This window comes from Streptopelia decaocto (genome assembly GCF_964273445.1).
Source record: "Streptopelia decaocto genome assembly, chromosome: 14".
In the NCBI taxonomy this organism is placed as follows: domain Eukaryota; kingdom Metazoa; phylum Chordata; class Aves; order Columbiformes; family Columbidae; genus Streptopelia; species Streptopelia decaocto.
This window is the reverse complement of record NC_138669.1, coordinates 4,475,944-4,530,715: the sequence shown is the minus strand read 5'-3', so window position 1 is coordinate 4,530,715 and position 54,772 is coordinate 4,475,944. Positions and strand designations below refer to the sequence as shown.

At 54.8% G+C, this 54,772-nt stretch overlaps 2 protein-coding genes across 5 annotated transcripts; both read right to left on the bottom strand.

Annotated features, from left to right (window-relative positions):
* Positions 1–4,056: 4,056 nt before the first annotated feature.
* Positions 4,057–31,701, bottom strand: SRC (SRC proto-oncogene, non-receptor tyrosine kinase). Of its 2 annotated transcripts, XM_082065095.1 has the most exons (14): positions 31,545–31,701; positions 18,323–18,398; positions 14,047–14,296; positions 13,758–13,857; positions 13,308–13,325; positions 10,046–10,144; positions 9,292–9,395; positions 7,946–8,095; positions 7,553–7,708; positions 7,245–7,424; positions 7,091–7,167; positions 6,589–6,742; positions 6,237–6,368; positions 4,057–5,805 (listed from the first exon to the last, which is right to left on the bottom strand). In XM_082065095.1, the coding sequence occupies exons 3-14, from the start codon at positions 14,285–14,287 to the stop codon at positions 5,597–5,599; spliced, it is 1,620 nt and encodes a 539-aa protein (XP_081921221.1). In that variant the 5' UTR covers positions 14,288–14,296; positions 18,323–18,398; positions 31,545–31,701; the 3' UTR covers positions 4,057–5,596. The 2 variants fall into 2 exon arrangements, with proteins under 2 accessions (XP_081921221.1, XP_081921222.1); XM_082065096.1 differs by lacking the exon at positions 13,308–13,325 and having other exon boundaries at positions 31,545–31,699.
* Positions 31,702–41,635: 9,934 nt separating this feature from the next.
* Positions 41,636–48,453, bottom strand: MANBAL (mannosidase beta like). Of its 3 annotated transcripts, XM_082065305.1 has the most exons (5): positions 48,384–48,412; positions 47,306–47,386; positions 45,310–45,392; positions 44,779–44,973; positions 41,636–42,242 (listed from the first exon to the last, which is right to left on the bottom strand). In XM_082065305.1, the coding sequence occupies exons 4-5, from the start codon at positions 44,926–44,928 to the stop codon at positions 42,135–42,137; spliced, it is 258 nt and encodes an 85-aa protein (XP_081921431.1). In that variant the 5' UTR covers positions 44,929–44,973; positions 45,310–45,392; positions 47,306–47,386; positions 48,384–48,412; the 3' UTR covers positions 41,636–42,134. The 3 variants fall into 3 exon arrangements, with proteins under 3 accessions (XP_081921431.1, XP_081921430.1, XP_081921432.1); XM_082065304.1 differs by lacking the exon at positions 47,306–47,386 and having other exon boundaries at positions 48,384–48,453; XM_082065306.1 differs by lacking the exons at positions 47,306–47,386; positions 48,384–48,412 and adding an exon at positions 48,019–48,261.
* Between the last annotated feature and the right edge of the window lie 6,319 nt (positions 48,454–54,772).

The following is a 54,772-nucleotide window of genomic DNA, read 5'->3' as shown; positions in this document are numbered from 1 at the left end:
CTGCGCTCTCAGGCCTTTTGCCTTGGTCTCAAGGAGCTTCTCTGCCAGAAGAGCAGAGGGGTGACTGTTCCCAGTGTCCTGAGGACACCAAGGGGTCTCTGCCTGGGGACCACACCAGTGGGCAGGCACTACAGTAGTGACTCTGAAAGCAGCAGGGTTTAAAACACAAACACTGTGTTGTGCCAGGTCCTGTCCAGCCTGGATACTGCCCGCAAGCACTTTGGCACAGAGCAAGTCTCATCCCCCTGCAGTGTTGTTAATATAAAGTGTCCATCTGCCTGGTGCTCTCTAGATACAGGGAGCAGGAGCCTGAAGTTGTTATTTTGTCTTTCCATTTGAAGGGGAGATCATTTTCTAGGTCACATAACAGATCAGTGACACAGCAGGGTCAGGAAAAGAAAAGACAAAAAGCAAAGCGAGGCTCAGATCCCTAGAAACAAAGAGACAGCTCAGCTCAGGCAACCCCTGGGGTCTGGGGGCTTCTCACTCCCCTCCTCACCGCTCGCCAGGGAGAGGCAGCATCCCCAAGACGAGCAGCTGGGACACTGCAAGGCTTCCTGTGACCACCAGGCTGATGTGGCTTTTTGAACCCTGGATCTGCCAGGCAGCCACATCAGCACATCTCATTTCAGGGCTGATGTTTGGCTGTCGAGCTCCTTAGCACAGCTTGGGGTGCAGGTGGGGAACCAGCAGTCTGGGGCCACCACGACCACCAGCCCACTCTCCCAGCTTCCACCCCCAGATCTTGCTGGGTGATTAGTGCCTCCTGCCCTGACGCTCTCCCCGCTTACCCTGAGAAAACACAGCTTATTAACACAGAAGCAGACGGCAGAGGGAGGTTGATCCTGCTGAGGAGCACCCACCGGCCAGATCAGAGAGGCAGCAAAGTCCAGGGTGCAGCCCAGCTGCTCAGAGCACCAGGCTGCCATGGCCTCCAACCTCATCCACTCATGCTGGTCCAGCCAAACCAGCCAGGGAATCCATGAACATCACTCAGCACCACATAGAGCCCTGCCACTGTCCTTTGGTCTTGCCTGTCTTTTGGTCCTTGCCCCAGGGTGGTTTCCTGCCTTCAGCAACCATGGGAGGTCAACTACACATCAGGTAAGGGCTTTAGTTCTTCTCCCAGAGCCTGGAGATTAACCCCTGGCAAGGTTTTGCTACTCCCCCGAGCAAAGACAAATCCTCAGGGAGCAGGGCAAGGGAGGACAGATGGCTCAGGTGCCACCCAGACCTGCTGCTGAGGCACGAGATCTGGGCAGCTGAGTCTGCAGGGACAGAGACAAGCTCTGTCCTCTGACCCAACACATGCCAGTAGCCTCCTGTTCACCCAAGAACCCTTCTGCTGGGTCTGGGCTATGGGAGAGACCCCAGACCCACAGCACAGCCCAGCGTTTGCTCCGGGGGATCCTCACTTTGTGGCTGCCACTCATGTACTCACAAGGGTTTATCTTCCAGGAGCCTGGATCAAGAGCCAAGACTCGACGTGCATTGGGGAAAGTGAAGGGTAAACATCCCCTTCGCTTCCTCCAAAGCCAAACAACAACTCCTTCTTGCCAGTTTAGAACCCCATTGCCAGCACGGACTGCCCAGCACAGGACCCCGAACCTCCTCACCAGCCCCACTTTGGGGACAGCCACCACCCCCACCCTGACACCCGAATCCTCTCCTGGATTTACAGGGTGAAAGACGAGCATGAAGCAAACAACAAGATTAAGTCCTTAAAGGAGACATGTGGTGCAATCCCCAGGAGCATCTGCCTGGCTCAGGCTGGGGACACCTGGCAGGGGCTCCCTCTGGCCCAAGGGGACCCTGGCAGCAATTCCCACCTCACACCTGGCCCAGCAAACCTCTGCCCTCAGTCACTTAATTACTTCACAGAAAAGCAAAACATAAAGCGTGAAACATTGAAGGTGATAGAACTGAGTCACTCACCCACTTGAGGAGGAGGTGGGAGCAGCCGGACCCAGGGGCTCAGGGCACTGAAGCCCCCCCAGACCATGATGGGGATGATGGAGATTCATCATCATCAGCCACTCTGCTTTCAGATAGCCTACTCCCCCCATCACTGTGCTATATATCAATTACTTAACCACCAAGTGAGGGACCCCAATCAGCACAAATTATCCTAACGATCAGGCCTGCTTCTTGTAGTTGCTGATGAAGCAGATTCTGCTGAAGGGGGAGGGCTGTCCCCATCCTATCCCCACCAGCCCAGCTGGTGGAGGGTGGCAGTCAGGTCTCCTGGCTTTGGCCGGGTTGATGTGCACACCAGGGTCACCGTGTCACTCACAGCCCCAAGGGGGCCAGTGCTCCCTGTGTGTGACAGGGACCTGCGTGTCCTCCCACGCAGAGGCTGGGACGCAGTGACAGAGGCAGCATCGTCCAGAAGAGCCTCTAAAGCACCAGGAGCCACCCATGGGCATCATCATACACTGTCCAGGAACCACCAGCTCCTGTAACAGCGTTGAGTCCTCTCATACATGAGTACGCTTCTTTTTCTGTGAGGTCTGTTTGTATTTAATTATCAAATAGCAAAGTATTTACATCAACAATAGTTTCAAAGCATCTCCACTGCCCACCACCCACAAAGCTGGACCTTTTTACATTTTTTTCCCCCCAAAGTTTTATTATTATCCAAAAAAAAAGAAAAAAAAAAGCTAAATATTTTACTTAGACACTGAAAAAGGCAGGTGGGGGAGAGGGGAGCTGGGAAGAGAGACACAGATCCACATGTTCTCTGCATAGTCGGTTGGAGATCGTACAAAACACTGTTTAGAAAATGATAATGGCAGAGGAGAATAACCTGTAGGGCAATATAGACCCTGGGATGCCAAAGAGCACCCTTAGGTGGGGGCTCCCCTCTGGAGTTTATTGGCTTAAAAACATAAATTGGCAGACAACAATGGCGATGGAGGAGAGGCTCTCGATCCCGCTGCAGCGGCCAGTCTGGAGATGCTGGATCCTACAAAAACCGCTGCACAGAAACACGGATGGACACACGGACACGCAGACACACAGCCCCGTGCAGGGAGGTTCCTCCGGGATCACTTCACTGTCCTCTGCCCTGAAATGTCCCCAGCACGTCTCCATCAGAGCTTGCCAAAAGCCACAGGGAATTAAGCCAGCCGGGGGTGTTCCTTGTGCCGAGGGTGTGTTCCTGCTCTGCCGCTTGCCAAAAAGAGCCAGAAAATGGAACCGCCAGGTCAAGCCCGTTCCCATCCCGCTGCACTGGTGCAAGACCCTGTATGTGCTGCAGACAACCAAAGGGCAAACCCGAACGCGTGCTCCTGCCCCCTCTTCCCAGCTTTCAGATCAAATCTGGCTTCCGCACATTACAGTTTTAAGAGGTTTCTCCTGGGGATGGGGATTTAGGCAGAACTATGGCACAGGACTTCTCTGGCAGTGCCGATGGGGATGCAGCATCCACCCATCCCAGGGATGCAGACATGGAAAGACCCAGGACATCCAGGTTTGGAGAGTCCCTGCCCAAACGCAGAAATGCAGGTACAGCAAATCTGCTACGAAGGAGGGGAGGAAAAGCTCCGAGTCCCCAAATGATGTAGAAAAAAAAATCCACCAAACCAGTCGCCGTTCTCCAAGCCAGAAAATACAAGATCTCTCTGTTTTGCTAAAGAGCCCATTCAAGCTGATTTTGAAGGTTTTACTCATTAAAAAGGTGTCACCAACCAACCAAGTGAGCACTTGGTTCATAAATAAGTGGCCGGGGAGCTGCGGGAGGCAGCGGCATGGCCAGGCCCTGCGCCGGGGGGTGTTGGTTTTTGGGAGGGAAGGTGGTTTTGGCTGCCCCCTGCCCACACTCGGCTCCCACCCGCCTTTCATGCGACACCAGCACCAGCAAGAGGTGGTTTGGGTCTGCTGCCTGCAAGGAGGCTGTGCTGGAGGGAAACCCCATCCCAAAGCCATGAGGAGGCAAAGAAAACCCACTGCCTGGGGAGCGAGAGGTGGGCGAAGCCATTGGCTCCCCTTCTCCGAGTCCTTCCTGGTGGTGTGTACCAGCACCCTGGCCCCCCAGCCCCACCCTCCAGCCCCCACCACACCCCCTGGTCCAGGAGAGCATCCAAAGAGCCCCCAGGTCTTTCTGAGCGAGGCTGTCTGGGACCCAAGAGGTGAGGGAGCAAAACCTCATGAGCCACCGTGGTGAATGGTTTCCAGCTGCGTACAGCCCCAGGAGGGGAAAAAAACAACACATGCAACTAAGTCAATGTCTGGGAGGGTGGGGGCTGCTCCGGGGCTATGTACAAAGCAGGTGCTGGGTGGGAGAGTGCAGGGGTCCAGGGGTTCAGCCCCGTGGGGACACACAGACACTCAATGCCAAAACGTGGCTGAGGGCTCGGGAGCGAGCGGGGAGATGGGGATGCAGATGTCTCCCGGGTGGCACAGCGCATCCCGGGACTCTCCTGCACAGTGACAGCCTGTGGCTGGGGATGCTCTGGGCATCATAGCCCAGCAGCCAAGACACAAGGGGTGAGGGGAATGCAGCTAAAAATGTACCTGGTGGACAAAAGCATCCGTGAAAAATGAATATTTCCCCCCAAACAGTCCCACACCTTGAAAAACCACCTGTGCCATGCACCCAAACCCTGCGGTGGCACTGGATTTGGTGACAGGGCCAGCCCAGGGGACTCTGCTGGTGGGAGAGCTGGCAGTGGAACGGGGAGGGTGGCTGGGGGTTGTGGTGCACCTGCTGGGGGGCTCTGGGGCACCTCCCAGGGGACCGGCCGGAAGACCAGGAGCGCTTGGTGGCGCAAAGCGCAGCCGGGGCGGTGGGGCTGGCCATGGGCAGGGCAAGGCAAGGGCTCTGCCAGCATCCCCCGTGCTGCTCCCAGGAGAGACGAGACAGACACAGCTGGAAGACTTGAATGTGCACCCAGGTGCTCCCATGGGATGGTGATGGTCACCGGAGCCATGAACACCCACATTTCATGCCCTGGTGCCCGCTAGCATGGCTCAGCTGCAGAGCCCTGCTATGGTATGGCTGGAGGGATGCCCCAGGAAAGGGGACCACCAGCGTCCCGCTGCCACCCCACGCTGGCATCACTGCCCTGGCACATCTCCCCATCCGAACCAGCCAGGGCTTGCGCCTTCCCTGGGGCAAAAGGTCTCTGCCAGTGTCTTCGGGAGAACCAGAGCCAAGGGGGAAATGGCAGGGAGGGTGAAGGGGCAGGGAAAATTGTGCTGATTTAGAAAGGGGGTGCAGGAGGCCAGGGCCACATGTCCCAGGTGGAGGGTGCTGTCCCCCAGTTCCTCTGGGCTCACCCCAGAGCTGCCGGGGGGGTGGAAAAGTTCTCCCAAAAGCCAAGTCTCTCAGCAGGAGATGCTCCGCTCGCCCTCCTGAGCCGCCAGCACCCGCAGGCTCCTCTCGCCAGCGGGATGGCACCACTTGGTTAAACATGGGCCAGAAGTCTTAATGAGCGGCAGGGGGACTCAGCACCTCCCCTGGCCGCATCCGGAGGCGATGCCCCATCCTGCTCGGGGGCCGCTCCACAAAAACCGGCCCCCAGGTGGGGAGACCAGCCCTCGGCGCCCTGCGGCGAGGACGGCAACGTCCCTGGTGCCAGGAGGAGCTCCGGGTCTATAGGTTCTCGCCGGGCTGGTACTGGGGCTCTGTCGAGGTGAAGTAGTCCTCCAGGAAAGCCTGCAGGTACTCGAATGTAGGTCGCTCCTCCGGGTCCTTCCGCCAGCACTGGCACATGAGGTCGTGCAGAGACTCGGGGCACTCGGGGGGGCAGGGCATGCGGTACCCCCGCTCCACCTGGTCCAGCACCTCCCGGTTCACCATCCCTGTGTGCGGCCAGAGGAGACGTGGCGGTGAGGGAGAGCCAGGCCAGATCCTGCACTGCACCCTTCCCAGAGAGGACACCAAGGGCATCCCACTGGGACGAGCCTTACAGGCAACTGTGGTGATCCAGGGAGGGATCCCCCCAGCCCAACAGCACTTGTCCCTGCCACCTTGCTCAGGGACAGAGGGGCTGTGACCCTGCACCCCGGGCAGGCTCTGTGCACTGTGCCCCAGCAGGACAGGATCCAACCTGGGCAGGAGTCCCTGCCCCAAGCCCGCCCTCCCTGCCCATGTCCCAGCAGAAACTCGGAGCAGTTTGCTCCTCTGCAAAGATGGCTCTGGGGGGCACGAAGTGCCTGGGGCAGGGGCTGGGCACCCGCAGATGGTGCCAGGGCACCACAATGGGTTTTTGCCGGCGGGCGCCAGCCCTCACCTGGGTATGGCACTCTGCCCTTGGTGGTCAGCTCGGTCAAGAGGATGCCAAAGGACCAGACGTCCGACTTGATGGTAAACCTGCCGTACAGAGCAGCTTCGGGGGCTGTCCACTTGATGGGGAACTTGGCACCTGGATGGAGACACAGGGTGAGGGGCTGCTCCTGGCCCCGCGGTGCCCGAGGACACAGGGGCTGCAAGTGTCCCCAGGGGCTGTGAGTGTCCCCAGGATCCCCACGCAGCCAGGGCCATGTGCTGCCTCAAGATGCAACACACACTCCTGGGGACTTTGGAGGGACCATTGTTGTGGTTGTCCCTGCCTGAGCATGGTGCCAGCAGCCCTGGGGACACACCTTGCCGAGCCGTGTACTCGTTGTCCTCGATGAGGCGTGCCAAGCCGAAGTCAGCCACTTTGCACACCAGGTTCTCCCCCACAAGGATGTTGGCTGCCCGGAGGTCCCGGTGGACGTAGTTCATCCTCTCCACGTAGGCCATACCAGATGCGATCTGTGGGGACCAGGACACGCAGCACTGAGGCTGGTGGGGTGACATAAGGGTCCCTGGGGAGTGCCCAGCACTGCTGACAGGAATGGCTCCACAGCGGAACCCAACTTGGGGTATAGGAGCAGCCGGTTGCTCAAGAAACACCAGGCAGACACAGGTTTGCTGGCCAAGGAGAGCCAGCAGCAACGGGAACGGGGAAATTACGGTCCCTGACTGCAACCCAGCTCCATGCTGAGCACACAGCGGGATGGTGGCACCTGCAACCCAACAGCTACAACAGCCCAGGGAGGTGCTGGGGCAGCCGGTGCACTCAGATGGGGATGCAGGAGGCCCAGGGACGCGCAAACCCACCTGAGCCGCCATATCCACGAGCTGGGGCAGCCGCAGGTACTTGCCCATCTCGCCCTTCAGGAAATCCAGGAGGCTCCCTGCGAGGAAGACCATGGTCACGGCAATCAGAGGAGCAGAGCCCCTTGACCACCCCTGGCATCCCTCCTGCGCTCACCCTTGCTCATGTACTCAGTAACGATATAAATGGGCTCCTCTGAAACCACAGCGTAGAGCTGAACCAGCTTCTCATGCCGGAGCTTCTTCATGACCTGGGCCTCCTGCAGGAAGGCCTCCGGGGACATGGTGCCCGGCTTCAGCGTCTTGATCGCCACCCGCGTGGTGCCATTCCAGGTCCCTGTGGCACAGGATACCTCGCTCAGGACACGTCTATGGCGCTGTGTCCCTCGCCTGCTCCCCCCACCCGTGTGTCTGGGGAGAGGATGCAGGTGGTGACACGGAGGGGACAGCGGGAGCGATCCTTACCCATCCACACCTCTCCGAAGCAGCCCTGCCCCAGCTTGACCTCCAGCCGCAGCGATTCCCGGGGGATCTCCCAGGCGTCCTTGGCCAGGCCTTGGGTCTGGGGCTTGGACGTGGGACAGACATTGGTGAGACGGTGGCACAAGCCATCGGCGTGTTCTAGCACAGGAGGGGACAACACCAGGGTGACACGCGGGCATTTAGGCACGTGATGCTTCACCCCACATCTTCCCTGCAAAACACCTCAGGGACCCATACCCAAACCCTCACCCTCCTCCCTACAACCCAACCAGCTTTTCACCAGGGTCCCCCCCAACTGGTTCGGGGACTCCCAGCCACATGCTGGCTTCCCAGCAGCACCCAGGGTGTCACCCAGCCCCCCAAAGGGCCACCCACTGGAGTAATAGGCCACCAGCTGCTGCAGGCTGTTGAACTGGGTGCGGGAGGTGATGTAGAAGCCGCCGTTGTCCAGCTTGCGGATCTTGTAGTGCTTCACATTGAGCCCTTTGGCGTTGTCGAAGTCGGAGACGGAGAGGCAGTAGGCACCTGTGGGCAGGACCGAGGAGTTGGGGGGAGATGCACCACAGATGGGTGCTCCGCATGGGGTGGGGAAGGGTATGGGGGGGAAGGACTGGGCAGCCAAGAGCCACATCAGCATCCCCATGGGACTGGGAAAGTGCTAATGAGGGGCATGATCCCCTTCAACCCCCAGGGACAAACACAAATCCAGCAAAGGGGGGGATTCCAAAGGAGCAGAGCGGACTGGATGGGCGGGGGGAGCTGCTGACCCACAACCCCAGTGTCTTGGCATCTCGGAGAGGAGCCAAGGGGCTGGGGGCCCCAACTCCCCCCTCCACAGACCCCACCATGGGCAGCGCTTTGCATGCCCATCTCTGCTCTGCCCGCACGAGAGCAACACCTGGGCCTCAAATAACGATAGGGAAGATTGCTGCTGCTGCTTGAGTGAAATGTTTCTACCAGAATAAAATAAATAATGACAAATTCAAGGCATCAAAACAGAAAGAAACATCAAGGAGCTTTTCCCAAAGGTGTATTTGGAGCCAAACTAAACCATGTTTCCAGGTAAGAAACAGCAGCCTCAGGCAGCCAAACCGCGAAGATCACAACTTGCACTTTCGGGAGGCACAAAACAAGTATAAAGAGTTGTTAGACTTGAAAGAAGTACCTAAAAATTCATTACTGCCTTTGCCTGGTTGCCCAGGAAGCACATGTTCAGGATTTTGCCAGTATGTAAGGACCAGGAAAAACCAAAATCATCCAAAAGAACAAAATCAGAAAATAGAGCATCCTGCCCGGTGGTCCGTCTGGAGCTGGGGGGACACAAGCTCCCACCCTGCCATGAGCTGAACCATCTCTCTGAAGGGCAACTGATGGGCAGGCAGCAGTGGGAGAGATGTGGCCGTGTCCCCCCAGCCCTGTGGGCTCAGTGGTGTCACAGCATGTTCGGGATAGAAATGTCACCGGTGATTTAACGGGTGCATCAGCACCTGCTCCCTGGGACTGGCAGAGGAGACCCCAAGGGACTGTCCGTGCTGAGGGACATCGCTCAGTGACCCCAACACCAGCTCCTGGCTACAAGGTATGATTCTGTTCTTCTCTCTCCCTGTGCACCTAAGCTGGGGGAACCAGGACTGTGAAGAATGAACAAAGAGACCCCTGCACAGATGTCCCCCCAGCCCCGGCGGGGGTCCTCCCAGCTGGCTCCCCCCAGCCCCACTCACCTTTCGTGGTCTCACTCTCCCGGACCAGGAAGGTCCCTCGGGGGTTTTCGGGGTTGAGCAGCAGCCGCTCAGACTCCCGGCGAGTGATCTTCCCAAAATACCACCTGCAAGAGCAAGATGCCCACTCAACACCCTGCACTCACCGCCCCCCTCCATTGTCCGGTGAGCCCTGGCACCCCGCTGCAGATCTTGGGGACCACAGACTACACCTCCAGGCTTGTGCACCCCGGGGTGCGCAGTGCCCCTGTACAGCGTGAACTGAGCATCGCCCGAGGATCAACCCTGCGCCACAGACCACGAAATGCCTTCACTCCAAAACCTCCCCAAACAAGGGGCTCTGGGGACCCCTGAAGCCCCTTGAGCTCTTGTTGGGGGGATGCCATACTGCTGGCTGGGGACAGGCTGTGGGGATGTGGCTGGCACCTCCTGCTCTGGGACTTCTGGCCAGTTTTGCCCCTTCCTGCTCTCCCTGTGTGATGGTCACCAGCAGCATCTTCATGCACGGATGTGTGTCCATGCAGAAGAGTGAAAAACAGACCAAAAGCTTCAGTTCCACCACGGCCCTGGCTCCACCACCGCTCATCCCTCCACCACGCGCGCATGCTGCACCTCCCCACTTCACAAGCCTTAAAGAAAGGGGAAAAACCCAGAATGCTTCCACGTTTTGCCCAGGAGCGGGGCAGGGGGAGGTGGGGAGCGCTCAGGGTGCTTTTGCTATCGCTCGTCTTTAAACTGTCTCAAAGATGGCAATTACTCTTCAGCCTGGATGGAGTCTGAGGGCGCGACATAGTTACTGGGGATGTAGCCCGTCTGTCCTGTAGTGAGGGAATGAGCCAGCCACCAGTCACCTTCCCTGCAAGAGAACCAAAACACACTCAGTGTGAAGCCAGGACCACCCAGCCAGCCCCTCTCCTGCCCGCAGCGCCGGGGCCGGGGGGTGAGCCCACCGGGAAGGGGTGCAGCCCCCCAGCCCCCAGCCAGACCCCAGCCAGGAGGGCTCCTGCCCTGTGGGCCAGCCTAGGGTATCGGCCACCCATCTGCATACAGGATGCTTTAAAGTTAAATTGGGCAGGGCAGCCAGCGAGGCAAAGTATCTCTGGAGACAAATGAATGTGAACAGGGTCTGGCTGGAGGTTGAGTGGCATTTGGGATCCAAGGCAGCGGGGAGCAATAAGGGAGGGAGAAGAAACAGGGAAAAGCGACAGAATGATGGCAGCAATTTAAAAAAGCACCAGGAAAACCCAAGAGATGGCATTTGTTAAACAGGCTGCAGAAAGCCCTGAGAGTTTGGCAGGGTGGGATGAGACCTGCCCTGCGGCGATGCCAGCCTGGATGTGGTGAGCTCCATCCAGCCTAGGCACATCCCTGGAAGCCCTGGGATGGGCACCCTGCCTGGCCACAACCCCTGAGCTTCCCCCCAGCCCCCCAAACGAGCCACACACCCCCACAGTGCTGGCCCATGGCCCCCAGCACAGCTCTGCCTTGCTTGAGCCCCCAAAATCCCAGGGCTGACCTGCTGCCCCTCCTGCCCTGAGTATGGTGACCCCAAGCATGTCCCCAGGAGCCTTCTCGCTGCTCTGTCCTCTTTCCCGCAGGCTCCGGCACAGGACGGGGCAGGAAAGGACAATAAACAGCGAAGAACAAGAGGACGGCGGGAGGCAGCTTCCCCTTCCCTACGGACAGCGGGGCTTCCTCCCAACACCCACATCTCACCCATCAAAGACAGAGTCACCTCATTTATCCTGACCACGAGGGAGATGAGGCTACGGGAAAAGTGCAGATCCGTGGGAACGGCTTCGCAAGGATGCAAGAACTTGGCAGGATGACCTCCACAAACACTTTACAGAACAACCTGAATAACCTCAGTCACCACTGCAAGACTCCTCAGACCACATCCAGACCTGTCCCTGACCCCTGCAGATGTTTAAACCTCCATCCTCACTCCTGACACACCAACAACTTGTGACTTTTGCTTGTCCCAGTGATGCCTGGAAGCAGCTGGGAGAAGACGGACACAGCCCCTGGCTCCCCGCACCAATGCCAGGGAAAGTGGGGACCCTTCAGACATCTCCCCCCACCCCAAGACCTGGGTTCTGACACTGCCCAGAGCCCATCCCCAGCCTTGCAGCAGTCCCAGCCCGTATTTTAAGTTCTCCTGGCCCCAGTACATCTTGTGGCAGGTTGCTTGGGCTCCCCAGCCAGAGCTGCTGCCCCAGTCACCTTTACTGGGGTGGCTCCAAAGGGGACAGGAGGCTGGTTGGGCTCCTTTCCCACGGGATCGGGGTAAATGTCTGCTTGAGAAATGCCCAGCTTTTGACTTGTGGCTTTGTTCCAGCTCAAGCTGCAAGGCTGCAAGCTGGGAATTCAGCAAAAACAAACTATTCCAAAAATGCCCCAGTGGGGAAAAAAATAAATAATCATCATCAAAACAAAGCATTTCAACAGTTCCCTACACAATCTTACCCAAAATACCCTACCACATCCCTGCTGGCTGCTGGCCGGCTGGCAGGAGACCTCCTCCCACTGGAAATGGTACTACGGGAGCCTTTCTGCACTGGGGTGGATGGATTTGGCCCCTCCGGGAGGCCGAGGGTCACCGCAGACAGCCTGGGCATCGCTGGGATGCAGGAGGAGCTGGGGGATGCAGAGGCTTGTCCTCTCGCCCTGTGTTACCCCAGCCCTGCAGAGCAGCTGCAACCCACAGCTGCCCTGCAAAGCTGCTGTTGTGCCCAGGACCCATCAGCCCTTCCCAGGCTGAGCCCAAGCCCCCTCCCCACAGACCCCAGGTGCTGTGCCCTGGGGGAGCCCAGAGGAGGGAGACATGGGACATGGACGCCTGCCTCCTGCTGTCCCCACAGCGCGGCAGCCTGAGCTGCTCCTGGACCATCCGAGCATCTCTGGGCATGCCCTGACTGACCCTTCACTCTGACCCAGCCTTTCACAAACAGCACCAATATAAAAGTATGGAAACCCCAGAAGTGATATAAGGCATAATGAAAAAAACTTAAATATGGGCCCAGTCTGGCCCCCAGCAGGCAGAGCTCACTTCATAACAGCCCAAACCAGAACCCAAGCCTGGGGCTAGCACACTGCTGAGGCTGTGAAAGCAAGAAGCACCAAGCCCCCCAAATTCAGGCTCTCCCTGCAGCGTTGAAGCCCTGCACATCCTGCACTTCGTGGATTAAATGAATCACCATTAATAAATAGTGTTGGAACAAGGAGAACAAGGATCAGATTGAAAACATGCTTGTGCAACACTGCTCAACCATTGCAGCAGAAATATCACCTCCAGGATGTTCTCCCATCTTCCCACCCTTTGACTTCGCAAAGCTGTTGGGGTGCCCAGGCTGGAAGGCAGCAGCGGAGGGGCCAGTGGGAGCTGCAGAGCCTGGGGACCCCATGGCAGCGCTGGGGACAGCAGCCCTGCCCGCCAGGCCACCAGCAGTGCAGCCAAAGGACACTGCAGACCATGCATGCCAGGACAGAACACACGTGGGTTCAATACGGGATCACATTTAGGAACATCTTCCAGCTTGTGGCAAGTGATGGGCCCAGCACATCTTGTGGCAGGTCACTTGGGCGATGGGTATGCTGCTACGGCCGGGGTGGAGAGCAAACAAGTGGGAGGCAGACCCCTAAAGAAGTGCTTGAGTCCCCTGAGACACTCACAAAAAATAAACTTTAAAAATGCAAAAATAAATGCAAAAGAAAGGGCAGGAGGGAGCAGAGAGCCAGGTGAAAAGGGACTGTAGAGGGGTGTGGGTGCAGACGAGGAGAGCGGGACAGGTCCAGAGCGCCTGGGTGCAGACACAGCTCGGGATGGAGCAGTCCCAGCATGGGAAGGGGCTCCCTGCTCTGCCCTGATCGCTCAGGCAGGACAAACCAAACCAACCACTAAACCATTGGGCAACCAGCTTCTCCCAGCCCTGCTTCACCCAACCTAATATGGGCACCAGATGGGCTTTCATCATTTAAGATCATTAACAATAATAATATTAACAATCTGTGATACACACCTGACGTCCACTTTTCTCCTAAACGACAGCGTGGCACAGAGGAGAGAAAAAAGAGTCAAGAGAGAAGGTGAGATCAGAGACACCGTGCAAGCACAGGGGAGAGCGCCCATGAAACTGAGGAGACATGTCCAGGCAAACAAGAGGGAGCTGAGCACTGATGGGGACAGGGGACCAGCGGGGACATGGACCCATGTTGGAGGGCATGGACTGGCCAGCAAGGAGGTGGCTTGGTGACAAGGCTGCAAGGCAACAGTGACCAGCAGCAGGGCCAGCAGGACGTGGAGGCAGGCAAATCATTGCCTCCAGGGCTGATGTCGCCGCGAGTTTTGTCACATTCCTCTATGAGCACCCATCCCCAGGTAGAGCTGGTCCTGCTGGGGCTGGATTTAGGGGTGGACAAAGGTGGCAGCTCACCCACCTGGGCTTGGCTGCAGGGACGGGAACACTCACGTGTTGTTGACGATTTGTAGGCGCTCTCCTTTCTTGAACGACAAGTCTGTTTCAGTCCGGGACTCGTAGTCATAGAGGGCCACGAAGGTGGTGACGCCACCTGCAACAGAGACCGCTCAGGATGGGCAGAGCCGTGGGACCCTCCTCTCCCCACACTCTCCCACCGGCTGATGAGACCGAGTCCCTCAAAAGCAGGAGACCCCACCATCATCAGAAAAAGCTGGAACCAAAGCCACAAACACCCAACCAAGACCCCCCCACACCCCGCTGAGCCCCAGCCCACACCGACCAGCCAGCGCCCCGGCACGCTGCGGCGAGGTGACCGTGTCGGAGGTGTTGAAGCCTCCAAAGAGCTTGGACTCGGCAGCCATGGTCCCGAAGGAGCGGCTGGGGGTGCGGTGGGTGTCGGGAGCAGCCGCCTTGCTGGGTGTCTGCGAGGCCGGGTACCCCCCGTGGTGGGTGTTGTCAGTGGGCTCCAGGCTGCGCCGGCGCTGGCTGGCGTCTTTGGGCTTGCTCTTGCTGCTCCCCATGGTCCCAGGCTGGAGGAGAAAGACACATGTGCACAGGACTTCTTTTATTATTATTATTTTCATTATTATTATAATCATCATTATTAAGACATTGAGGTACTGGAGAGAGTTCAGAGAAGGTCAACGGAGCTGGTGAAGGGTCTGGAGCACAAGTGTGATGGGAGCAGCTGAGGGACCTGGGGGGTTCAGCCTGGAGAACAGGAGCTGAGGGGAGACCTTCTGATCTCTGAACTGCCTGAAAGAAGGCTGGAGCGAGGGGGAGGTTGGTCTCTTCTCACAAGGAACAAGTGATAGGACAAGAGGAAACAGCCTCAAGTTGCACCAGGGGAGGTTTACATTGGATATTAGGAAAAATTTCTTCATGGAAAAGGCTGTCAAGCATTGGAACAGGCTGCCCAGGGAAGCAGTGGAGTCACCATCCCTGGAGGGGTTTAAAAGATGCATAGATGAGGTTCTTAGGGACATGGTTTAGTGCCAGTTTTGGGTTAACAGTTGGACTTGATGATCTTGAGGGTCTCTCTCAACCAAAAGGATTCTATGATTCTGTGTTCATTTATTATTATTGCTATTATTATTATGCTGCCCAGAGCTTGTGCAACAGACGCCTGACCACCAGGAAACAAAACAACCTCTGGAGTCTGTTCAAGCATCAGCTGCTGCAAAGTCTGGCCATCCTGCCCTTGCCCTGGGACAGCATTGTCCCTCATTAACGCCGAGCCACATCCCACCTCGCTGCAGCAGCCAGCGGAACGCTGGGAGCGCAGCCGCTAGGGCATGTTTGGGGAGCGGGGGGATGCAGGATCAGCCTGGGAGTGAGGATGCCAAGTGCCTGGGTGGGTGACCCAGGGCCAGGCACATGTCATGGCATGTAGCTCAGCACCCCATACAGCCACATTTCCTCTTACATGAGCGTTTCTACCAGGGCACGGACAGGAGAAGACAAAACCCAGACAAATATCCATGAGTTGGGATTACTTCAACGTCAGAGATTTGGAGAACCCATAGCTGCATCACTCTCCTTGCTCAGGATGGGGATTAAAATGCTGAGGATGTTCCTGTGAAGTCCAAAATGTGCAACAAATGGGATAAAAGTTTACATCAAGAGCTGTTCCAGGCAGTTAGCAGCTAAAGACCAAGGGATCTCAGCTTTATATATATAGTCGTGCCTTCCTTTCCACTCAAGATCATGCTCTATAAATACCTTCAAGGTAATGATATAAATGAAGGGAGGGAATTATTTGCGCTCTCCAAAGATGGCAGGATATCCAGCAGTGTCCTGAAGCTATGGAAGGAAATATTTAGGCTAGATCACGCGTGGCAGGAGGGAAAAGGGCGGTGGAGACAAGTGGGGAGGAGAATATCTCTAATAAAATCAAGCAGGGAAGGAGCAGGGGAGGCAGTCGCTGCCTGTGCGATGTGGAACAGAGGGGGACCTGGATGCAGCCACCCACGAGGCTTTGCTGAGGGCTCAGCCTCACCCAATAAATCACTTTTCTAATCCAGCCCCCATGAGCAGGACAAGAGTCATGGGGCAGCTCCAGCAGCTTGCACAGCCCCAGCATCTGAGGGGCAGAGCCCCCTTCTGCCGCAGGGACATTCAGGGGTGCCTGGCACGAGATCTGCTCCCCTCCCCATAGCAAGGGCTTTGCTTGATGATCATGGCTTATTTCCCAAAAGACCAAACTTCCATCTACCGTTTTCGAGCTCTCAAACTGCAGAACAGCATCCCCTGCCTCACTTCCTGGCAGGTTTGCTTCAGCTGCAAGTGTGCCAGCAGGATCAGACCCTGCCAGTGTTTGGGAATCGGAATAAACCGATTTTTTGGGGCTGGGTATGGCTACGGCAACCACTCCAGCGGGGAGTGGAGCCGTCCTGCCTCCTACATGTGCTGGTGACGAGGAGGGACCAAAGCCTCTATCTGCCATGGGACTCGTCCCACGCATATCTGTGCCGGGCTTCAGGGGCCCCGGAGCAAAGGAAGGTCAAATATAATCTGTGCACTTGCAAACTGTCACTGACAACAATCCAGAGGCAGAGCCCACAGTGGAGGGGAAGGGATCTGTCCTGTAAATAAATGCGCTTTTAAAACCCTGCTGCAGAAAATGCTAAAGCAGAACTGTGGGAAGGAAAGGACAGGAAGCACGACCTTAGAAATTACAAGAAAAAGCCCCCCCTGCTAAGGAAAGCAAAGCTCCCTGTCCCCCGGCCAGCCCCCTGCTCACCTCTGCCAGGGTTCTGGCACCACTGGTGCTCCCGGGTGGCAGCGGCAGCACGGGCAGGAAAGCGGGGACACGGGGGGGCTGTGACCACACAGCTTGTGACTGCCCACGCGGCCCTGAGCAAGGGGCGGCCGCTCAGAGTTTCCCCTGGAAGCAGCACTTCCCCAGGCAGGAAAACACCCGGCTGGGGGGGGGGGGTGATTTAGCAGCATTTTGGGACACAAGTGTCCCCTGAGCACACCCTGTGGGGCTGCCAGCCTGGGTCAGCAACTGATCTATCAGTGCACTGAGAAAAATCAGAGTGTAAAACAGGCAAAATGCCTGGAGATTAGCCAGGAGCAGGGCCAGAAAGGGGAGATGGGATCCCCCCGGGCACTTCCCCAATGGCCCCAAAGCAGCGGGATGTCCTCGCCTTCACACCTGTTAGCCCACAGGCACAGGACATGCATCCCCCAGGTATGTCCCAGCCAGGGACCACGAGTTCATCACTCCCTGTGTCATGTTTGTGGGAAGGGAGAGCTCTCCAAAATGCATCACAAGCTCCCAGCTCATGCTTGGGTACTAACCCTCCTCAGCAAGGACTTTGCTTGGGTCTGCACTGGTCCCTGGGTCACTTGGGGCTCTGGCTGCTGCAGCCAAAGATGGGAGTGAAGGAGGAGGAGGCACAAGCCCATGGTCCTCTGGGGAAGGGGATGCAGAGCAGCGAGCCCTGCTCTGTGCTCTCCTGTTGCAAACAGCTTTGCACCTAAACACCTGCATATACCAGTTTCAATTTGGCTTGTGCAAAACTTCAGTTGGCAACCCCAAAACGTGCCCAGAGGCACTGGCAGCCTCGCACCATCCCCACTCCAAGTCCCAGGTAACAGCCAGCGTGACCATTACCACATCTCTGCCTGGGCAGCCAGTGAGGAAAGGGTGCAAATTCCCTGGAGGAGCAGGGGGTTGTGCAAGAGCCCAGCAGAGGAGTTATTAATGACAGCAGGAATGTGCTGTGCACTCAGGTCCCCAGGGAAGAGGGGCCGCGCACCAGGAGAGACCCCCCTGCAGCAGAGCTAGTGACAAAACCCCCTCGGAACTGAGGGGCACCCCCAGCACATCCCAGCAGCATCACTGGGAGCTGTGAGACAAATTTCCCTGCTGCCAGCAGCTACGCTGTACTTACGTCTAACGCACAGGATTTCTACATGTAACAGGCTGCAGCCGCGCTCCGAGCCCCGGCATCCAGCCAGGGCAGTGCAGCCGATGCCCGGCAGGATATTTCCGTGCTCCTGTGCGTTTTGCTGTGCTGGGATGGGGTGGCTCAGCATCGCTCCCTGTCCCAGCCGGTGCCTCAGCTTTCGGCAGGGCTTCCCCTCCCCAGGCTGGCATGGGGGGCTGGAGTGTGGCCAGCACTCCCGGCATTCACCTCCGACTGCTGCGAGGCGGCGGGCGGACGGAGGCAGCTTTCCTGCGGCGGGGATTAGCACCCCGGGCACGTCGCAGCCTGCAGGAACTCCCCTGGTTTCCGCTCTGGTGGGGGGGTCAGTGCTGATAGCAAATTGCAAATCACTGTGGTGCTGAGTTGTGAGACCTCAGCTCTGTCCCCACGGGGAGCAACAGGGGGTGGGAAGGACAAAGCGGGGGCTCTGCCTTTTGCTCTTGCACCCAGCTCCCTACCCACCCATGGATGCTCAAGGGCCAAATCCAGGTGTTGCAGAGCACCCAGTACCCCACATCTAAGTCCCCCAGGGAGTCGGGAGGGTTTCCCTTCTCCTGAGTGGGTTCATTCAGCAAAGCAGCCTGGTCCCCCCTCCCCAGGCCATCAGAGATCCCTTACCAGCGCTTTCCAGCTACAGCCTCGCCGCGGGGTGGGGAGGGGACACCGGTGAAGTCAGCTCAGCTCCTGCCGCAGCCTGAGAGACAGAGGGGACGTCAGCACCCGGCAGTCCCCGCCGTCCCCGCACCCCACCACCCTTTCCCCCCCACACCACGGTCTGGTGCCCAGGGCTGCTGCTGCCTTCCTCCTCCTCCTCCTCCTCGCCATCCCGCCAGCAGCTCACACCCGCCTGCTCTGATCTCTCATGTGTGAAGAGGGGACAATTCTCTGCTCCACTTCATCAAACCCACCCGAGGATGGGAGAGGAGGCGGCTGGAGTTGCCCCAAGCGATGTCCCGGGGCGAGAGGGGAGCGCAGGCACCCCTGGCCCGCTGAGGGACTTTTTGGGGGAGAAGTGAAGCCAGTTCCTCTGGACACACCAGTGTTCCCAGTCCCGCCGCTCTGTCTCCAGACAGCTGAGACTGGTGGCAGGGAGGGTCGGTCACCCACTGGGGACCTTTTTCCCAGAGATGAGTCGCCTTCTCCACCCCCAGCAGCACAGATAGATGCTACGGCATGAACCATGCACAAGGTCTGGGAGCTGCTCAAGCTCTGACTCAGCCAGAAAAGCACATTTTGGCCAAATTTTTGAAAACAGACAGTTTCCTGCTGCAAGTGTGTGTGATGGGGGGACACCTGTCAGCAGCAGTGGCGCAGGGCAGGGCCCCGCAGAGCCAGGGCAGCTCTGCCACCCCCTTCCAGCCCCCAAATCCTGCAGGAGCTGCCCCTTCTCCCACCTCTCATGCCAAAAGAGAAACCTCTCTCCAGCCAGCCCAGCTCACCCTGTGCTGGGCTGAAGTTTTAGCTGCTCCTGGGGAGCTCTGGCTTGCCTGGCACAGAGGGGATTCAGCCCCCGCAGCACCCCCAGCATCCCAGCCCTGAGAAGCATCCCAAGGGGCTCCTGTCCCAGCTGGAGCCCAGGGTTCACATCTCACCCAGGGGGAAGAGATGGATGGGGATCAGCCACAGGCAGGTTTTTGCAGGGCTGCCATCTAACCCTGCTGGGAGCAAGCCTGAAAATGAGACCAGCCGCAGCCTCCTGCCTTTACACAAGAGCCTTGAGCCACGGCGAGGAGGGGGCTCGTGCTGAGACGGCAGCAAAGAACAAGCTCCCCCAGCATCGCTGGCTGCCATTGCAGCCTCCCAACCCCAGACGCCCCGACCCGACCTGCTCAGCCTGTGCGTTCCCTGGATCACGGCACACAGCCCCACGGCACACACACACCAGGCTGGTTACGTTGCAAATGCTGCAGCGTGATGGTTGGAAATCACCGGGCAAACCTCTGCGGGGTCAGCGCGATGCCGGGTAGCCGACCCCGGTCCCTCTGGCTGGGTGGGCGCCTGGGGCGGTGGATGGCACACAGAGGACGTGGCACATCACAGGTTTATTTTGGTGGCCTCCTCTTCTCCCTGCTAGTAAGTTCTGCCACTATTTTGAGTGCATTTGATTAGGATAATAAGCAGCAGCTGACTGACAGCTCTTTAAGACTCTGAATGGTTTGTAATTTGTACTTGACTAATATTCACTGGCAATAATTGCACAGCAGAATGGAAGGTGGGGGAAGCTGCAGTCTCAACTCCAGGCTGCAGCACATACAAATAAGGCTGCGACGCGTACGCACGTGGTCCCTTGTGTCCTCGCTGCCCAGGCACACTGTGTCACCAGGGCTCCCGGACACAAGCTGTGAGGCCATGGGCATGTTTAGACAAAACAGGACCAAAAATGCCACCAGAGAAACCCAAATACCCCTCAGCCTGGTGTCAGCCATGTGCCAGGGTGGCGAGGTGCAACGTCCTCCAAAGGGGAAGGGACAGGTCCCTGCTCGGCTGCCCGGTGGATGGATGCACTCTCACTCCTCGTGTACCCAGATTTGGGTGTTTGGTGGCTGGAAGTGGCTGCTCCCCACAGCACTGCCATCCCCATGTGCTGCTGGGTTCTGCGTTCAGGGTCTTCCTGCCGCCCCAAGCCCGCCCAAACGTCCCCGGGCAGCAGCTGGGCTGAGCTGCAGCCACCGGGGAGGGTGCCAGGGCTGCGCCCAGACACGCACCTTGCCCGGGGCAGGGGCCGCAGCGAGGAGAGAGCCGCAGCAAGAGGCCACCCCCAGCCTGCCCTCTCCAAAAGCAATTAAAAATGAAGCACACTCAGCTGCACAACTCAGCTCGCATCAGATCACGGCACACGAGACACCAGCGGCCCCATCCTCCCCTGCTGGCGCTGGAAACGCCGCCTGGCCTGCCCAGCATCCCGCTCCTCAGGCACCCGTGACCCCAGGGATTGTCCCCTCACCCCAAAATTAACTGGCAAGTTGGGATGCAGGAAAAGGCTCCATCCTCTGCCCTACCTCCCCACGGCAGAGATGCTCTCACAAAGGCAATAGTGAAGGCAATTGCTGCTCTCCAGCAAGTCCCGCTCTGGCTGTTTTCTGCTGCACTGGGATCGCTCAAGGATACAATGGCCGTGGCGCGGCCAGGCTGATAGCGGGGCTGGTGGCGAGGGAGAAGCGATCTTATCTTCTTTTCAAAGACACTAACAAAAGACACTGATTGGGAGCAGACAAAACACAGCGGTATGGCTGCTTCTGCCAGGCAGAGGCAGAAACCTTGAGAAATGCCGCGACAGGCTGGGGCCCAACACCAGACATCAAGCCTTGGGGATGGGGACGTCTCCGACAAAACAGGCTCCATCCTCGGGGCTGCCGAGGAGCCGGGGCACCAGCACCCACCCGCTGCCGGAGCGAGCCGAGCCGCATCCCCGGCTGGCAAAGCCCCGGCGAGATGAATAACGGCACCTGTCTCACACCAGACTGAAAAATGAAGCGTGCAGGACGGCGGGCGAGACAGAGCAGCCGCGCAGCCCACAGGAGCAGGCACCGGGGATCCCAAACCCACCCCAACCTGCTCCATCCTCTGCACACAACCAGCCCCCTGCCGGCATGACGGGGGCTGGGGAGCAGGGACGGCCAGGGTGGAACAGGACAAACAGAAGCCACCTACGAGGTGTGTCACTAAAAACAGAGATCCCACGCTCGAGCCACGCAAGAGCCAAAGGGCATCTCACCGTCCCCCTCCCTGCGTCACCCCCTGCTCCCTCCCCGCATTTTGGTAGGGAACACGGCTCCAGACACACTCGCACAACAGCTTCCCCCTTGGTCCCAGGAGATGCTACTGAGGTTTTGCTTTTTCCTGTTGCAAACCCCATGGGTGGGGGGCAGCAAACGGCAGCGCAGGCCCCGGTGCTTTGGGGAAAGGCTCGCTGCCCCACTCAGCCCACTGTCCCCTCCTGCCATCCAAATACCACAGCTCAACATGTCCCCCGCAGAAAAAGCGATTCCTGTCCCCTGTCCCGTGCCATTGGGCTCTGCGCGGTACAAGAGTGGGAACACCGAGGCACGTCTCTGCCAGGCTGGGACCAGCCCTGCTGCACTGATTCCTAAAACACGGAGAGATGCGGAGATGCTCACTTGATCTCTCAGCTCCATCATGGGGACCAGGGAAGACACTTCCATGGGGGGTGCCTCAAATGCCCAACAAGGACCCCCACTTCACTCAGCGACTGCATGTTGAAGGCACCTGAACTAAGGCACCCCAGCCCTCCCCTGGCTCCCTCCAGCTGATGGAAAACTCTCCCAGATGGAAGGAATCACTAGTGGAGAGGGGAGGGCAGCACGGATGATGTGTGGGGCCCAGCTACACACTCCCCACATATGTAAGTCCCAGCCCCTCCCATCCGACCCTGTCAACTCCCATTAAATTTAAAACCATCTTAATTAAAGCTCCACAGCCCAAGCTAGCAGAGGCCAGTGGGTCACGAAAAGGGAAAGGATAATTAAATCAAACATCCAAATTCACCCCCCCGCTAAACATGGGAGAGAGTCACAGCCAAGAGTGATGCACAATGTCTCCAAAAAGATGTGTCAAAACAGGGAGTTTAAAAGACCAAAACAAACCCCTGACAAGCTCAAAAGCAATTTCTGGACGTTTATCTGGCCAAGAAACTGGGAAGCACCAAGCACACGCTCAGGGAGCCATGCAGGGAGCTCAAGCTCTCCCCACCATCGTGACACCAGCCCCTCGACAGGCAGTTTTTGGCTCGCTGGGATGATGGGCAGCGGCTCTGCCAACACCAGCAGCTGCACACAGCTGTGGTTCCCCCACTGCCCCCCACAGCACCCCAAAGCTGGGCGAGGGCAGGGGAAGCCTGACAGTGGGTGCCCCACCAGCATCATCTCGCTTAAGGCTGGCAGGAAAAACTTGCAAGCCTTATCTCCCCAAATAACGCAACCAGCTGCCTGGAGCGAGCGGTATGTGCGGCGAGTTGTGTTTGCTGGTGCCGAGCTGCCAATCACTCGGTTTTAAGTCTTTTTCTCCCCCAAGGGATGTAAGAAGGGAAGGCGGCCATGGCCACACTGTGTCACATCCCCACCACCACACCAGAGCAGACCTGGGAACTGACCCACCGTGGTGCTCGCCCACGGCCCTGTGTACCAGCTCCCTGGGAGCTTCGCACACCCAAAGCTGCAGTGGGTTTTTAATGGACATCACCGAGCGGTGCGGAGGGCCCTGGAGGGAGCTGGCAGCCGCCTTTCCTGACCAGCATGTCACTGGGCAAAGCTTGTGGGAGCTCCTGACACACCATGCCCAGGGCTGTAGGGGAACAGCTGCTGCACCGACAGAGCACGGGCTGCCAGCAGTGCCCCATCACTCCTGGGCAGCAACAAAGCCACCCCAAAAATCAGGGCTCCTACAGCTCCACCAGCCCCATGCCCTGGTCCAAAGGAGACCTTCCTGTGTTCAGGGCACTGCTAGGAAGAGTTTGGGGAAACAAAGGTCAATGGAAGGCTCCTGGATCCCCCGCTGTCCCCTGTTACCCACGCATGAGCGCTTTGGGACAGGCAGAGAACAAGCACACGGATCCAGCACACCCAGCCCCAGTCTGCTGCTTGCACACACAGAGGAAAGGGGAGTCACGGGGAGAGGGGAGCACCTCACCTCCCAGCCAGCACGCATCCCCCCTCCCTTTCTGCACTGCAAGGGCACCTGGCAACTACAGATGGAAAAATAAGCTTTTTCACCATGACAGTGGTCCAGCACAGGAACGGGGGCTGGAGAAGTGGTGGGATCTCCAGCAGGAGATGCTCGAAGCCGGACGGTTCTGTGCAGCCTGAACTCGCCGGTGCTGCTCTGGGTGGGAGCAGGGATGCCCACCAATGCCTCCCAGTCTGACTCAGCCTGTGCTTCCAGCATCCCCACCAGGACACCAGCCAAAGCCAGGAATTGCCCAACCAGCTCCAGCAGACACTTTCCAAAGGCACACAAAGCCTTTGGCCTACGTTAACCTGAAACCGGTTTCTTCCAGAAAGGTGATGAGGGCAATGCTCTTCTCCTGCCAAGTCCAGAAGGAGAAAAAAACATAAATGTTTCCAAGAGTGAGAGTGCCCGCAGGGCCGGGAAGCACTGATGTTGGGCAGGGAAGCAGCGATGTCGAGCTGGGCCAGCACTAGGAGCTGGAGCTCCTGGCCACCAGGACTGCCTGGAGCCACGGGGTGATGCTTCCCCAAAACGGGCTTCTAGCTCAGCACTGAGGCTTCAGTGCCCCTCAAAATGTGCCTTTTTATACTAGCCCCCACGCACGCGGCATCCATGAGCTCCCACTGCCTGCCACCTAATTCTCCAGTTTCCCATCACATCAACACTATTCCCATCCTCCTCCAGGCAAAGCACCAGCATGAGGGACCGGCTGCACTGGAGGGGGTGACAGAGACGTAGTGACACGAGCTGGCCTCTGTAGGAGGAGGGAGGGTTTCTGTTCCCCTTTCTGCAGCACCTCTCCCAGCACAGCCAGCCTCGGGCTGCAGGGAATGGAGTTTGCTTCTGCTTTCTGGACAGGGACATCTGCCCCGGTGCTCTCCGGGGACGGCCGTGGTGCAGCGCCCAGCCCGCCCCATGCCCGGCTCCTGGGGACGGGACAGGTGGCGGTGAGAGGCTGATGTGACTCACAGGTGGCTCAGATCCGGCCAAAACGGTGCTGCCACTCACGCGTGCCCCAGCTTGAGGGCTGCTGCACCCCACAGCACCTGAGAGCGCCCCAGCAATTTCACCCCCGGGCGAGGACAGCAGTGCAGGCAGGTGGCCAACCTCCAGCGCAGGGGGATGAAGGGGGCAAGGAACACACAGGAGACAGAAAAGCTCCAGAGTTGAGCAAGTTACAACCACCCCTGGTCACGCTGGCGTCACTGCTAAAACATTTCCACTTTCAGAGAAACCAGCCCTTCCAGTTCAGCAAGGAGAGGAGCTCCCCGGGGCTCCACTGGCCCTCCGGGGCTGGAGCTGCAGCCCCATCAGCCCTGCAAAGGGGTCCCGCAGGACCCCCATGGCAGGAAACCTGCCTAACGCAGAACAGGACCTGAAACACTTGCTGGTAAAAATGGGTAAAGGCAGAGAGAGGGTATTTGCACCCTCAACACAAACCCCACAGGGCCGGGGGCCATGAGGACTTGGCAGGATACTTGCCGGGGTTCATTGCAACAGGAGGGTATGAAGGAGAAGCCAAGCAGAGGCCAAGGGTCTTCCATCACCAATTTCCAGCACTTCCCACTTTGCAGATCCCTGAACAGTTTCAAACGAATAAGCAGGACCCCATGCAGCAAATTTATGCTGATTATCGGCTTATTTTCCTGGGTTACTTTGGGACTTCGTGGCATCTGCCCAACACGAGCCATGTGCTCCAGGGAACCCTGGCGCCACCAGCCCAAACACACCCATGCTATGGGGACAGCGAGTGGCTGTGGGTCAGGGCTGGATGATCAGCATCAGCCTCCAGCAACGCATGTTCCACTGCCGCATTCACCTCCGCGGGCACGGATGGGACCGGGAGCAGCTCCCACAGCACTGGGCACAGCCCGGGACCGCGGGTCTGGTCTCAGCACTGTCAGATCCCACGCTGTGACACGTCCAGGCAGCCCGGACTGTGCCGGTGGCAGAGCCCGCAGAGATGCTGGTCCCCACAGCCCCTCCCATCTGCACCACCAAAACAAAGCAACGCGCTCAGGATGCACCAGAGGAAGCAACCAGGGAGGGTCGTGAAGGGCAAACCGAGAAGATCAGCCAGCCCCAGACAGCATTTCCGTACCCAAAAAAGCTGTGTTGGATTCCCCAGCCGCTCCTGGGGCGAGGGGGATGCTCAGCGGCTCCACTGGAGCTGCCAGGAGAGGAGCTGGCCAGGAGGTGCAGCCCCAGACGGTGCTCGCTATAAAGGGCCCGAGCAGATGAAAAACAAAGAAAAACGCTGAGCTGGTGTCTTTTATCCCCGCCGCTCCCAGAGGGGAGAGCCAGGCTCCACACACCTCCGGCCCTGCACCGCTACTGCAGATGGGCGAGATGGATGGGACCGGTCCTGAGCCACCGACATCCACCAGCGGCGTGGGACGAGCTGCCCGTGGACCTCGCACCCTCCCGTGGCACCTCTCCAGCCCTCACCTGTGCTGCTCTTCATACCCAAAATAACCATCCTGCGTGGAGCTGCCCCCTCCCCACCCTCAGCAGAGCCCCTGGGGCCGGGATGAAGGGACAAAGAGATAAAGGGCATCTCCTCTGCTTTGCATCACCTGTGGCTCATGGCAGCTTCAGCACAGCCCACCCAGCCCACCCACAGCTCTCCCCATCCCCAAAGCACGGAGAAGGGCTCAGATCAGTGTACGTACACACACGTGCGTGCACACCCACACACGGCTGCACATGCGTGCAGGCAGCTGGGGGGCAGGCAGCTCCCAGCCCCATGTGCTGCTCTCCTTGCCCAGCCCCAGCACCCTGAGTTTTTTACCTCGCATATTTACAAACTCAACCACCTGTGATACTGGAGCATGAAACTCATCCTGGTCACGGTGACTTTTGCAGCTCCATACACACCCTTCCTTGTCCCACAACACCCTCCCTGCCCGGCACAGCAGGGTGCTCACCGGCAGCTTCCTCTCAGCCATGCCAAGGCTTCCCCAGCCCTTCCCAGCCATGCTGGGAGCTATTCTGGCAGCCTTTCTGTGCTGTGGGTTTTTTTTGCAGAAGTGACCCAGCACATGTTTCCGCTCTGGGAGCACCCAGAGCCCAGGATGGCACTGCCCGACCCCGCTGCTGCTGTCACATCGGCTGCAGCCCAGCGGCACCACAAAACCATCGAGCCACAAGGGCTGGTTTCAACCAGGGAAGGTGGTGCCCAGTCAGGTCTGGGGAGGGAAACCTTGAAAACGCCATCTGAGAGGCTGTGGGTGTGTGGGTGAGGAAGGTGGTGGCAGTTCATGGAAATCGGATTGTATTTGCCCTGCCTAAGGAAGAGCTTTGCCCACGGTGCGTGCATAGTGTTGGTGAAGAAAGGGTGGGAGAGGAGGAAACTGAGGCACACACCTGGTGTAAAGCCTCACCAACCTCTGATGGCAGCTTCCCAGGTGCTCCCAGGGGAAACTGAGGCACACAAGGCTTCTTACCAGGTAGGGAAGCCAGGTGGGGTAGTAAAACCCAGACACAGGGCTGCACCTTCAACCCCAAATTCCTCCTGAAGGGTGACCCAAAGTGAGATGCTTCCAAGATCAATTTAGCACCGACCTGTCACGCTGCCCCCAAACAAGGGTATGGCGTGGGAAGGGAGACACTGTGTAGGAAAGGGGCATGTGGCTTGGGACAGGCTGGACTTGTCAGCCTCACCTATGGTGGAGGCAACAACGCATCCGGGAGTGTTTGCCCTCATCATCCAGGCTTTTTGGTGGCTGAGATTGCCAGACACAGTCAGGAAGGATGGGAGCAGCCACGATGCATTGGAGCTATTTTTGCAGCACGCAGTCAGGATCTCCCCCGTCCATCCAGCCCCAACACAGCAGGCACGGGGCCAGCTGAAACCTCACGGGCACAGGAGCCAGACCACAGCAGGTCAAGTGCAGGACGGGGCTGGGAAACCTGGGGCCGGGAAACTCGGGGCTGGTCCCAAGACTTGCAGTGTGGGGAAGGAAGAGCAGGTGTCCCCGTGTCACGCGTGGGCAGAGGCACTGACCCTGCAAAGCCTGCTAGCCCTTTGCTGCAGAGCCCAAAGCCATCCTGGTGCCCTCTTGGCATGGAGACCCAGAGGTGCGAGGCTGGACGTGCCACCCAAACCTGCGCTGGTTCCCCGGCTGTGAGGCGAAGGCAGGCTCGCTACACATTTGTCCCATTTCTTATATTTTTGCCTTAAACACCTGCACAGTTCTGTTCCCCAAATTCCTCCAGATGAGCCCACCGATCCTGCACACCAGCCTCCAGGTATTTCAGATGGTGCATCTCCACTGAGACCACCGGGAGCCAAGGAGCTCAGGCAGATTTCTTTAACGAATCAAATAAAATCTGCAACCAGCCCCACTTTGCCCATCAGCCCATGCCCCCCGGCCATCCTGCCAGCCCCCAGCCCCCCCAGACACCTCCCGCTCCACAGCCAGGAGATCCGTAGCCCGAAGGGAAGTCAGTGCAAGACGCAGATTTGCAGGTCCTGGTTCCTGGCCCAGGTTCAAACCACATTTGTTCCTGAAATCTGTTTCAGGGCTTTATTTTCAAAGCATGCATGTGTGCAGGCATGTGCAAAGCAGCACCGGTCCCGCCGCAGCCTCGTGCCGAGGTCGCCGGTGCCAACACGGGGCCAAGTTGGGGCCCTGGGTGCACCCGAGCACCGACCGCAGCCCACGCCAACGCAGCCACGCTCAGTCAATTAATTATATTTTTCTGTCTTAAGCAGATGATATACTGGACTATCTCATGGCTCAGTGTGAATTTAGAATATGAAGGACCAGAGGCATTACTATTTTTCTGAGGCCCACTTTAAAACAGTCCTGCGACACACTGCACATATTTTTGCTGATGGGTGGAAACTTCAGCAAAAGGCGAACCCCAGGAGAGTCAGTCCGCACCACCCGCAGCTACGGGCGGTCAAAAAGAGAAGGAGTTTGGACTGGAAACAGCGACAGTGCACACTCCCATCCCAGGAACAGCCGCGCGAGGATGGTTATTTCCATCCAGAGGTTTGAGCTGCTCTTGGGGCATCAGATTAAAGGGACCTCTCATGGGATGTGGCTGGACGTGTCTCCAGGCGGGCTCCGGGGAGAGATGCGAAGGGCTGTGGAAGTGAGCTCAGATGGGAAATTGTTCCAAGAGATAAAGGAACAAGTTGGAAACCGAGCTGCAAAATAGACAGTACAGGAAACAATAGTGCTTCAGATAGGCTTTCACATTTCCCCCAGTGATGCCAGGAGCACGGCGCTGTGTCCAAGTGATGCTCGGGGCTCCCCTCCCCGCCTTAGACACACTGGGAGGAGGCGCAGACTGTTCGCTCACTCCTACCTTTTCTCTTTCAACGTTAAAGCTGTCTGCTGGTCATTAAAACAAGACCATATAGGCCATGTCCTTCAGGTCTCATTAGATAACAGTTTTCACTCTGTGATGATCCTGGCACCAGTGGCAGGGAGAGGCAGATGGGATTTTGGAGACACTGGAGCCACACGGTCCATCCCCTCCTCACCTTGGTGAGCCCGGCAAAATGATGCTGCTTCCTGGGGGCTGCACATGCTGCTAAAGGCCACCTGTGCCTCAGGACCACTGCTGTCCCCTCCGTGACACCAAGGCAGCAAAGGAGCCTCTTGCCTCCGCAGCAGAGGAGGTCAGTCACCACAAACTGCAGCTCTTTTCCTCGTCTTGTCCCCCCAGTCCCCATCTAGGGGTTTAGATGTCCCTTTCTGCCTCCCCTCGGTACCTCCATGATTTTCCATCACTCTGGCACAAAGTCATTAAAGGGCAGAGCTATCGTTAGGCCATCTCCATCACACAGGGAGCACTGCAAGGCCACTAACGATCGAGACAGGGGACATTGGACTTCCCTTAGCTGCTGCTGCACCAGCCCATAAATAATCCTGTCTCCAAAAAAATCGTCAGGCAGAGCCACCAAGGCAAGGTGTCTGGAGGAGCCTCTGCCCTGCGCTCCCAGGTCAAAGCTTGGAACTGGGAACCGACCCTCGATCTTTCAGGCAAAGGTGCCCTTCTCTGACAAACGAGCATTACCTGGCTAATGATTACAGAGACGGGCTCCTGGGGAGCCAGCACAGGAGCCTCATCTCAGAGACACCGAATGGACAAGGTTTTGCCACGGGCCGGATCCTGAGCTGGCACAGAATGGTGCAGAACAGCTGGCTTAGCACTGGGAAGCCCAGATCAGCCTCTTTGGCTGCAAAGGTGTTGGGAGCAGCCCCACAGTGGAAATAACAAAAAAGGATATTGCTTTAAAGTGCAAGATTGCTGATGTCCCCCTGCACGTCCCCGTCCCCAAGAGTCCTGCCAGCCGCCACCCTTGTTTGACCAACACATGCTGCACAGGGGCCTGGGCAAGTGTTGAGCTGCTGGGTGCTGAGTGGGGTCTCCAAGCCTGGCAGGGATGAATGGCTTCTCACTATTAATAGCTTGGGAGGGTTTGTCATGACTCGGTTCTCCCACCCGCACTCCGGTCAGTGCTGGCAGTGGGTGTCTCGGCTGAGAGGAGAGCGCCGAAGCCCCCCAGCTCCTCCCGGCCGTGCGCCGCCTCCTCTGGGGAGCACCAGCCGGTGAGCTGGAGGAAGAAAAACCAAGTCTTTTGTTGCCACGTTCCCGCAGCTCAGTTCGCATACGGCACTGCTGGGTACGTGCTGTCCCGTTCCTGTCCCCACGGCGTGGGCAGCACCAGCCCCAGGCAGGAGCTTGCCCCGGGAACCCCCAGCACCCTCCACTGCTCCCGGCTCCTAACGCCATGGGGTGGTGGGTCCTGTCTTGGGGGGCTCCCCCGGCTGCCCTGCTCCTTCCTTTGCATCACTCCTGCGGAGCCAGGAGGACAATGAGCCAGCAGCACTGGCAGGGAAGCACTCCCTGTCACCTACGACCTTTACTGACCCACTGCTGCTCAACAACACTGGGACCAGGACAGGACTGGGACTGCAGCCACCTCCTGGGCCCAAATCTGGGAGGCTGAGCCCTGACACACCGCAGCAGCAGCGGCTGGGGCAGGGAAGGGCTGCATGGGGCCAGCAAAACGCGTGGAGATGCGGCAGATCCCCACTCACTTCCAGCGGGTCCCGCAGGAGGCTGCGCAGCTCCTTGAGACGATGCTCGATACTCAGCACCAGACAGGGGCGCGCCAGGGTCAGCGCAGTGAGACACCCCCCGTCCAGCCCCCGTCCCCAGCACACACAGCCCTGTGCAGTGGGGCCCATCCTGCAGGCTGTCCCCCTGCCCATCCGAAACGGAGCACAGCCCCCCAGGCAGTGAGCAGGGATAAAAACCCACCCCAGCTCCAGTGTGGCTCAGGGCAAAACACACAATGCTCTTCTGTGGTACCAAGGACTGTGATGGGGATGGTGGGGACACATCAGTGTCACCACTCACAGCCACACATGGGGACCGGATCGCCCAGGCTGCAACAGGGGAACTTCCCAGCTGGGTAAAACCTTTAACTGAGCAACCTGGGGCTCTGCAGCCCCCCAGCAGACCGGAGAGCCCCAGCGAGGAGCCCGCTGGACACAGCTCTCCGGGCCCATCAGGGCTGGACACCAGCCCCAGAATTACCGGTGAGCAAACATGACAAGCGAAGCGGATCAAGAGACATAAAAGCAGGGGGGCGATGAATATTTCATGTCCTGGCCTACATACAGCCCGGCTCTCCCCACCCTGCGCTCCCGGGGGTCCCCCGCAGCCCCTGATCACAACAAAGGGGAGTTGCAGGTAGGCGGTGCCGCCCCGACAGACCCCATGGCCGCCCCGCTGGACGCTCAGCATCCCCGGCTGGGCTCAGAGCTGCCTCGCTAGAGCAGTGGCATCCTCAGCCAGACCCACAACTGACCCGCCAGACCATGTGCATCCGCTGCTGGACCCATAGCCACCCCACGGAAACCCGTAGCCAAACCGCAAGAATCCTACCCTGTCGGGACCCATAGCAAGCTCACCGGACTGCGGGCATCCTCCGCTGCCGGACCCACAGCTACCCCTCCGGAGCCTGGGCATCCCCGGCCGGACCCACAGCCTCCCTGCCAAACTGCCAGCATCCCCCGCCGGCCCCACAACCAGCCCACCCGGCTGTCCGCGTCCCACCGAGCCCCACGGGCGGACCCCGCGCATCCCCCGCCGGCCCCACAGCCGGACCCCGCCGCCGCCCGCTCACCTCCCGCCTGTGCGCGCAGCGGAGCCGGCCCCTCCGCTCGCCTCCAGCGCTCGGCCCCGGCTTTGTCTCCGCGCCGGGGGCGCGGCCGCCGCCCCCCGCCGCCGCCGCCGCGCGGGGTGTCCGCACCGGGCCGTGCCGAGCCGGGCGCTCAGGGCTGCGCCGCCGGCAGCAGCATCGCGCAGCGCCGCGGATCCGGCGCGCTGCTGGCTCGCCCGCCCCCGCTCACCCCTTCTCCGGGGCGGGGGGGCAACCCACGGGGAGGGAAAAAAAAAGAGGAATATGGCAGCAAACCGGAAACGGCGGATGGGGGAAAAAGAGCAGCCCCTCCCCTCGGTGTGTTTTTTTTTAAGGCAGAAGGCTCCGGGCCGCCGGGCTCCGCGGGGCGCGCAGCGGGCGAGCGGCCGCCCCCGCCGCGGGCTCTGCCGGCGCACCCCGGCCCCCGGCGGAGGGAACCGCCCGGTCGCGCCGGGGACACGCGTGGGAGCGGCGGCCTCGCTCCTCGGTGAGCGTCTGTGTCTGCGCGGCCCCGCGGGTGAGCGGCTGGGCGGGCTCCCGGCCCCCGGGGCCGTGGGGTTCTCCCACCCGCCCCCCGCTCCGAGCCCCGGCGGGCTGCATTGTTGTGTTTACCTGGTAGCCGCAGCTGGTACCAGATTTTCAGGGGGTTAAAACGCGGCTGGTTTGGGGGTTGCTTTATTAAACAGCTCTAACACGTGGTGAATAGCACGAAATGCTATTTTGTCAGGCTCTCCCCTTGAATCTGTGCATCGCCATTCCCAGGATGGACACCTTGCCATCCCAGCGGGATGCGATACCTGTTCCCCCATCTCTGAAGTCAGGAGGCAAAACTTAAGTATAGTGAAAAAAAAGTGGGGAAAGATAAACCACATCCTGGGGATCCCCAGGTGGCTGTGAAGCCCTTTGCGTGCAGCACTGGCAGGCGGTGGTGGCCACGTCCCATTGGGCATCTGCCCCATCTTTGGGTTAATACACCCCCAGCTGCCCCTGCAGCCGCTGTCAGCCTCCGAAATGGGGCAGAATGGAGCTGTGTGTGTTCCGGGGGTGCTCTGGCTGGCAGTGTCACCCCACACAGGGCTGGCTGAAGTGAGGGTCCCCCTGAGTCCTGCTTGGGCAGGTGGGCACACAGGGACAGTTCCAGCCGTCCCTCCTGTTGCTCCTCAGCACTTTCCCCTTCCAGCACTGGGGCAGGTGGGAACTGCCCAGCTGTCCCCGCACAGAGCAGTGCCAGCGCACACACAGGCTCAGGGCTCAGCCGCCCCGACGCCTGCACTGAGCCCGTTGGGGCTGCCCGACCAGCTCGGCGGCGCTGGCAGCCCTCCCACCTTCCCCATCAGCGATCCACCAAGGTGTTCCCTGTCACCGTGTCCTCTAGGAAGAAATGGGGCAAAGCAGTCTGCTCCTTAAAACCCCATTGAGCTGGTTTATGAGGCGCGCTCGGCTGCTGGCCGGCTCCGCTGACCCGTGGGCTGTATTTCCACAGCCAGCGCCACCTCCATCATCCCCTGCCCACCCCTCCAACCAACCCTTACGGCCACTCAGCAGGGATTTCTGAAAACCCCATTAGTCTGAGCAAGACCCGACACTTCGGGAACAACTTAGGAAGCTAACAAGTTTCAGACAACTATGTGGCAGAGAGTTTTCCTTTGTGTTTCCCAGCTCTCCGCCCCCCTCGCCTCGGTCTTTTGAGTTATTAAAAAAGTATTTCCCATGACACTGGCGAGGGCCAGCGAATCCATGAGTCACCCGGAACGAGGAGTCACGCACGCACCGATCCATCAGCCCTGGCCAGCACATCGCGGGGGCCCTTCCCCGGGAGGAGCCACCCACTGATAAGGTCCCTGAGCCGGGCAGGGCTGACGCTTTCCCTCCTGCTTTCCCTCCTGCCGCTGGGCTCCCAGCGCTGGGACAGGGCGGCCGGGCTCCCCGCACACCCGTGGGGCGGCTGGGGTGGGGGTAGCAGCCCCACTTGCTCCTTGTCGGAGCATCAAACCACAGCCTGGTTTAGAACTGAGGCTTTTTGGGGGTGTTAACTCACAGCCACCCCCTCCACGACCCGGCTGGCTTGGGGATGTGTAGGGAGGGATTCCTCCATTTAACGTTGGACGTGGGATTAAGGAATGAACCGGCGTGGGGCAGCCCCAGGGGGCTGCTCTGCTCGCTGGTACGTTATTACTTTGGTCATACTGTAGCGCATGTCGATGCCTGGGGTCCCCCACGCCTTCTCCCCCAGCGCCTGCACAGGGACGTGGGGACGGTCCCCTCTCCCTCCCCATCCCAGGAGATCCCGGAGCAGACGTGAGGAGCCGCTGCCAGAGGGAACAGCGTCCTGGGGGTGCAGGACCCAGCCCCAGCCCCGGGTGAGCCGGTGAGGGTGACTCAGCCTCTACTGGATCCAGCCCCAAATCTAAGATGCAATTATGACTTATAAATATTTGTATTTTGTTTTCCTCTTTTGCAATCAACTCTTTTCCTACGGGCTGCTCTACAATCGTAGTTTTCATCTCCGGCAGTGCTGGCCTGTTGCTGGAAGGCAAACAGCAAAGACACTGTGTCTTTTAACACGCCGGACCACGTCCACGAAATAATCTTATTTGAAGAAGATGCCAACATGCAAATTTAAAATGGCAAATAGATACTCTCTAAAACTAGTCTCTTATCTTTTGGGCTCAGATTCAGGAATGTGCCCTCACAGGACTCTGACATTAAACACGCAGCTCTGGCGATAATGCGATTTAAGACCATTTAAGTTGAAGCAACCCAGCAAAACCTCAGCGTGTCCCTGACTCAGCCGGGAAGCCCTGAGCCTGACAGACACCCCCAGCCGCCTGCTTTCCCTTCCCTCCTGCCCACTCCAAGTATTTATCTTTAAACAGTCTAATCCACAATTATTTTTTCTTTACCCAAGTAGGGATTTCAGTCTCTTCCCTGAAACTTGTTTTCTTCAGATGATTCTTCTTCTCCACTTTTAAACAGCACCGATAAAACCCACCCCAGGGAGGGGAAGAGGAAACAGAAGCTGAAAACTGGGTACTTTCAAATAATAATAATAAAAAAAGCAGCACTGGATATTTCTGGTGGCTCGGTTATGACGGCACCTCTTGAAATTATATTCTAACAAGAAATCAAGATGTGCCCAGGTATTCCTGTGCTTTCTTGCTGACCTTTACACAAGTTTAATCAGGAAAAAGAAGAATGAGAGTTACTACAGGCATGAGTAAGTAAGTACGTGACTCCTTCCCCCTCCAGGTGTGCAGATCAAACTGCTCCACGAGGCTCCTGAAATCCTCCTGACAGGTAAGAGGGTGCTTCTGGGTCCAGTCATTGACCTGAGTCCTAATCTCTGCAATCTCTGTGGATTTACAACAAAACATCTATTCATCTCCAGCCAGATTTATTTTTAAGCGTTCCCTTGGCAAGCATGAATAAGTTTTGTCTGATGGCTTCTGTTCCTGAGGCTAGCTGCAGTTTGCTCACTGCAAATTCCAAATATATTTGCACGAATCATTACTATTAATAATATAATGGTTGTGTGTGATATGCTGGACAGACGCAGAAGCAGCCGCGGCTCTTGCCCTGGGATTTTATGATCATTGAGCTTTACAGCCTTGCAAATAGTGAGTGTGTGATGGCAAACAATCGGCACCGTGTTAGAGAAGCTGCAGTTAGAAGCTCAGGAGCTGATTTACTAAGGGGGATTGACCAGAATAACTCCTGCAGTACAAGCCATTTGGCAATATTTCATGCTAGAAATGCTAATTCTGGACATTCTCTTCCGCATTAAGCATCCTGCAGGAGCCGAGCGGTAAATGCCAGCGTCCCGCAGGTTGTGGGATAAAAAGGGGCGGCTGAGAAGAAATCACCAGGAGGGCTCAGGGCCCATCGTGTCCCTCAGTGAGGTGACAACCTGCTGTGCCAAAGGGGCCCTTAACCCCAGCGCCGAGGTGGCCCCAGCCAGGAAGCGTCACTGCAAAATTCCCCCGGGGAAAGGACAGAGGGAAACCACTGACTGGGTGACGTGCAAATGTTTGATAAGGAGGCACCGAGTTCAACAGCTGGGGGGGAGATTATTAATATCTGCATGTTCAACAGAGCCACAACATTTCCCGTCAGGTTTCTGACTGATAAAATACAATGTCTCGATACAATCTGAATTAGGTATCTTGGAATAGCTCATTCAGGCAAAAATCTGACAGTTTCTGCTTCTTGCCTCAGCTCAGCAGAAAAGCCGCACACAAAACATTAGCATTTCCCAGTGGTGGAAACTCTGTTTTTTGGCCAGTCTTAGTATCAATAGAAAAGAGCTGTTCAAAAAAGTCCATGGGAACTCACCCAGAGGAGGGTTAGAGCCCCGGGTCCGGCTCCCTTTGCTAACGGAGCAGCAGAGATGGCTGGCTAGCACAGAGCTCTGGTAGCCACATCCAGGTGCCCCTGCCCTGGGGCTGCAGCGTTCCCAACAGCAGAGGAGTCTCAGGCACCCAGAGCCGACACAAGGGTGTTTCCCCTTAATCGTCTTGGTCCTTTGAGCGAGGGATGGGCTGAGGAGGCCAAAGTCTGATTCTGAAAAATTTAAACCATATGATGTTTGGATCCATGCTTAGTTTAAAGTGAGCTAAATTAGGGGGGAGGTAAGGAACAGAAATGGTTGCGGTTTCTCCCCTTCTCTCAAAAACTGGTTTCCCTACGATTCCCTCCACCGCAGAGGCCTGACGCTTGGGGACATCCGCTTCAGCCACCGCAGCATCACAAGGAGCCGCTCTGTGGGGACCGCAGCCGCCAGGACCCTCTCCCGTGCAGACCCCAGCAGCCGCGGTCCAGCCGCTCCACCGCAGCGTGGGCCCCCCCAGCACACACCGACGTGCGGGAGCTGCCCGTGGGGAGCCGGAGGGACGCGGCCCCACAAGTCCCACGGCTCCTGCCCACGCTGCCGCAGCGGAGGCACAAATAACAGCAGGAAGCGTCTGGAGCCGGTTCCCCGAGCCCAGCGAGCGGCTCTGCCCCGTGAGAGCTCGCTGGTGCCTGTTGTACTCTGGACTTTGGCTCTTGGCGAGGTGAATTCACAAGCCTGGGACGGGTTTTGCAGAAGCAGCAGCCAAAGGGAAAGCAAAAGGAACAGGCTGTGAGACGGCTCGGGCCAGCGCTGATGCCTTGTGTGGTCCATGAACCGGGACTGGCTCAACTCAACACTTACAGACTTGGCACCTCAGAGGCTCGGGCAGCCTTCTGGCAAGAAACAAGGGGACAGCCCGAGGCACAGGTTTCACAAATAAGGAATGCTGCGTTCAGCATGTAAACAGGACTTCCAGCAGAGCAGGGCACTAAGGACACGGTTCCTCGCTTACCACTGGAGAAAGGAAGAAGTGAAAGCCCTTCAACCCTTCCACCCACAGCACCCTGCTTTGGGAGCCGAGCTCTTTGAGTGCGACAAGGCACATCAACCAGCCAACAGGTGGTTTTAAAAATCAAAGCAGATGTGATCTAAAGCAGGTTTACCTTGTACCTGCCAGCCAAAAAGGCTGGACACGAGCCACGGAGGAACCTGTCAGCCTCTCTGCTCCAACCACCCGCTCTGCATCGCTGTGGTCCTCAGTGGGACTGCGGTTTCCCGGTGCTCCTGCCTCCGGCAAAGTCGAGTGCAAGGAGCATCAAAGTCACCCCGGGGCCTGCGGGCACTAAATGAAACCGGGGGAGCTGGGAGGAGGGAAGGGAGCACTGCGAGAGGCTGGGGATTGCGCAAGACAAATCTGTGTGTGCTGGCCAGAGCAGGATCTGAACGGGTGGCGTGAAGCACACACTGCAGCACAGCGCACGCTGATCGCAAGAGCTCGGAAGCACAATGTTGGATCATTTCAACTCCTCAAGGGCAGGCTGATGTGCGTGGCACAGCTTCCCTGGAATACCTGAGGCTCAAGGTGGAGAGCGGTCCTTCCCAGCAGTTACACCCGCTGCTTGAAAAAGTCCTCAGCAAAGAGAAACTTGCTAATGGGGCTGATGACAAGGGGACACCTTTCTGCATCCCAAATGCTTCTCCATGTGTTCTTTCTTTGTGTCAGTCCTTGTAACAGCAGATACCCACGGTCTGTCACCAGCAGGTAAAATTTGGCTGCAAGGACAGAATTGCCATGGACGTGAGTCTACAGGGTAAATGCACCAAGAAGGGACATGGGGATGAATTACAGTGACAGAAAAGCCACAAATCGGGAAGAAACAACGTGAAGTGGGAAAATCAGCTGATTTTCAAGGCAGAGGCAGGAAGCAGAGTTCATTGCCCTGCAATTGCCAGCCCCAAGCAAGAGACATTTAGACCAGCTACTGCACACTGGCCTGGGTAGCAAATGCCAGAAAACAGCCACACAAACAACGGCTCAAAAGCCACAAACTACCAGAGGAGAAGAGCAGGACCTTGGACCTGCAGTAACTGCCACTTTAAGGAGAAATGCAAATATTGATTACAGCCCTTGTCTCTTGCCAGAGAGAAAGGGAACGCTCCCCAAGTGAAACGTCCTTCTGGCTGGATGAGGAAGAGGAGGAGGGTGAGATCCCAGCCCAGTGTCAAAGCTGGCGAGCAACCTCATCACCAAACAAGCAGCCATGCTCTGTACTCCAGCACACTCCATTCATCATCCCATTTTCTCACTGCAGTCAGTCTCTGATGCCTCATGAGATTAATAAACAAACAGTGAAATCAATACAGTCATCTCGATCCCTGAAGGCCACAGGCTGTGAATAATGTGACTTCCGCCTGAAAGAAATATCGGTGTATAAGAGAGGCTCCCAAGAGAGGAGTCCAGCACCCCAGCTCTCAGCTGGCCAGAAATGAACACGCACACACAAGGGAACAGTTCAGCAGTGCCCTGGGAAACAGGGACACCGAGCAGGTCCTCCCCTCCTACAGCTTCCTGATTTTCTCCTCCAGCATCATCACATCCAGCCCCGATCATCCCTGAAACCCAGGCACTGAAGGAGTATTTTCACATGCTTCATGACAGGCTCCAAAATAACCTCCGTTTATTGACTCGACAAGGGGGCAGCTCTGCAAACGTCATGTTCAAAGCTGGCCTGAGGCTCTCCCGTTCCTGTTGGGAGGGAACCTCACCAGAATCTCTCTGAAGCAGAAATGTGTATGAGAATGGAAGTAAATTAGGTCTGAACAAGATTAACAGGGATTTAATTGAACTATGTGAACTGGAGCTCCAGTCACAAGCAACCTATTAGGCCATGTCAAGGGACTGTGCCGCTTGCACTGGAGGAGCGCAGGGAGCGCTGTGAGTGTGGGACAGCTCAGGGGACAGCGATGGCCACGGCTCTCCAGACGAGCGTGGCCAGATGGGCAGAGCTGCTTGAACACGACTGAAAATGAAACAAGGAATTGCCAGCTGTGTTTCTCCAGCACTGAGGCTCGGCCTGCTGAGGGAAAGGAACTTCTGAAGATGTATTAGCAGAGGAAGCCCAGCTCTCAGCCCAGCGCCTGGGCCTTGGGTGGCTGAGCAAGGTGCTGCTCACCCAGGTGCTGCCGACCTGCTATCTGGAGACAAACCTTTGAAAACCTCCCCTTCAATAAAAGCGACTTAATGAGGTCTCCAGCTCCCTTTGGGATGTTAATTACAAAACAGCCTGGAGAAAAGTGCTTGGCAATTAAAGGAGTCACCACACTAGTCCCATCTCTCCTTTTGGTTTTCTGGTGAGAGAACAACAGACGCTTTGGCTACCACGCTGGTCCCACCGCGGCCAAGAGGAGCCACCAGACAGCTCTGCGCTCCAGCCGTGTAAACCTGAGCTGCAACTATACCCCGAGGGGCTACTGAAAATCCCCATTATCAGCCTACTGAATCCACATCTAATCCCCTGCTGGTATTATTGTCAAATAATGCCTTTATCACTGTTACATTCATGGGGTTCTCAGAGCCCAAATCTCTTATGAGAGGTAAATTAATTTCATCATTGCACCATTTCCTCCTTCCTTCCAGGAAGGTGAAACTGTACTGGGAGAAACTTTGCTACTTCCAAGTCAAACACAGATCCATATGTCTGACAGTATTAACTAACCAATTTCCCACGGATTAAAGGATCTGAAGTGCTTTCCCTTAATGGATCATTTTTATGAATAGGTTATTTATGTCTCTGTGTTCCTATAGTCTGAGAGTTCTGACAGCTTTCACAATGAATGCATGGAAAGAAGTGGCATGACTTTAAAAAGAGATTTCTTGCTAAACAAAGAGATTCTGATTGTCTTTATTACACATTTCAGGAGTAACTAAAATACACGGGATATTGGTAATCCCTAAAAACATACTACAAATTGAGCTAATGAGAGCATTCAAATAGGTATAAAGCTGCTAAGGACAGGGAAATCTATCATAATCCCTTTTCCCCCCAGCAAAAACTAACCCCAATATCCATGATTTCTACTTAGCAATGAGTAAGCCAGCCTGCAAATAGCTAGATGTAGATGTTGATGTAGTAGCCTGCTAGTTTGGGTAACAACCACACAGTGCTCATCACTACCTGGTTCTTAGCTGGAGAAGCGCTTCTATATTCCACGTAATGTGTGTGCTACTCTTTCCACAGTTACAATTCTGTTAAAGTATCAACCCCCCACTTTAGGTGACCTGCAGAAAGCCAGAGTTGTTAAGTGAAACAACCACCATCCTCATTTATTAAAATGGAAGAAGTGATCTGCTCTACCTACACAGGGCAGTTCCAACGCTTTTCTTGCCCCTGCAGATCACAGACAAGAACACAGTCCATAATGGAAACTCACGGCACAATATTGTTCTTTGTTATTTGCGTGGGAAATGTTTGTAATGTTTCTTTGTATTGAGAACTCAAAGCAACTTTAGAGTGCCTGTGTCTCCCATGGTTTGTTCTGTCCTCCCCGTATTGCCTTTAGGTAGCTCAAAAAAAAAAAAAAGCTGTATTTAAAGCAGAACTCTAAGCTGGATTTTACACAGCACGACCTGCATTCTGGTGAAGAGGAGCAGGGAGCCTGGAGCAGGGAAGCAGTGGGAGCTTAGAATCAAACCACTACTGGGATCTACCTGTCTCGCCAACAAAAGCAGCAGCGAGCAGAGAACGTGCCCGTTCTCAACACTGATGGTTCCTGTAAACGTGCAGTTCAGCTCATGAGAGAACACGCAGCACAACTCTGCTGCCGCATCTGGGCTCACAAGGTGTTTCTGAGTTGAGGATGGGAGCCTGTATATGCAAAAAGGATCGCAGACTTGCAGCCCTGCCAGAGAACCCTTTCCTTCAAAGCCGCTCTGAACCCTGGGTGCGCCTAAAAGACCAGGTTCTCCTCCCATTGACTCATTCGTGATCAAACAAACCAAGATGTGAGCTGGCATCAGGAAGCTCCAGCTGCCCTACAAAGACTCTGTGGCTACATCACCACCTATATCTCTTTCCAGTCCTGTCTAGCCATATTTAAATCTAATACTAGATTGTCCCCAGGCCCGGAGAGCCTGAAGGAACATAGTGTATATGTCTCCTGCCATATAGTCATGCTGCACAGCCAGCTTGCCACCCCTTGGATCTTAAAATACCACATCTCCTTAGGCTGAGATCATACTTAACTTCGGGGAGAATTCAGCAAGAGATGCAGCAGAGTACAGCAGGTGAGGCTGGGAGGGAGTTTGCAAACGCAACAAACCCCAGCAGTGCTGAACTGGAGCCCAAGGTTTGGGCTCAGCTCGCTGAACGGGGTTTTAATCAACAGCACAGCGAGGCAGGGCTGTGTGATACATGACCAACGCAGCACCCCCAGACTCCCGCCTCAGAGCAGCTTTTCTACAACATGCAGTCTTCCCAATTTTCCAAGAACGCTCCCGTAGCACAGGCATTAAATTCTGCACCTTCCAGAAGCAAATTGTTCCCCAACCCTTGTCATCATTGCAGTCCTCACCGCAGTCTCAATTCCCTGAAATGCACCTGCTTTGAAGGGTGGGAACAGGAAGGAGAAGTGCATGGGTGGGGAGTAAGAAAGAGGTAGCGATGCTGGGGAAATGAAAGCTTTCATCTACAGCAGCCTGGAACCTGATGAGTTATTACCTAAAGAATTAAAGAATATGACAAAGACATTGTTATTAAGCCACAAGAAGCGGCTATGTATTTCAGACTAGATGACAACAGAGATGAATACAAAGCTGTGTAGCGTGGTATCCTTGATCCATTTACTCCTTCTGCCTTCAAAAAATACAACACAAACCGGTATCCAAAGTAGCAAACCCAGGCTCCACCTTCCACAGGGGCTTTACTACAAATCCTTGGCAGCACGGAGGAGCTATGACAACAGGCCTCTCTGCCCATCAGAAATGACAAAAGTCACTTTAATGGTGACTGATGCATTAATCATGTCAAATGAAGTCCTACATATGTGAAGTCCTCTTTGCTTGTAAGAAATCTATGGTGGAACCCCACCCCTTCCACTCTTCTAAGTTCCTTCTCCCTTGTCCCCGAAAGGTAAAGCATGGCAATGCCAGAAAACCATTTAATATAGTTAGGTGCCTTTGATGTCATGTCTGAGGAAGCATGATTATGGCTGATTATTTTGTCTTTTGAGGCTCATCCATCATGGCTTTATCGTTTCTTTTTGGTTTCCTTCTTGGGTTTCTTGCTTATCTGTGGAGCAGTTGCCTTTGGCTTCTTCACTGTCTCTGAATTCTTAGGCTCAAAACTCTCCGAGTCCTACAAGAATCAATTAAGAAACAGTCAGTAACTTTTTTTTTTTACAATTTGCTGACAGCTCACTTTGGGAATCTGAGTATAAGCCAAGGGAAGCAAGTGCTGAGTATCTCTGTTGGAACACAACTATATCAAACCGAGTCCACATTTAATGAGACTTGCACAGCACCATCTCTGCTTCTTCCGCATGTGCCTTGTGGTGAGTGTGAGTTTATGCACAGAAACAGCTTGTTATCAGAGCAGCCGTTAAAAGCTCGAGTGTCTAAAACAGGCTTTGGAGAAGAAAAACAAAACCAACTTTAAAGGCAAGAAGAAAATCAACACTAAATGGGAACTGTTCAAATTAGGAAAAGGAGAAGATACCATACAATCACCACTGTGTGTGGAAACATTCAGCAGGTATTTCTGCCAAGTGTTAATCATTATCATGTGCAAGACAAAAAACATTCCCCAAAACAGTAGCAAGAATGTAAAGTTTGGAGCCTCTAAACCGAGCCCAAAATCCAGGGAGGGAATTGCAGGCAAAGCTTTCTTCACCTGGACTAACAGGGAATGCTGAGATAGCCTGCTTGCTTCCTTCAGGGGAGATGACAGATAATATTTCAGCCATGGGAAATAAAGTCTAGTTATCTTGTAAAAACACAAGGGAACAGCGCCAGTCTCATCTGAGGAAGCGCACACATGCAGATTGCCTCCTTTCATTAAATGCATTCGAGTATAAATATTGCTTTAGCATCTTGGTTTCTATCAGTCAGAGCATGCCAACTGGAAAAGGACACACAAAAAATGGCTGAGCAAGACATGCGAGTTTCAAGCTTCCAAGACAGCACTCTACATAATGGAGGGGGAGGCGAGCATCTGACAGCATCCTTTTAATCAGGGAGCTTGGTTCAAACGTCTCGCAAGTTACTGGGCTATTACGGTTCACAGCTGTGTGGCTTTCCAAGGCAGGAGACTTGGCCGGCTTTCCAAAGGCTGTAATCGGCGCACAGGGAGCTGGCAGGCTCTGGAGAAATGGAGCAAAGCACAGCTCTTGCTCAGGGATGCAGCGTGCTGCTGCCATAAAGCGAACACTGCTGCCTTCTAATGTTCAAACCAAGGCAGACTTCAAAGCCTGAAGCCTCCAAGACAGAGAAGCTCCTCGATATCCCACCCAGACTCAAGCATCATTCCCAAGATCTGGAAGGACAGCCTCTGGTGTTTACAGTCTTGTAAATTAGTCATATGGACAGTAAATCAAGAGGACAATATGCATATGGAGAAAATAATAAGTAGAGCATGCAAACATCAAAGCATGCTTGCAAACCTAAATAGTAACAGGTCCCTGTGCTTTGTGGTTTTAACTGGGGGCCTGGTCTTCAGTTTCCCACTTCAAACTAAAGGCCTCACTCTTGACAGCTTTCAAGAATCAGGCCACTCAGTATTTCTCAAAAATTTATCAGGGGAAGCCACAGACTCTGACAGACGGGTGCTGGTGGCTGCAGAGTAACGGTGCAAGACTTGCAATGCCACCACAAGGTGACCAACAGCCGCCTGCTTCACCTCCCTGCCGGGAGCTGCAGATGAGGCAGGACGGGCAGGAGGGAGCGTGCACCCGAGCCAGGGCAGCAGCATTCATCCAGCACATCAACGCAGCCTCACATCACACCAACGGTGAAAGGTGAAAGAGTTGGGTCATGAACTGCAGCCTTCACGCTGTACCTCACCCTCAGGCATTCCTGTCCCCAGGTAGGCTGAAGACTTCCACGCTTCCTCCGCACAAGAGGGAGCAAACACAGCAATAAAGACAGCCCGAAAACAAAACTTCCCATCTGAGTTGTTACTGAAAATACACCATACACATCTGGACAAAATCTGCATCAAAATTCCAAGCTTGCAGACTGATCACCAACACTGAAACATCTGTCCCCAGCACTGCAGGCATTACCAAGTGCGTGGAGCTCTTTTATCAAAAAGCCAGGCAGATGCAGGTCATCTTGCTGTGGCCTTGTCTAGAGGGATCAGAGTCCTGTAGCTCGCTTTGACCTTTCACTGTAACCTTCTCCTGCACCAACTGCAGCAAAGGACCATCCACTTGCCAGCACAGTCAGTACTGAAAACTGCCCCCCTCATGTTAGAATATCCTAGAAATTTCACTTATATCTTGTTTCCAAAAATCGCAAACAAACTAGAGCCCAAAGGCTGTTCCTGCAAAGGGGACATCCTGCCTGGCAATTAATAAAGCAAATCAACAGTCAGATGACAATACGGAATCAGGAAAAGCCTGTCCATTTGGCACCCTCTGCGAGTACTTCAGGTAACTTTTTTTGCGGATACTCAGATGCTGGCTTGGGTATTTTCTCCTGACTTTCTAATCTGGGAATAAATGACAAGACAAAAGCTGGAGGTGGGCAAGCTAGAAGAAGGAAAGAAAATTAACAATGAAACTGTCATCGATCCCAAGGGCAGGCCACTGCGTCCCCATTAGCTACTCAGAGTTCCCTCCCATCTTTTTCTCTGACTCTGCCCATCCATATCAATATTAAAGAGCGCTGCTTACTGCCTTATGGGACTTGGAAACCGGCAGGATGATGGCTAGCACACAGATGAGCTGGAAAATGGCTCCAAAGAACAGTCCGTAACGTAGCACATTCTCCATGAATGTGGGCTCAGGGATTTCAGGTGGGGAGAAATCCAGCTCAGTCGCCATGGTGAGCGCACCCTTGTTCTCTGATGCTCTCAAGAAGACTGGCTACTGCAAGGTGGGAAAACAGAGGAATTATTTGCATCATGCTTTTTGGTACACTTTCCAATATAAAAAAAATGACAAACTACCCTCATGCAGGTTTTCTGAAGACCAAATAACAAAGACGGAAGTGAAACCTGCATTTTATTTGGATGTTTATCTTTTACGACCTGCCTAAGACAATAGTCCTCAAGTGCTAGTATTAGTCCATCTGCAGGTGAGGGCGATACAAATAAAATATTAACAATATTCATGAAACAATAAGGGAAAATCTTAATAACTAAGAATATACTCTCCTTGAAATCAATCATGCATGCAAGATCATTATTATTAATTTTTACTTACATTGTGTGTGTGGTTACAGCCTTGTTGTTTTAGATGGTGCACAAAACCAACTACTACTTAAATAAACCACACAGAAGGCAAACCTGTGGAAGACAGAGGAGTAAGTTGTGTTTAAAGTCAAGCATGGTTTTAGCAGCTGGTTACACGAAGCCTCATATACCTTGCAGCAGTCACACATGCAGTTTGTGGCAGAGCTAAATATTTGCGGCAGAGCGAAATATTGATCTCCCAGGTCCCAAGCTGCTTTCTCAGCCACGATACCATCCCTTCTTCCTTCCTTTATCTGTTGCTAATGGAGTTGTCAATTAATTCTCTGAATGACTAATGGCTTTCTACAACAAGGGGAACTCTCCCGCCACAATTGCAGGCGTACGCCACAGAAAGTCCCAGAAGGGAAATTCTATTAGTCTGAGATGCCATCAGAACTCAGCTGTGATTTCTGTCTTACTCCGTTTTCCTGACCCATATGATCCTGGTGTGTACTTACGGAATCTGCACTGCTTATTGATACTTATAATTCTGTATATTGCTAAAGCTTGGTTGTGAGATTGTGCTGCATGCATCAGCTGAATGGTAGTAATCTGCCTCCTAGAAATTATCTCCACAGGAGGGTCTGTGTTTCTCAGGCTAGGAGGAGATTTCTACTATCTGCAGATGTGACCCAGTTCAGAAAGATGGTAAACTTGGAGTATAATTTGACTAAAGTTATAGTTGATACATTTGAGAATGAATCAACACAACAATGCCATTGCTTAAGAGGCAAATGTCATTTGGGGACAAACTAAAAGGAGTGGTATATAAATGACAATAAATAATTATTTTGTTTTAATTCAGCTGAAGTATGGAGTCTTAGTTTGAATTTTAAAAGACAGGAAAAAGATTCCCTGCTGCACGGACTGGAACACTGAGACTGCGGAACCCTGTTCCTGGTGATTCAGAGGAACGGATCAGATAAGCGTTTGCCTGGCATGGGGTGTGAGTATGTATAATCCTGCCTTTGAATCAGGAGATAAGAATAGATGACCTCTCACGGTCCTTTCCAGGTCTGTACTTCAGTGAAAGAAAATTTTTCAAATTCTGATTAAAATTTAATAAGCAAGGGCTGCAAGGGGCCTGTACGTGAAGCCAGAACACAGGCTGGGCCACTCAGGCTCAGCACGTCCCCCCGCACCAAACATTAACCAGTGTCAACAAAGCACGTGTAAACATGGCTCAACCCTAACTGCTTTTAACCTTTAAAACGCCCTCTCCCCCAGTCTAAGGCAGCAGTTCCTAAGCAAGAAGCAGAATCGTAGGAAACTTCACCCCTGAGTTGCATTTTATCTCGACGTTATTTATTGGGATATCTTTTGAAAAGGTTCTTCTTGCCCGACCCCTTCCTCAAGCAGAGCAGATGTTGCTCCGTTCCTCACCCAGAGGTTTCTCAGGACAAACTCCTAACGATACTCATGACTCACACACTTGAACCACAACAAACAAAAATAAACCAGGAAAGGGATCTGATACAATAACAACAAAAAATTTGCACCCTCATCTTCCACAAGTCTGCCCTCCTTTCCCCTTTTCTATTTCACCTCCCCTGGGGGTATTAGTAATGTCCTAACAAATCCCAGGTGACATGACCAGCATCAAGAGCTCTCACACGGGCTGGCAGCCACTGCCACAATTTTAAGCACAACCCCATGAAATACACTCAGAGAAGACCTGACATCAGGCTGCAACTAGTCATAGTGGGGCGTCCTTGCTTGCACAGTAGCCACAGCAGGCAACCCACACTCAGACCATTCCGGCTATCAGTGGAGATGAATTAATATTAACAAAACTCCTCCCTGTTTTAAAAAACTCCTGTGTGTAACAAAAGGCTGAAAACTGCACATACAAGGCCCAACCTCACGCAAATGAGGAGGCCAAAGCTGAGCAGCGGGGAACCAAGGCTCAGAGTCAGATCTGACACCTTCCCCACAGAACACAAAACCTATAAAGCAAGTTTTCTCACCGAGAGTAAAACCTCCTCACGCTTTGCCTTGTAGCTAATCCAGCAGGTCCCTGGGTGCTAATGGAGCCTTCCTCCCTGTTACTGAGAAGCAAACAGTTTCACCACCTCCTCCTTGGCCAACATCTCTTCTTCTCCACTGGTATCAACAACCTTTTCCCTAAACCGCCTCACCTATTAAGACGGCTACACTTAAAAGTAGTTGTTATTAAATGGCATTTAAAGAGCGGTACTCCTATTTCAGACCCTGAGAGGAAGCTTCCGCACCACTCCAGCTGACTCATTTGGTCCATTTTGGCTATCTATTTAAAAATATTCAGTCTTGCCTCTATTAGGGTTTCACAACAAGCTGCCCTCATGCAAACGGGCTTGGTCCCTTCGCAAAGCCAGACTGTACCAAAGAACAAGGGGCTGTCAGGGCTGCAGGCTCACGCTCTGGCTCAGTGACACCGCTGGCAGGTGATGCAGCTGTTCCCATGGGCGCAGGATGCGGCCATGGGATAAATAACGGTGGCCACAAATGGGCCATCTCAATAGAGCCAGGACAGCCTCAAACCTTTCTTTTTGTTGTTCCAGCTGGCATTTCAAAACCTAGCATTATATAAGTAATTAATGTAGGACTAAGCCATAGGAGAACTTTAAGTAATCTTTTATAGCTTCCCCTTGGGGTGGAAATAAAGAGCAACAGCATCGGTGCAGAACATGAAAACTCCCACCAAAGGATGAGGCAACAAAAGCTGGCACTGGATTTCCGAGACGCCTCGGTAGGTGTTGGGATGGAGACCGGCCGGTTCCCGTTGGCCTCGGGGGCCCAGCCGGTGCACAGCACCGCTGGAACAACCCTCCCGTGAGGCCAAGGCGCCCGGGTGTCCCCGCCGCGCACCCCCCGGGGACACCCGCGCTCCCCTCCCTTCTCCGGGCGGCCCGGCCCGCGGCACAGAGCCAGCCAGCCCCGGCCCCCGCCGCTCTCCCACCCGCTTCCCGGGGGGCCGGGCGATGCGGAAGCCGCCGCTCCCGACAGCCCCTCTCCGGCACAGCCCCAAAATCCAGACCCCCGAAACCCCTCACACCGCCCGCTCACCGCCCCTCTCAGCCAGGCCTTGCCGCCCCGGAAGTGATTCCTGCCGGGCAGGAAATGCACCCACCCATCCCTAGCAACCAGCCGGGGCGCCGCGTTGCTAAGGGCGGCCTGGGGCCTGTGTACCCAGACGGGCGGGAGAGCCCCGGGGCCGGGAGCCTCCGCTGCCGGGCGCCTCCCGAAAGGCCCGTGAGGCCACTCGGCTTCACGCTGCCCCGGCCCGGCTGTGCGTGCCGACCCTCCGGTGGGTCCCCACGGCCAGGCCAGTGTCGGCCCCTCTGGCAGCAAAGTCCTCGGGCCTCTACGCCTCAAGTTTAATGTACTCACCCCCTAAATCAGTATGAGCATTTTAATCCCCGCCATCAATAGCGTGGCCTTCCAGTCCTGGCAGGTTTCTCTTTATCTGTGAGGTTTTGATCGGCTCCCCTGACGTGCTCTGGCAGCAACAATTAAGATGCACACATCTGGCTTTGCTCTTGCTGGGGATTTTTTTTGTTATAATTTTTAATGTCTCGATTCAGTATCCAGCTCTGAAATTGAGATGTCTTGATAAGATGACCTACAAAGGGGAAAATGGCTTGTGGTTTGTTTTGCTCTTTCGTGGTATTTGAAGAATCCGATTTGTTTTGCCCTTTTCCTAACACTAAAATATCAGCACCAGGTTAGTTTTGCTGCAGAGCTTTATTATCAGACAGTCTAAATACTCTGGGGAAAACTTAATCAGTTACTTATCTACTAAGGAAGTAAGGTATGGCATTTGTAATAAAAGGATTTTCTAGGCTGCTACCAAGCATTTGAATTAAATGGGTATTAATGAAAACAATATCAAAGGTTTTGAGCAACTTATTAAAAACCTTTCGTCTTTTTTACTGCAGAAGACTTTACGGACAACTGGAGAATGCACACGGCTGTGAGCTGCAGAGGCCAGAGACACTTGCACCAAGAAATTCCTCTAGCATAGAGACCCTAAGAAAAAAATACTCTTAAATAATTACCCTGGTGAGTGCCCCTGCCACTCACCAGGGGCAGTGAAAGCTGCACCGGCCCGGGGATAAACCCAGAGCCCAGGAAAGGCAGCAAATTCTGCCCTTTCAGCTCCCAAACACAGACTATTTAGGACACCAAAACACTGAGGAGGGAGAAATAATTCTTGTGAATGTCAGGACAGATCCTATCAGTGTGGATTAAACGGCCAGATTAAATTCTTCCCAGTATTACCAGTGTGCTGAATTCGGTGCTGCTGCTGCCGCAGGCTCTGATCCTCCCAGTTTGGAGTTTGCAGGCAAAGGGGAAAGAAAATACACACTTAGATTGCAACCAATACTGTCTGGTTTCTTCCTCCTCCTCATTTCCCCCAACAGAAATGGCTTTACTTTTTATTCTCAGTAAAATAGGCAGGTGGGGGACGGCCAGTTCCCCCTGAGGCCAGCAGACACTGTCAGAGCGCAGCCGGGCTCTGCCCTGGGGACACCCGGGTATGAACTGCAAGCAGGTGGTGCCATCAGCCTGCTCTGGCCGCTGCCTTCAGCAACATCCCGCCAGCCCTTCCAGCTGCCTGCGAAACAGTAAAAAAGGAAGCTATTTCTAAAAAAACCCACAAAAACCAAACCAAAACACCTACGAGATGTGAGTGGGTTTCAAACCTACAATGGGTTCAACAAGCGGAAATGGCAATTTTGTCAGTACCCAGTTCTAAGTAGAGACAGAGCTCAATCAGGAAGTCTGTCTGCAAATCCAAACCCTCCTCAGCCTTTTTAGTTCTTTCTACATTTCTTCTTTGGTTTGCATTGTAGTATTTCCTGCATGTCTTTTGCAGTGGGACCTATTTATTACTATTCTTCGTATGTGTACCATACCCTTGTGCACCAAGGTCTTCTGATCCTCAGGCTGTATATTATAATTCAGCCAGGAAAATATTAGTAATAAGTGCTTTCATTTCTCAGCCCTTACTGAAAACATGACCTTCCTCATTCAAATACTTCATTCAAACTCTGTTTTTTATCAGAAGCTTTCAAAGCACTTTCCCAAGGTGAGCAGTAACAGCAGTGTTTGGATTCTGAGGGGAAACCGAGTCACAGAAAACAGGGGTGTCATTGGGGTCATCACCCAAGCCCTCTGAGCAGAGGGTGGGCGTTTGCAGACCCTTTTCCTACACTGCCCTCTCCCTCCCAGAGTAGGAAGCTCTCATTGCTTCCAAAAATCATTGATTCTGGGTGTAACGTGCTGCGTAACCTCTAGCCAGGGCTCCTTTCCAAGCGGAGAGTGCTAAAACCAAAGACGAACTCGTTAATTACTGAGATTCACTGCTGGCATCCGAGCTCTGTCTGCCTGGGTTGGAAAAGTAAGAAGGTGGTATTTAGAGAACTGTAAATTCAAGAAGCGATGACTCCCAAGCCTACAGCTGAGTGCACCGTGCTGACACCTGGCTGAAACTCTTGGCAGTTCACTTGGGTGACGCTGAAAAGCCCCAGCGGCTCTGCTGGGGGATAAACAGCCAGACGGGTCTGGGTGCTGGCAGCGGATCTGCCCACGGAGCTCATCGGGCCTCCTGACAGACACTTCTGCAGGCTGCTGCCATTTGTTCTCTTGTAGTCTCGGTGATACGTTAATGTTTGAAGAATAAGTTGGCTTTTCAAGCAGGCTTTTAACTCTATGAGACAGTCCCTTCTGACAGCACTTCTTGCACATTTTGAATTACTGATTTATTTTGTCTATTTTAATCTGATCCCTTGCTTCAGACTCATCCTCATAGTGCAAACTTTGCTCTCATCCAGAATGACGCCTTCCTTGAGATTATTTTGATAAATGATTGTTTTCAGCTTCCTACCAATCTGAACTCCTCAAGGGAAAATTCTCGCCAGGAAATCTATTCATGTTCAAAAGACTGAATCTGGAGGATCTGAAGATCCAAATCCCAGCACTTTATCCTTCCAAGGTGGAGAAACCAAGTCTTGTATCATTTTCTAATGGCAAGTCTCACTCCACCTGCTGGGTTTAAGTTTGGGATCCTCTGCTTCTACCTTAGAAGAAACTGGCAACACAGGCCAAATCTTGTCTTTCTCGTCTCATTTTTATTTGCTTGCCTTCCACATTTTTGCAAAGAACTTAGGAATGAAAGTTACCGTGTATGCATCAGTAATGGACAATGTAATTAAATGACTGATGATTAACTTATAATGTGCCTTAAGCTCTGCTACTTGGACTAAGACATTTGAAGCAAAATGTGTCCCATCCTACTTCTAAGATGACAAACCTAGGCAAAAAAAAACAAACTAATCTTAGGCAGTTTTGTTTAATTTAGCATTACGGCATTTGCCATAAGTTTGTCACCACCACATCTGCCAAGGAGCAGGGAGAATTGGAGAATCTGGGGACCAGCAGCCACCACCTTCATTTAAGAGGAGTGCAGAAAAGCTTTTGATAGCTGAGAACACAGAATGAGGTTTTTTTGCCATTTGATGAGTTACTTTATGCTGTCATTAGTTTCGACCTCGCAAGGTGAGCAGGACCATTTCACATGCCGCTCAGCTTATCTGACGCTGTATGTTGTGCAGCTGGAATAGACAGAGGCAATTTTTTAACGCATGGCATGGAGGCCGGAGGAGGTAAAGCTAAGAGGAAATCAATATCTGGGCAATTGCTGCAGGATTCTAGCGCTGTGTCCTTTGTCAGTGAAGGACTGGCGCTGAAAGAGAACGAGCGGGCATGTGCTTCACCCAGGGATGCTGGGGAGGTGAGGTCTGCGGGGATGTCACTCTGAAACGGGCACTTAGAGCTGCAGAAGGTACCTCTGGCAGCTCATACCTGGCTGTAGGCTCCACAGGGCTTGCGCTGGTCTAGGCTTGGCTTTAGGGGGCAAATGGACAGTGATCCACTGCGTGCTGCTAACCTGAAGCAACAATCTGTGGGAAGTAATTTGAGTGTGACATTCCTCATGTTCTGGGAGCCAGAGGATGCTGACAGCGCTAGCTGGGGTAGGGAGGAGAGGAGGGGAGAAACTGAGAAGGTTCTAGGGACAAACCAAGAGAGACTCTAAAGAGAAAAACTGTTCATTTTGCAAAACAAGTTTGTAATTTGTTGTGCCAAATTATTATTGATACTACCCCTAAAATGAAGTTCCCATGATGAATGCTGTCACGCATCTAGTACCCTCAGACTTTGAATGCCACCGAACCGCAGCCCCTGTGCAGGGGGCACCAGCCCTATCTGTGTGACCACCTCACTGACAAAAATGACCACCAGAGCAAAGACCATAGTTACCAGCTCAAATACACACTGCAACACGGATGGATGCAAAACGGGCTCCAAGCAAGACTGGATCCTGTCACAGTCTGCAGCATCTTTCTCCAGAGATGTCAGCAGACATGGTGGGACTAGGCAGCAGTGGGGATCACGGCACTTCTGTTGCGGGGGAAGCAGCCACAATAGCCAGAGTAACAGCTCAAGAGTCCGGTGGAAGAGCTCCACAAAAACCCCTTCTAAGTCCTGGGGAGATATGAAGGTTTCGACTAAAGCTGGGACAGGAAATCCCAGGGACAGAAAAGCTGCTGTATTTGTGCTATTTCAGAACTCCTAAGCTGTATACACCCAACAGAGCCTGGAGGGTTTTAGACATTTCTGCTGCCTCTAGCAATTAATTTGAAGTCATAAAGAGAGCTTGTTGTTGTGTGAGTCTTGCTGGGTCCAGCTGTGCCTGACAGGAACACAACGCAGGCAGCGCAGGGAAACCCCTAGGACGATGGAGATTTATACAGACTGCTTTGAAAGCAGCTCACTTGAGATATGAACGTGGATCACAGCCCTCCTAATCCCAGCTATAAACAAGTCAATTATAGACTGATTCCCCTTGATCTGAGAGATATTGCCCAGTATCTTACAGCAGCCAGACAGATAAAGAATTAGCTCAAAACCACACTATAGGATAATACCTGGAAACAGCGTTGGCTCCTGACTGGTCTAACAACATGGTCTGATTCACCTGTTCAGCCAGCGTAGCACCAAGAGAGGGCAAGAAAAATAAGTCATGCTGAAAAATTGGTGCAACGATTACAAACAAAAATCCCTTTCCAGTTTGCAGCTGTGTGCACCAGTAAAGAGGTTTTGGAAAACCTGCACTGCGCTGCCCTGAAATCCCTTTCTCTGGTGTTCAGGAGTAGAATGATACACATGATATACCTGCCTGGTTTGCATGGCAGCTCCTCTCCCTGTGAACAGGTTTGCACTGTTTCTTTTCCCAGCTGGAGGAAGGCAGGAGTTCTTGCTTCTCTTCATGTTGTTGCTCTGTTTCTGGATTACAGCAGAAGGCCCCTGGTCAGCTGCTCAGTTCAGGGTCAGCTCAGGCTCCTGCTTTGGTCTGTTCAATCCTTTTTCATTATTTCTCTGTGAAGTCACCTGGTCCTGATTTGATAGCAAAGGGAACATGAGCCCTCGGAGCACTGAAAGCAGGGACAGCGCAAACGCATTGCTGCACATCTGTCTAGATATACAGCAGTGGTTATTTAACACCAGAACACCTGGCGCGCGCAGCTCACTCAGGCCCTCCCGACTGTCGGGTTACTGCTTACCGAGAACCCACGGTTCGGAAGGAGGACATCGCTGCTTTGCTCACAGTGCTGACTTCTCACCTCAGCAAGAAGCAAAGGGGCAACGGCACAGAGTCAGACCCACGCTGAACGCTTCCAACGCCCCGGACACGCAGGCACCCACGAGTTGCTCTGTCCTTCCCTGCAATCCATCGCTGCCACCGACAGCCGCGACGAGCACTCGGGTTCGAGGTGAAGGTATTTCTGTAGCAGGCAGACATGAGTCATCTCGCCTGCTGAAACTTCTTCCCAGCACCGAGTCACACAAAGCCCTTGGACAGAAATGTCTGGGTCCCCATCAATTCTGGGCATTGTCAATTCAATACTAAAAATCTGGCAGGTGGAGCTCATGCTGGCACCTCGTTTTTAACTCCTCTGAACTGTCCTGGTCTTCTTGGCGCCAAGGCTACGTGTTCTTTCTAATGGGACTTTCAGAAACCTTGTTTCAGGGATGCAGACAGCTGCCAGCGCACACAGCACCCCAGGGAAGACCCTTTGCCTTTGTGCAGAGCACATGAACAGAGCGGGGCTCTCCGGCTGCTTTGTGTGCCTGACGTGGAGCTGTGATGTTTGTGAGGGACTAAAGCACGAACTGCCCTGCTAGTGTGAGCAGGTGTGAGTAACAAAGGAGCAGAAGGACAAGGAAGAAAAGGATGATAATGAAAGAAAAAGTGGCAAAATGATAAACCCTCCCAAGCAGACAGCGTGAGAAAGTATTAATGGTTCACTCTCATTGTGGAGTAGGAGGAAAAAAATGCAGAGGGAAAGAGAAGTTTAACTTGCAAAGCAAATTTGTCATTCGCTCTGCCA

Bases quoted from the DNA above. Each gene is read 5' to 3' on its own strand.
- SRC (XM_082065095.1), bottom strand. From the start codon at position 14,287: ATGGGGAGCAGCAAGAGCAAGCCCAAAGACGCCAGCCAGCGCCGGCGC. The intron at 7,709-7,945 runs GTGGGTGGCCCT...CTCCTGTGCTAG, and splicing joins GCTGGTGGCCTATTACTCCA to AACACGCCGATGGCTTGTGC. The intron at 7,168-7,244 runs GTGAGCGCAGGA...TCTTCCTCGCAG, and splicing joins TACTGAGTACATGAGCAAGG to GGAGCCTCCTGGATTTCCTG.
- MANBAL (XM_082065304.1), bottom strand. From the start codon at position 44,928: ATGGCGACTGAGCTGGATTTCTCCCCACCTGAAATCCCTGAGCCCACA. The intron at 42,243-44,778 runs GTAAGCAGCGCT...TGATTCTTGTAG, and splicing joins TTTCCAAGTCCCATAAGGCA to GACTCGGAGAGTTTTGAGCC.